Source organism: Pelecanus crispus, chromosome 7, assembly GCF_030463565.1.
Source record: "Pelecanus crispus isolate bPelCri1 chromosome 7, bPelCri1.pri, whole genome shotgun sequence".
NCBI lineage: Eukaryota > Metazoa > Chordata > Aves > Pelecaniformes > Pelecanidae > Pelecanus > Pelecanus crispus.
In genome coordinates this window covers 19168193-19240281 of record NC_134649.1, presented here as the reverse complement: position 1 = coordinate 19240281, position 72089 = coordinate 19168193, and positions in this window count along the sequence as shown.

Below are 72089 nucleotides of genomic sequence, written 5' to 3'. Positions count from 1 at the left end.
ACTGTTGGGCTTCTACTCTTAGAGAAGCTAGGAAGTGGTTGTCCATCTGTTATGTATCCCATACAGGGTGGTGTGTGTGTTTTTTGGTTTTGTTTTTGTTTTTTTATTGGAGCAACTCATGAAGATTAAAAAAAAATACGATTTTGTCTGAGATACAAATGAACGGGAATGGTGCTACACAAATTAGGGAAGTTAATAAATGTACTTTCCAATTCCCTTGGAAATGGAAATAAACAAAAAGTGTGATGTGGTAGCAAGTTAGATGTGTTTGCTCTCTTGAGAGGATGTTCGGATAGTGAAAGGTCAATAAAAAAACTGTTAAAATACACTTGTCTCTTTGATCTGTATTTATAAGGACCATTTTTTCAGTTAACAGACACAGGTTCAATGAATTAAAACAGCCTGTTAAGGCTGAAGATTTATCCTCTTCCCAATATCTTTGCACAGGGAGGCATTAGTTTAGGAAGTTTATGATTTGGAGAAGATATATAAGTTAGACTGGGCATGATGCCAAATTTGGTCTGCTGCAAATTCATCACAAGCTGAGAATGTAAAGAGGGTACAGATTGCTAATGCTCAGTGATGTGCAAGTATCTAGAAGTTCAGCTCAGGTACCGTTCCTGTAGCTTGAAGTCATTTCTAAATCTCTGTGTTCTGGTCCCTAGTCAGAAGATCGTGTGGTGTGGTTTGCTGGTTTGTTTGGGGTTTTTTTCTCCTGCTGAAGAAAAGTAAAAAGTACAAAACCAATTGGGAAGAAGAAGGGTTGGGTCAGGTAGGTTTGTTTGTTTGCTTTGTTTGTTCTAACTTGTCATGCTGAAGTGAATTTTACTGAGTCGGTTTTATTCAGTCTGAAATTTCAGAAGTTACTTAGTCTAGTTAACATCACAGGACAAATGTTTCCTTCTAAAACAATTCCTGACATGATCTGGAATATGTTTTTACATGAAGAACCTTATCTGCACTTAGAGCTGTATGTGTGAAGCAGGCAACCATATGTGTAAACACACTGTACTTTCCTGCAGGAGGCAGACATTGAGGATGAGGTCATTCATCTCTCTTCATATTCAGAATCTGTCTTCAAATCTGGGAGCTTTTAGCATGTTATTTTTAATCAATCAAAAGAACAAATTTTTTATTTTGAGTCACCAAAACCTTCACATACTTGCTTGGAGTCAGTGAAACTTTAAGACATAAGTGTAAACTTTAGCATACATTCAACCCTTATGTTGAAACCCTGCCTAAAGGCAGGGTGGACATACACAATGGCAGCCAGTAAAACATCACAGAGTTTTGCTAGATGGTTCCCAAAGTTGACCAGTTGTGTGGGGTTTGTGGTTTTCATTTTTTTATGGATGTATGTGATTTAAGATAACAAAACTTTTAATTATTTTCTGTGAAGTTTATGTAGTGCATTAAAAATGTTGAAAGCTACTGTATACGATTGAGAAGCAAGTTGTATTTGTTCAATTAAAAAAAAAAAAAAAGCTTCGCCCTCCCTCTCAATCCTTAAATGAGCTAATTATTTAATGCTGTTATGAAGTAATACTTTTGACTGTTGGCATTTTTAGAACTGGCACAAAAACGCATCGTGTTCTTTCCTCAGCACTAGAGAATGAAAGTGCAAAAGTACAAATGCTATAGGTGCAATCTAGCTTCCCCTGAAACTGGTGCAAGTTCTGCCCTAGAAAGTATAAAGAATAAACTTTACCTTGTTTCAAAACACAAACAAGAAAAGGAAATGCATAACGACATTAATAGTTGTAGTTATTCTGAAACCATCTGTTAAAGAAATGATGCAGCATTTAAAGTACTCAGAGGCTTTATCGCTCTGAGGAGGGTGAATATAAATTTTTATGAAATTATCGGATTTGATAATTATCATATGTGCTAAACTCATAATTAGGCTTTTTTAATATGGTTTTGGGGTTTTTCCCCCCCCCTCCTTTTTCTGTATTTATGTAAGTTTTAGGGTAATTAATCATGTCTCCCTTTCAGGAATTTATTAAGGCAAATGTGTAGCTTTAAGTACATGAACAGCATCAGCTGGTGATTACCTGCGTCTTTCAAGTCAGCCGCATACTGAAATTCCATAGTGGATTGCACCATTGCAGTGATGTAAAGGAAATCCCTTGGTTTGCTTTTCTTTGGGTATCTAAATATTCTAGTTCAAGGCCTGGTGCTTTAAAGTTTTTAGCAATTGTTCTTAAAGATGCAAACTGCTTTTAAATTGCTTCAGTGGTTTATGTGCTCTCTGATTATATATAGCCATTATACATTTATATTTATACACTGCAAATTGTTATATATGCTCTGTGTATGAACTATGCATAGTTTTACTGATGCTTTTAGGCCAAATTGAGGTTGCAAAGCTGCGTCTCTGAAAGCTTATTTTTAAAGTGAGTTTTTTTCATTTTTCTCACTTAAGCAAAATTCTATTGCTGCAAAGTAAAAATTCTATTGCTGTAAAGTAATTGTATGAGTGAGTGCCCCTGTTTAAGTGAACAGTTTATGGTTACTATATGAAAGCGAACGTTTCAACTTGGCTAACACAACCACTGAATAAACACATATTGATATTATAGAACAAAATAATATATTAGTGCATTGCTCATTTGTGCTCTGATAGTCACCCTGATACTATTAGTCATGCGGGGAGTGACAAACACAATTACACTCGAGTGCTAATAGAGTGGAAGGGCAAAACTGCCTGACCTCGGCATCCTGGGTCGATTTAAATGTTTGATGTCTCATTGAATTAGTATCACAGTGTGAAAGACAAAGCTCAAACTAATGGAAATGAGCCTGGACATGCAATACTGCTGATTGGGCTGACATAATTAGAATAATATTCTTCACACAGCTAATAACAAGCAGAAGAAATAAATAACCAAGAGATAACTTAATGACTGCATGCTAAAATGCTCCTTTGAATATGCTAAGGTTAGCATTTTCTATTTACTTACAGAGCACTGGGGGAATTTTTTTTTTCTGTGTAATCATTAGCTGTGGTGATCAGCTCCACACTGGTCACTAAGGCCATATGAAACTATGCAGGTTGACCTAACTTTTCCCCCCCTCAACATCATTATTTAACCCTCAGGGCACTGTTACAAATATCTGCCTGTCTAGAAGACCTGCCCAATCCCTCACAAAAAGAGAGAAGAAATAGAAGGAAAAAAAAAAAAAACCAGCTGACACATGATGGATTCATAGGTATATACCCTTGTATCTTCTTATACTCATGCCCTTGAACTCTGAGGTACAGGGTCATGAAGTATAAGTAAGTGTACAGGGCATTTGAAGAATGTATATTTCTGTGGGCATGAAGTGGGATTTTGATATGTTTGGATCAAAATACAGGACAATTTTTAGAATGCTTTCTACAGTAGCTTATCTTAAATTTTCTCTTTGGCAATCTCTTTTGTACTTTCTCAGCTTGAGATGAGGTGACGTAGACACAGACTTAGGAAGGATGTAGGTGAGACAGGAACATGCAGGAAACCACTTTGCATTACTTGTCAGTTCCATCTAGACTTCTTGCTTCATCAGTTGTTCCTGATAATGATACATGCACCAGAAATCCAATCTAACAAAGCACATTTGCTTAACTTCATGTGGACAAGCCTTTGCCATCAGTGGAACTAGTCACATGTTCAACTGTAAGCAGGTACTTTCAGGATTTTGTAGGAGACGGAGTTTTGATTCTTAACCAGGACCTACTGAAATCAAAGCCAAACGAATTTGCTGCCTAGGTACCACGGAGCGTGAATCTGAGACCCAGATAAAAAATTCATTCAATGGATTGAACTGATTAAAAGCTTTTTTCTTTTCCTTCCTACTTACAAAAGTTCACAACTTCAATTTCAAGATTTTTCTTATGTGAATAATTCCTTGGACTAAAAAATGTAAAAGCAGCCACTTCTGGAGAGGCTGAGGATTATTTTCAGCTAAAATTAGTGATGTGTCTTTGGAAGGTATCAGCAAAAAATAGTTTTACCATATTAAGCTTAAAGTTAACTTTGTCTTAGAGTTTGCGAAGAGATGCCTTTTGAGCCAAGTCTTCAAGAGAGCAGATCCTCATCAGGTTTCAGTCAAGTCAGGAAGTTTTGTCATGTCTTTGAAAGCTGGTGCAGGAGAATTCCATTTCTTAATGCAGGATCTGGCAGTGAACTTCACTGTACTTCTGGAGCTGTGGCCTCATTCACAAGAGGGTATCACTGCAGCAAGAAATTGCTAATAAGATCTGATTCATTTAAATTGTGCTTGTCAGTGATAACAAAAACTTTCCAGCCTAAAACACCTAAGACAATGTACGTGGGGTTTTTTATGGCCCATACATTTATATAATGACAAGCCTTCTATCATGAATGCACTGAAGTGGAAACCATAGTCTTAAATGAGTAAGATGCTGCATGTTGCAAACTTGCAGGTAGAAGAGTCCCAACAGAGCATTTTAGCTTTGACCAGTGCGAGGCAGTGAAATGCTGTTCATCTGTTATGTTCATAAGCTGACCTACATCTGTTACTTCTTTTCAAATAATAGTAATAAAAAGAAGGCCCAGCACTTTCAGCAAATCACATTATTTCACTTCATTAAGGGTTAAGGGGTTTATGTCAGTCTATTACCAATTCAGACTGAGGTAGCACTGCTGAGCCAGCATATGCCACAGTATCGAGGGCTGGTACAGAGGTGGATCTCTCCTCTGCTGTCAGCACAGTCGCCCTCAGTACTGTGGGGGTCTGTTCAAATCAGGGCTTAGGAAAGGGCTCAGTGTTTATGTTGTAAACCAGCGCCTTTAGTAAGCACAGTTGACATGCGGGTAGTAAGAAATACGTAACCGATTCTGTGCCCCAAATTTGATTCTTGGAGTAAGTGGCCCAAAATGGTACCCCCCTCACCCAAAAACCTCTGCCTTCTGAATGCTACTGGATCATTTACCTTTGTCAGGTCTTCAGACCCTGTGGAATTGCCAGTGTTGATTTTGTGCTTGCCTGCTCTGGGCTGTTTCCACATCCTTATGGAAGAAGTCCTGGCTCCCTTTAGTAGCAAATTCAGTATCATGTAAAAGGAGCAGGAATAACTCTCTTCCTCCATAGCATGGAGAAGACAGAAGCAATAAATATAATAAGCTAATTCCTGCGTGTGATTATGCAGAGACACTACCTGTGGGGAACTCCTCTTTTTCCTTGATCCTCTTCTTTTGCTGAGAATCCTAAACCAGTGAGATTAACTATAGGATGACAGGTTGATTCTTGAGGTAGTTTGAATTTAAAGGCGAGGGATTATTTTCCCTCTGTTAAGCCCATCTAAATTTATGCTGCTGAGCCACTACAACCCCTCCACTCAATCTCGTTAAATAACCTTCCAGAGCTTCTGTACAAAATGACTGCTTTAAAATAGGAAACAGAGATAACAGTGGCCACTAAAAACAAAAGGTGGATATACAAGCAGACAAAAGATGCTCTTGTTTTTGCAGGGAGCTTTCTTTAAGCAAATTCTTTGGCTTTTGCTCAGCCTAGATACACATTTTTTGGTAATTTAACAGAACTTTTTGAGGTTGGAGTCTGAGGCCTGCACTTACGTACTGCAATAGAGCTGATATTAACAATAGCTTGAATGATTCTGGTAGTTGAGCCTAACAGAACAGGAATTCCCCTCCTCCTCGAGTGGTTTCAAAGCTGAACATATTGAGTAACTCGCAGCAGTTTCTTAATGGGGGAAATGTGTTTTGTCATTCACATGGTTTTATGCTTTTACTGTGTTCATCATGTTGATGGTATTCTTTGTTTGATGGCAGACCTATTTTCCCAGTAAATGTAAGTGGTTCTGTTAGTAGGCCTATGTTCTCGGCTCATTAAAAAAAAAAGTGTCAGCATGGAAAATATTTTTTTTGTTTCAGTTTTATGCTAAGTAAGAATTTAAATGTAAAGAGTAACTATGGGATTAGTTAAACCTTTCTTTAGAAGGACTCTTCTAACAAGTTAAGCTTAATTAGTTAAAAGTAAAACTGCTTTTTGGCACCTACTAGTGTGTCGTTATCCAATGCCTTGTATGCTGAAGGGTCATTTTTATATGGTGGAAAAAGGATAGAAAATGTCACTGTGCTTATTTCTATTCTCGTCCACAATCAGTCAGCTTTTCCTGTGTTCTAATTTTCTACAAGATTCTTCTCCTGTGATCTTAAAAGATCTGAAGCAAGGCTATCAAGGTAAACTGAAATCTTTTGATTAAATTTAAAGTCTTTTGGATCTGAACCAGAATGTTCCTAGTAAGCAAATGTGCGTATCAGTTGGCCCATTATTAAGGAACAAAAATAAAGTAAGGGTATTTTTTGGTAATTCTTGTGGTGCTCATAGACTAGTTAATGCCCTGAACTAGGAGGTCTGTTTCCTTCCAAATTTTGTTGGTTGGATATTATTATATTCTATTCTCTCTTTCTTTCTTTTTTTTTTTTTTTTCCCCTCCAGTGGCCTTAGTCTTGATGATATCTTGTGACAGTCAGTTCCACAGACTAGAACTGCATATTTCCAAAGCAATAGTTCTCTAATGAAAAAAAGATTGCTTCACTCACAATACTGTGCATCCATTTTGAACAGCAAACCCAAATATTGTCAGGACAGGTATCACTGGTGTTATTTACTAATAACACTCAAGTTAGCATTTGAGGTAGGGCACTTGGGGTGTTCTTACTCAAAACATTGACAACCTTTCTGGACCACAGAACTGTAGCCTTTGCACTTCATTCAGAAAAGACAGAAACTTGAATAATAACTTGAAATAAAGTCCTTTGTGTGTTCAACTCTCCTGGCACAAGCCCTTCACTAGCAAGGAACTTACTGAAAGTGGTGGTATTCCAGTACTAGTTGAACAGAAACAGCCTTCGGCAATCTGGGCTAATAAGAATGAAGAATACTTGCAGACAAAAAACCCAAGATTATTTTTGTTTTGAGCAAATGTAGAAATATCAGATGTAGCTGCAAAGTTGATTTACTTTCATGCCATTTGACAATCTGATAATTTTTACAAAGATATACTTGAAATGTTGTTTCGTGCAAAGTTCACTTTTTCCTTGTTTAAAAAACACTACATCTTTAATTTGCAAGGCTGTATATTAATTTTGCTGAGAGCACCGTTTATTTCCCTTTCCTTCTATTTTATTTAAAGTCAGTTGTTGACAACTCTCAAGCGTGTCAAACTCTCACCGCTAATAATAGCTTAAGGATCCCTAACTTGTATAAATGTTGGTTCCAGCTAAAAACCCCGTGCAATAGCCCTGTTTGAGGGAAGGGGGACGGGGAGGAGGAAAAAAAGGGGTGGGGAAAAAAAGGAAAAAAACCTGAGAACTTCTTCTGATGAATTTTTGATTTTCCTTCTTAACAAAGAAATGTCTCTGATTCAAAGAAATAGCTTAAAGTGATATTATAAAATAGAATACGGAGTGCACTGTTCTGAATGACTCTCTGCTTTTAATGTGAGGCTGAAAAATTGTCAGTGCCTTTTTTGATTAGATGAGGTTTTTTTTTTTTTTTTTGTTCTTGATCTAAGAATTGAGGAGAAAAACATGCTACTTACATTTGAATATGGTATGAGCTAGATGTAATGTGTTGAAGATAAAGCAATACCAGTACTGCCTCAAGGCGGCACCTGTATCTGTGGGTCAATGCCATTTCTCTTTAGATCGCTGCTGAGCCCCTCTCTTGGCTGCTGCTTTATTAGGCCTAATTAGGCAGGCTGTCACTTTTATTGGTGATGGAAAAGGAAGATAAGTAGATTACTTGTGTCATCTATCTCTATCCGGACGTGTCTAAAAAGTCTGTCTAAAGTGATTGCTGTGGGCCACAAATATATTTCACAAGAGGGAGAAAAAGAAAAAAAAAAACTCAGAAATGTATTAAACCTCTAGAAATGACTTACCTTTGGCACTACTGTGTGTAATTTCAAACCCACAGAGAAAAGTGTTACAGTACATACATAAAGTCCTTTTGTTCAGAGGGAGAAGGTTGTCTGTAATGGTTTTTGTGATATCAAAATAATTAAAAAAAAAAAAAAAGCTGTTTTCTACTTAAAATTCTAGTAGTCGTTATATATGTATTTTAAAGTTAATCCAAGTTATAATAAGAGTGCAGTATCTGTGGCTGGTGGAGTGGGCTATTTTGATAACAGGCTTGTTGACATGTTCCTCCGATAGGCTTACTGTTTGGATCATTGCTCAGGGCATCTCCAGTTTATGCAGCATGTGTATATTTTTAATGATTGTTGATAGGAATAATTAATTATTTTCTAAATAAAGTATTAGATACCTGCTTAGAGAAATTAATTATTGACAACTAATATTATCAACAGCCAATCAGCACTTGCAATTCTTTAATTTCTGAGACATCTTCCACTTTAGAAGATGATATTCCCCAGAATGTTCCTCAACAGAAAGAGCTTATTAGCTATAGCATTGTGGTAGGAAAATGAAACTACCTCTATATGGGCTCTTATGAAAATGAAATACGATCTTCATTTAAGGGTGTTTGCAGGGTCAGATACTAATCTCACGACACTTTAAGCTCAAGGATAAAACGAAGTAGGTTTTATATTTTTTAAAATTCTTTAAGCTACCAGATTCCAACCAGGCAGGTGATAAAATGCTTTTAGAAATTTAGATCTTTTCTTTCAGATATGTGCTCTTACTTCAACTGTTGGTGCATGCAGTCATGTGGGATACAAATACTGATCTTTCAAAATCTGATGCAGCCACAGCGCAAGTAGCAGAGTGTTAGGGTAGGCACCTATAAGGAATATGCCAAAGATGTCTGTGTGAAGATTCTTAAAATCTAATGGACTAGTGTCTTTGACTATTAGCTAAAAGAATAAATTTACAGGTATCAGTAAAACTACTTGGAGACTTCAAATCAAACTCAGTCACATCATAAGGGCAAGAGGAAACCTTTTTCTTGGTGAGGTTTTTTACTAGAGGTAGATTAAGGAGCAGTAGGGCTGATGTTCACTAATAACAACTCACTGACTCACTAGGCCACCATTCATTCCTTACCCAGGAACATTCCTGTAGGCTTCAGCAATGTAATTTTGGTAGACTTTTTTGTGTGTAATGAGTGCTGTGTAAGGTCTTTAAATGATAGATTCTGACTGCTGCACCAATGGCATCTTTATTGAAGATTCTACTTTCCATGGGCAGTCAGCCATTCTATTTGCTTGGAAGCTTCAAAACTTCTCATTCATTATTCAGTTCAGGCTGTTTAGGGTTTATTTTCTTTGCCTTAAAGAGCCTTCTTCACAGATGTTGCCTAATTGTAGCCATACATACTGAGATAGCTGGAAGTACAGTCTCATGGAAATCCACCATTAGGACACACAATTTCATAGCCTGCTGTACGAGCCTTTTTGTGTAAGCAGGAGTTTTTTGAGCTGTTTTGTGCTAGGAAAAGTTCTAAATATAGGACAGAGAGGCACCTAGTGTCAGGAACTATCAAATGAGTTTGTCTTGAAGAACTTGCAGATTGTTATTAAGCTGAAGAAATTCAGAAATTTGGTGCTAGTACATCATTCGACCTTTTAATATTAGTCTACAGGGTTTTTTCCTGCCTGCTACTGCAAGCTATAACTTTTACTCAATACACAGTTCTTGATTATTTAAGCTCAAGATTTGAGGTGTCAAGGTCTCTGAATTACTAAGGAAATATTTTGATGTGTGATAAGTGTCTGTTTTGTAAAGTTCAAAGGTTGAAACTACTTTCCTCCATAATATGCCACAGTCAACCTTAGTGTATAAAAAAAGCGTGTCTAGTTATCTATATGGTAGAAATTCCCTTTGGAAACTGAGTGCTGCTGTTGGTCAGGGGCTCAACAGCAGCCTCGCAGGAGGTGATCTCTTGTCAGGAACTTGGCGCAACTTTTGAGGACCCCAGTGAATTGTCTGAGAAACAAAACCTTTTTATTATCCAGCAATGCTGTAGTCTGGCTCCAGTTCATTTATTTGGAATGGGTAACTGTGTTTATAGCTACATTCTCCATGATGAAACCTTGGTAAACACTGGAGGAGTCACTTTGCAGTGGGCTGCCAAGAGCAGCATCATCCATCCTTCCTGCTTGGCTGGATACTGCTTGCAGGCTGGGGATGTGGCACACCTTTCCTGAACTTTGGCTTGCGTTCTAATTCTTGTTTCTGATTGTGGATACATCTTCTGGTTTTAGAGCTCAGCTTTAAGCATGGGGCAGTACTATCCATGCCTACCTATTTATAAGCAGGCTTGCCCAAGGACAGTGACAGAATAGAGCTACCGATCTCAGCAGTTCATCACATGGAGAACAATACCTCAGCCTACCAAACGAGGCTGAGTGGGCATTTTCATCCAGTGGTTCCTAGGTGATCACAGGTGGGGGAAACTGAGGCCTGAACTCAGCAAGTGTGATAGCTATTTGTTGTCACTGTGTCTCCTAGCAGGAAAGGACCAAGGTCTGATCTACTTTGAGAGATGTTTGATTCTCTAAGTTTCCCTTAATAAGTCAAGAAAAAGCCAGTCTCTATATAGACATTTTTACCATCACATTGTTTTCTGGTTGTGTACATGTTTTGTAGTTTCTTGCTGATATTCAAGGCCTTAGTACCAGGGCAGACATAGTATATCTGAGTGATAAAAACAGAGTTCCTAAAAAGGTTCTTCATCTTCTTAATGGTTTTGAAATATTTAGGGGAAAAAAAATTACCAGCTATGATGCAATTTTGTGCTTTAAATATTAACATACGTGATTCCATGATTTCCTCACAGCATCTGAAGTTCACTGGCTTTGGCTCATCCAACTCAAGCTACTCTTCAAAATCAGAAATTAGATCCCTCACTTGAAAGATACAGAACAACTGTGTCCTAGTTTATGAGAAGGGAGAAAAAGACCTTTGCTTTTCCTCTTTTTCCTCCTTCCTCAGAAACATGCAAGCTCTCTCCATGTCTATTCTCATGCAATGTAATACCTATGAATAACTCACATTGTTGTATTTCTAATTCACTTGATCAGAAGAAGATGAGGAGCAAAGATGGCATCCTGATTTCAAAACTACATCTTTGAGGGTATCACAGGAAAGCTACTGTTGTGCACCTTTTTAAAAGTTTAAAGGCTCCACAGGTTGAATATAGCTCATTAGAGTAGGAGTGTTTTCAGAATATACTGTTATAATTAGGTTTTTGGTTATACAAACAGATGTGTCAAAATCTTAATGAGAAATAAGGGATGGTGGTACTTTGATACGAAATACAAAATATAAACTTTTATTATTATTTTGGATTTTTTCTAGCAGGTGCTCTTTCTTTGCAATGCGTGATGCTTGCTTGTTTCATGGATATGTCAGAGTCAAAGCCTTTTAGAACATTTTTATTTCCAGTTTGCTTCCTTGTCAGTTAGGGCTTGCATATTGATATGACCCCAGGTTTGTATGATCACATGCTGCTGCAGAAAGGACCTATAGATTGATCAGTGGAAGAATAAATCAGTAATGTCTTGTACAACTTTTTCCCTTTTTATTTTTGCATTCTTTCAGGGAATACATGTGAGGTTTTTTTGTATTCCATGTGTGTTTATGTAGGCAAGATTGACCCTATAATTATTGTAACCTTTTAAATTAATAAATGTAGCCCAGTTAGGCTCCTGTAACTCTAAAGCACTGGACTAGCTAGCTGGTTCCAATTCACTTTTAAGGGATATTCAAGATTCAAAGAGGTTCTTGATTTCAAAAGACAGCTTGCTTTTCTCTAATCATGTTTGTTCCTTCTCTTCAGGCATTGAACCAATTAGACACCAAGAAGTACAGCCTAAAAAGCCAAAGTTCAGTCCAGAAAATTCTTACAGAGCTAGTTGAGATCAGTTTTAAAGACTCTTTAAATTTTTCAATTAAAAGCACCATGTTTATCCTTTTCCCATTTCTGTGTTTCCTGTAAAGCCAGAGCCAAACTCTCTGCCAGCTACACTGGGCTTTGGTGGAATAGTTATCTTCCATATTTATTTCTGATGGCTTCATTTTTGCCTCTTGATATTAATGTACCTTTTTTCTTTTATTTCAAACTGATGACAGCTGTGTTGGCAATGTAGGGATATTTGTGAGCAGAGTCAGGTGACAAAGATGATTTTACTGAATAACCGCAGATTTGTAACAGCTCTGTTGATGTGGCCTTTGCACACCCGTGTTGATCAGGCAGGAGTAGTTAGTAATTTCCTGCATTTTGCCTAGCACTTTCTTACACAGCACTTCGACATGTCTTCCACTTTGCAAAGCCATCTGGCAAAATCCAGCACAGAATCCAATGCATAGGTGGACCCCTAGTGTGGCAGCACCATGAAGGGCAACGTGTAGTCCTAGTTTTTCCTTGTTTCTATCAAACCTCATTAGCATTAGTTTTTGCTTTCAGAATATAAAAAGCCAGTACTGAAGTGCACAAATACTGTTGTTCTGTATTAATGACTTCTATATCCAATTAGTGAAGATCATTATTGCGATATGTTATGACTTGCATTGCACATGAGACAACAAACAAGATTCCCAGGAAGCAGCTTTATAAATAGATTCTCTGTAGCATTCTTTGACTATATCAAGACCTTTTGTCTGCCATTTTGCCATACAACAGACTGAGTTCAATGGCACTAGTGACAAGCATTTGTCACAGGGTGAAGATTTTATCTGAGTCAGAATAGAGTGCAGGAAGTACCAGCTTTCCCTGCTACCTATCTAGGTTTCTTGTAGGAAGAGGGTATTTCAGTTTTGTGGCTGAAACAATTCACATTTCATTGCAGGTGATATAACCTGTTTGTTAAGCACATTTTAAGGAGAGATACTGTATTTTAATGGACATTTAGTAGCTGGCTACCAACAGTCCAATCAACTCCCTGCCTGGGGACAGCACGCAAGATTTATTAAATATTAAGAAGCTGTTCATTACTTTATGGAACTATGACAACAGAACATCTGCATATTTAGAAAACAATAAGTTAACATTCTTTAGAATAGCTGCTTCAGTTAGGGAAAAGGACTAATGTTTGTCTGGCTAAAGATGCATAAAAATGTGGTGTCTTCTTTGAAGTTTGCTCTTTGCTCCTGCTATACTTGAGAATGTTGAAATTAACCTATGCTGCTTAATTTAGAACACAAATGAAAGCACTATCTCCTTCTAGAGAATGCAGAAAATCAGGCATCTCAGATAAACACTGGTTTTGCAATGTCTCTAAAAATCCCAATAATGTCATAGAGGTATATTCTTTAGTGGTTTTTCTGTCACCAGTAATTTGGAGAGGTGACATTTATCCCTGTATGTGGCATACAGAGGCTATTCAAATTCCATTGCAAATCTCAAGGAAAAGACTAGGTCTTTGCAGAGAGACTGTACCTTACTGACAAGAAGTCCACAGACTTCTTGAAAGAACTTCCTTCACTTCAACCAGAGTTTGAGGCAAAGTGAAAGCTCTTGGCGTATGGGCTGTTTGAATAACAGAGAGGCTTTTCAACACTGATGAAGCTAATTGCATATTGTATTTGTACCCACTCTTGCTTATATGGGGTGAATCAGAGAAGAAGAAAAAAAGCCAACCCAGAGCTCTCTTTGGTCCTGATCTTGCCAGTCATGCTGAGTAGGCAGTCTTGTTTCCATGTGGAATACTTTGCAGCAAAATTCCCTCAGTGGTTACCAAGGGACACAAGATCTTTTTAAGTGGATCCCTTGTCAAGTATAACAGGACAGGCAGCAGAATTATGTAGCATTAGACATGATTTTATCTTAAATGTACAGAGTTCCAAGGGTCCCAAATGTATTGCCACTCAGTGATGTGCAGCTAATGTTTTAAAAGGGTCCAGGAGGTGGGCAGAACCACAACAACTTTTAGTCTCCTATGGGCTGTAAAAGTGTTTTTTTGAGGTTTAAGAGTATGGAACTAGGGGACCTATTCGTATGTTTTTCCAGTTCAGTGCTAAAAACACTGACAAAGATAAACAACATTAGCTGGCAATAGACTTATAACAATGATGATGTTGTGAGACATATACTTGGCCAGGTACTGTGCTGAGTGCAAGAATAATAGAAGGTGAGGATGGACTGAGATAGCCTTAAGTCATCTTTCTGGCTGGTACACCAAGCTGGATCCTGAATCTGACTTGTTTGTGCTATTGTGGCAGTGGATAGACTGAGCAGTGAGACAGAGGCTGGAGTGGGACATACAATGTAGCTCACAGATTAAATTGGTGGAATAGACCAGAACACATATGTGGAGACTGAAAACATTTTATAAGGCTGTAGGGTTATTTTGTCACAGAAGACACTACAGGCTAAAGAATGGTTTGCAAAACAGTGAAGAGCACTTAAACAGCCATAAGGAGTGTGTACTAAAGCAAATAAAATTACCCTCGTTTAACTAGAATGTCTAATTTGATCAACGGCACTGTAGGTAGTACTGATAGCAACTGAAATTGAACAGAGACTGGCCTTTAAATCAAAAGGTTAGGGATGTTAGAGGAAATTGATTTTATTTTATTTTTAAGATGGTCCTGCCGTCTTGGCTTCAGTATGTACTCTCTGGTATGTACTCTCTGGTACGTACTCTCTGTGGCTGTTTAAGCACTCTTCTCGTTTGTGTAGACTGTTCTTTTTATCTTTTAAAACTCATCTCCTCTTTCTTTCCTAAATCCCCGTATTCCTCCATTATGAACATCTTTTCTTTGTTCCTTTTTGGATCTCTTTGGCCTTACCATTTCTGTTTGATTCCACCTCTCATCGCCTTTGGTTTTATTGCCAGGCATTCCTTTTCTTCTGTTTCTTCTCTGTCTTTCTGTCTGTCTTTCCCAATTAATATTCTTGCCTTTTCCGCACCTTGCAAGTGTACTTGTAATTCAGTGTTGAGTCAAGGAGGAGTGCCACCAGACTGCCATCGCTACTAAATTATATCCTGCATTATCTGCTCTTCTACCACTGCCTGGGTTTGACCCAGTTTGTGCCAGCATATATGAAAAAATTGTAGCTGAAGTTGACGTGTCTGTAAAGTTTTGTAACACAGTATGTGTCCTGGTTTCAGCTAGGATAGAGTTAATTTTCTTCCTAGTAGCTGGAATAGTGCTGTATTTTGGATTTAGTATGAGAATAATGTTGATAACACACTGATGGTTTAGTTGTGAAGAAGTGCTTACACTAGTCAAGGACTTCTCAGCTTCTCATGCTCTGCCAGTGAGAAGCTGGGAGGGGCCACAGCCAGGACAGCTGACCCAAACTGACCAACGGGGTATTCCATATCATATGACATCATGCTTAGTATATAAACTGGGGCGAGTTTGCTGGGGGGCAGCAACTGCTGCTTGGAAACTGGCTGGGCATGGTTTGGCGGGTGGTAAGGAATTGCATTGTGCATCACTTGTTTTGTATATTCTTTTACCATTATTATTACTATTATTATTTTCCCTTCCTTTTCTGTCCTATTAAACCACCTTTATCTCAACCTGTGAATTTTACTTCTTTTTTTTTTTTTTTTTTTTTCCCTGATTCTCTCCCCCGTCCCACTGCAGGGGGGAGCGAGCAAACGGCTTTGTGGTGCTTAGCTGCCTGCTGAGTTAAACCACAACAGTACATAAGTTGCTTTTTTTTTTTAATGCTACTTTGTCAAAATCCTAATCAAACAGGTAGAAGGCAAGATGTGTATCTTCCCTTTTTAAGTTTAACTGTAATTTTTAGAGAAAGATTGCAAAAGGTAGGCATTCCTAGAGATTTTAATAGTGCTCGGTAGCTTCTTGTCCTTTTCTGAGTTGCTCAGTACCTCTTTTTCTTTTGTTCCTTTCCTCCTCCCTTCCCCACAAACACTTGCCTTTGGTGTTAAGGGAAAACATGGAATTCAACACTTGCAAGTCTTAGCATTTTTATTTAAAATGCATTCTGATTTAAACTTGAATGAACTTGCTGGGGAGGAAAATGGATGTCATCTATTTGGAATTCTGTAAAGCATTTGACACAGTCCCCCACAACATCCTTCTCTCTAAATTGGGGAGATATGGAATTGATGGGTAGACTGTTTGGAGGATAAGGAATTGGCTGGATGGTCGAATCCAGAGGGTCATGGTCAATGGCTTGATGTCCACATGGAGACCGGTGACAAGTGGTCTCCCTCAGGGGTCCGTACTGGGACCAGTGCTGTTTAATATCTTCATCAATGACATAGACAGTGGGATTGAGTGCACCCTCAGCAAGTTTGCAGATGACACCAAGCTGAGTGGTGCAGTAGACACACCAGGAGGACAAGATGTCATCCAGAGGGACCTGGACAAGCTGGAGAGGTGGGCCTGTGTGAACCTCATGAGGTTCAACAAGGCCAAGTGCAAGGTCCTGCACCTGGGACAGGGCAACCCCCGATATCAATACAGGCTGGGGGATGAAGAGATTGAGAGCAGCCCTGTGGAGAAGGACTTGGGGGTACTGGTGGATGACAAGCTGGACATGAGCCAACAATGTACGCTTGCAGCCCAGAAAGCCAACCGAATCCTGGGTTGCATCAAAAGAAGCATGGCCAGCAGGTTGAGGGAGGTGATTCTGCCCCTCTACTCTGCTCTGGTGAGACCTCACCTGGGTACTGCATCCAGCTCTGGAGCCCTCAGCACAAGAAGGACATGGACCTGTTGGAGTGGGTCCAGAGGAGGGCCACAAAAATGATCCGAGGGCTGGAGCACCTCCCCTACGAGGACAGGCTGAGAGAGTTGGGGTTGTTCAGCCTGGAGAAGAGAAGGCTGCGGGGAGACCTTATTGCAGCCTTTCAGTACTTAAAGGGGGCCTATAGGAAAGATGGGGAGAATCTTTTTAGCAAGGCCTGTTGTGACAGGACAAGGAGTAATGGTTTTAAATTAAAGGAGGGTAGATTTAGACTGCAAATAAGGAAGACATTTTTTAGAGTGAGGGTGGTGAGGCACTGGAACGGGTTGCCCAGAGAGGTAGTGGAGGCCCCATCCCTAGAAACATTCCAGGTCAGGTTGGATGGGGCTCTGAGCAACCTGATCTAGTCAAAGCTGTCCCTGCTCGCTGCAGGGGGGTTGGGCTAGATGACCTCTAAAGGTCCCTTCCAACCCAAAGCATTCTATGATTCCATGAAAAGAAAAATCCTATAGACATCTCATTTTGTAAAGTTTGTTCACTAGGTTCCTCTTGGTGGGCTATTCCAAAGGGAAGAGGAACTTCCTGCAGGTCCTCAGAAGGCCTGATTTTTAACTGCAGTGCAATCTTTCCAAGAGATTACAGCCCATTTTATTCATGACATTCCATTGTGACCCCACACTTAATATTATTTGTATTATGGCAGAGCCTGGGAAACTTGAGCTGATTGATGAAGAGTAACTGAGCTATGCACTTGGCAAATAGTGTACAACACAGTCTCTTCTTGAAGAGACCACCATCTCTGGCTCACTTTCAGTAAATGGCAGCAGCAGTGGTGGCTGTTGTTACTGATTTTGGTGCAAGTCTGTTCCACGGGAAGCTGTAACTCCCTGACTGCAGATTAGTACTATCAAAGCACAGGAGGTGTTTTTATAGAGTAGTTTAGATGTGCTACCTAACATTGTATGGTAAAGCCACGAGCTGAATTTGAACTATCAGACTTTTATCCCAGCGCTGTAACATAAGCACAGTTCATCTCAGTATTTCCTTCTGGGTGATTATTCTGCTCTTCCATTAGTATTTGTGTTCTCTTGGTTCACCTGAACTGGGAAGATGTGGACATGTCTCTTGTTAAGCATGGGTATAAGGATGTCTGCTTCCACTGGATTTGCACCTGTGTTTTCTTTGCTGTCTTTCTGTTCTTCTCCTCTGTTTCTCAGATGTTCTGTTTGCTCTTTTCCCCCACAGACACTTCTCTTCACTCTCTCTGCCAGCCACTTTAATTGTTCTTGGCCTATACATCTTCCTTAAAAGCTCCTTGCAGCCTTTCACTTTCACTGTCCTCTGCATTCAGCTTCATCTGCCTTCAAAACCCCCAGTCTTTCTGAGTTCCCTGGCTCTTCATGGCTGTTTCTCTTCTGGCCGTATATCTGTGCGACCCTGGCTCTCTGGAGGATTAGAGTTCTCAGTGTCTTCTCTAGAATCAGAGGAGGGTGAGGACCAAGTTCAGGGCAAAAATACCTGACAATGAGAAGAGTCAGAGTGTATGTGAGCTCACTTTTGTCTTACTAACTTGCCACTCCACAGTCAGTGCGTGAAGACTAAGCACATGTTAATTTGAATGAGTACTGGCTGTGCTAACAGATTTCCATGGTTTGATAATAGGAAAATTTTCATAAGAGCTGCTCTAGCGGGATTTCTGGCAACTGTGGGTTCTTTTTAATTTGACACTTCCATCAACAGGTTGCAAAGCTTGTCAGTTAGGGAAGGGCGGAAGTAAGTCTACCCAATCAGCCAGAAAAAGCAAGGGAAAGATATTTCATTTCTTTCATTTGCTGCATTTAATGAAGAAACTGGTGTATGAGTGTTGTAGGGGAACAGAATAGAAAAGGGGAAGAAAAACCTCTGTGGAGAACCATATTTCTCATGAAATGCTTGAAGATTAACCGGGGGTGGGGGGAACTAGGAACTTTTCAAAAAGGAAGACCTACGATGGTGCAAACTGAGGCAAATTTCTGCTTTTTCAAGTCTCCTTGAACTCAGATTTTTCTCATCTGTGTGTGAAGTAAAGTTTAGAGCATTTTCTGTTTTTCTGATCCTGCTTTCTACTAAGTTTGCAAGTCTCCAACTTCTCTCTGAGCCTTTACAGTGTTCTTCTCTAGTGGGAACCATCCCTTGGGTTCTTCCCCCACAAACAGCTCTTTGGTTTATAAAGGAAGCATTTTTATTTTGTTTTTGTTGCCTCCGTCCCAGACTGACAAATGGGTTTAGTCCCAGGCTCTTCCTTCAATTATTAATGAAAAATATTGTATTACCTGAGGCTAACCCAACATTGCGTTCCATTTCCAAGCCTTTGGCAACCAGCAATCTCACTGCTGTCTAAAATGCAGAGAAGAAAATCTTTTGCCTGTTCCTTTTTCCTCCTCTGCTTCTGCCTCCCCTCCCTCCCTTCAGAAATACTTTACTGCGCAGATTGCAGGATGGCTCCAGTGAGTTTGCTAAGAAAGCATTGTGATAAATAAAAGTGAACATCATGCAGTCTGATTGTCACTTGTTTAGGATTTAAAGTATCAATTTCTGAACATTACAGAGATTTAGACATGGGTTAATTAAACATTTACATACGTGTGTAGAACAATACATTGTATGGTGCAATAATATGCACTTTAATCAGAATCTGTGGGTGTTGTGTGTTTGCTTGTTCCATGTTAATTGGTATCATGCTGGCTCCTAGCTTAGGTCTTTGGCTAGATAGAACAGAATAGACGTGGTGTTTTAAATATTTTAATTAGGACCAGCAGTTCCCGGCTCACTCATTTCTCATTGGATTGTTTTTCATGCATGAATAAATTAGCTAGCATAGAAGTACTTTGCAGAAAGTAGTTGCCCTCTAGCCATAAAATGAGTCCTGTTCATTAATACTTTAATGAAATTAGCTGTGAGCAAAATATCATTCCTTTTAACTGTGTTCTAATTTCTTAATTTTAATTAGGCACATAATTGTAGTATACTGAAATTATCTTAATGTACAGCAAGAAAAGTTCTATCACCGTGGGCCTGTGGCTGAAACTTGAACATACTTGCAGCATATTTCAGCTTGCAATTTTTCTCTTCAACTTTTCCTAGCTAATCAAAATCTTTTCCTTACTTCATGTTATTACTACATGATGTCAGGAACTGACTAATCCTTTTGAATACTTGGAAAATTAAAAGAGTCACTGATGCTATGTTTTGTTGTTGGCAACATTCATTTGACAACCCCGATTTTAGGGTCCAACATAACCCAGGAGCATTTCTAGGAAGCGTAGAATGCACAGAACATATTTGTGATTTTGACTTTTCCCCCTGAGATTCTCCATGTTTTCCTAACCCCAGGTTGCTACATTTACTTTATAATTTTACAAAGTGGGATATGAAGCAGTGAGGATGTATAAAAACTAAGAAATTTAGATTTTGGCAGCTCTAGCATAAGTCGTCTTTAGTCTAAAGTTTAACTAGTATAAATTAGTCTAGGTCACTTTATAGTTGCAGCTTGTTTCCACTTTGGCAGATACTGTTCTGCTCCCTTACTGGAGGGACAAATGTATTTGGGCAAAAACATTGGTTACTCTATCTGACAGTAAGTTTGACGTGAGTGTTTTGAGTGAATGTCCTTATCCTGATAGACAGCTGGGGGTAGAAACACTGAACTAGTTAAATTTTTTTTAGGAGAGATAAGCATCTTCAAATCCAAATTTCTATCAGTGGGGATTTAAACTTCAGCCTTTACTACTTTGCTCAAAACTGCAGAGAACTGGGATAAGAAGCCAGAAATAAATCTTGAACGTTTTAAAATACTGAAAAAGGGGCATGTAAGTATTTAGCCCTAGAGTTTTTGCATCCAAATCCATTGAAAACTATGTTTTGTATTTATCATATTCTTAAGCAGTGACTATACAGATATGAAATGTAGACTTCAACCCCAGTAATTTTAAGATCAAATAACAGTACGCTAGCATCCTGAACCTAATGGTTTTATGTAGTGATCTCTTTCTCCTGTACAGGGCTGTATAAACCTGTTCTGTGGAAGTCTGCAGTTGTGTCTGTAACATGCCTTTCCAGAACTCCTGTGAAATCCATAGTGCAGAATGCAGGTGAGCTCCAAGCTACCCTCCCTTCCCCGATGGAGGTGATGCACATTAGTGCTGTTAGTCATTTTACCAGAGTGACGGGGACCTTTGTCTTTGCTGAAATTGAATTTCTAATTGAAATCCTTTTTGGTGCATATTTCACTGCCTGCTGTAATTGGCACCTGCTCTAAATAATATTGATATTTCTTATTTAAATAATATATTATGGCTAATTGTAATACTTCATTATGCCCACAATTAAGTGAACTGAGGTTAGTTTACAATTAATACTAATACTAGTTGATGTGCAATTTGAATGTAATTTGCTGCTGTTAGCAGATTGCCAGTGGAAAGAAGAAAGCTAAGGGATTTCTTGTTTCCAGTGGCAATCTTGTTTTTCTAGACAAACAATTTTAAATAAAATGTGAGTTATATTCAGATAACCAACAAAGTAATTAGACTAAGCATTCTTTTTTTATTTCTGATCAATCATTGCGATTCTTCTTTTGGTAAACACACACTCAAACCCTCCCTTTGGAGACCTAATTCCAATTATCTATTAAAGATTAGTAAAATTAATGCAGCACATCTTTAATTCTTTCATGTTATGGGAGACACAAGATAAGTTCAAGAAACTCAGGCTTCACATGAAGCAATTTTCAGTATGATGCATTTGTTTCAGAATGATTAGCCTGTATTTGATTACAGATTGCTCGAATAGTGACAACAGAGGCTCTAAAAAGAAAAAGGGGGTGGGCTGGAAGTGTGGTGTATAACTTCAGCTATTGATAACAAATGCTACAGACAGTGGTTATTCTGAAGAAAGGAAATCCCAAGGTATTTCTTTCTTGTAATAAAATCTGTTTGGGTGTAAGTATTCAATGGCTTCCAAGTTTTCTGTACGTTGAAAATTATTTGCTGTAGAGGCAAATGACCTAGGCAGATGGACAACAGTTGGTTTGGTCTACCTCACCAGTCAAAATTCTTCAGGTTCTTCCAGCATTGGAAAGCATCTGTAAAATGTGCTCAAGCAACAAATTCAAAACACATCATCACCATTCTCAGTTTGCTTACTTGAGACAATCAAATTAGAGAAATGACCTATCTGTACTTCTTATAGACTCCTGTGTAATAAGACTTAAAGAGAAGTTAAATTTAAAATTGCTTCAGTCTTTTGTTTATACGATCAGATAAGACACCTTTGAATCAGCACTGAACTGATGTTAAGTAAGCTTAGGAATCTCAATCTAAAACCTGCATGGAGACTGAAGTAAAAACCAAAACAACAACAAAAAAGGGTAAGCCCTAAGGGAATTTGAGTAATGAGCAATATAAAAGGGTGGATCAAAAGCCTGTTGCAACATCCAAGTGCTCATACAGTTGTAATGGGTGTCCCTTTCTCATTTCTGTGACACTACAGTTACTTACTCTGCATTTTGGAGTACGGTAGTGGACACGAATATCGTATTCAGCTACCAAAAAGGGAATTTAGGCAGTGGGAATTAAATGAATTACATTGGAATTGGTTGAGGAAAGAAGAAATACGTAAATGAGGCAGGGAGTTCACTCTGTGACGTTATGATACGCTACCTGCATTACAAGCATTTTTCTGGCACAGTTAAAAAGTGTGTGTCTGTGAACAAATGTAGAGTGAGATTCATTTCCCAACACCATGGCCTGAATCAAACAGCTTAGGATGTAAGGAAGGGAGAATGATATGTTCAGTGTCGCTTGGAAGCAGGACATGGGGTGGAACTGCCACAACAGAGCATGTGCGTGTCTCAGTGCTTTGTGATCTTAGGCTTTTGTTTTGTAGCTGTGGTGTTCAGTCCCTCGTTTTCAAAATAGCAGCTTAATGGAGAAGTTTGTTTGGGGTTTTTCCCCCCTGTTAGTTTACAGAGGACTTATGTTTGGATTAAACATGGTCTCTTATAACTTTTAGTTATGTTTGTTTTTAAAGTTTGGTTGCTGATATTTTTTTGAACATGGAGTCTAGACCTTCAAATGGCCAGAAGTACAAAAATGTTGATTTCTTTGAAAGTTTACACTACAATGTTGCTAGTTTTAGTGATCTTTTTGCCACATAATTCTGGTCTAGGTTTTTGGTTGGTTTCTTTTGTTTGGATGGGTTTTTTTAAAGAATGCTACAACTTCTTAAATTGTCCCCTGAGCACACCACTACTCATTTAAAAATTATAAAAAAAAAAAGAAAGAAAATATCATTAGATACCCAGAATGAAGAGAAATGCTGGGAGTTGTGAAAGCCCAACTTAAATCAGGACCAATAAAAAAAAAAAAAAATTAAAAAGCCTTCCCCCCCATTTTTAACTTAGTCTTGTGATTTCCAGATCAATCAGAAGCTACAGATGTATGTGTTTCTTTTTCTAGAGGATCAAAAGCTAATTTGGGAGAAACTAGATTTCCTTTACCAGGTCAGAAAACAACTCAGAAATTTCAAGTGATCTTGATAGAAGATGTGGTTGGAGTGTTTTGGAAAAAGGTAGACAAAACATTTTAATAATGAAAATCCTTTACAGAGTTATTTTTCCTTCATCCGTGAGACTTCTTAGAGAAAGAATTAAGAGATTCTGTGCCAAAAAAACTCCACCCCAATCTTGTTCCTGTGTATCTTTCTAAATAGCTGTATGTAATAGGATTTAATTATTGATTTTAACATTAGCATTAAAAATCCTTTTGGGTTCCCTGTTGTTATTCCAAGAATGCATTTTTAAGGCACCAATCACTCTCTTCAAACTGCGTCTGCCTTCAATCAGTGGCGCATCTGATTTCATTATAATTATGTTATCATTTAGATTAATCAGTATTTTGCAGTTTCAGTTGATTAGAAAATTACAAGTTGAACACAGTATTCATAATAAAAATACAAACTAGATGGTAAGTAAAAGAATGCTGGAGAACAGTGGGTGTTTAACAGCCTGTCTCTAATTTTGAAGTTCAAAAATTGCTGCTTACTGTTGCCACAACTTAGAAAAATCCTTGATAATAATACAGCATCAATGTATTGGAAGCAAGCAGCATATTTCCTTTCAGAGGGTGGATACTGTTCATTTATACAGTTATGGAAAATTTCCTTTTACACTTGCTTTTCCAGTGTGCAGAAATCCTAGCTCTACCAGTGAACCAACTGCTTTGAAATTCTGTATCTTTTCTCCCCATAGCATTTTTCTTGGAAATTCAGAAAAACATTAAGCCTTCCCTAATGTTTTCTGATTTGGCTAGCAGTTCTGACTGATTTTTTTTTTTTTTTGCGGTCAGTTTTGTACGCTTTGAGGTGACTTGTATTTCAAAAAGTACTGAACACCCTTTCAGTCTGCAAACTATGGAATTGTTTAATAGAATCAGAGAAGTGTGTTATGGTGTTAGGCCTGGTGAGTCATGTGGCAGAGGATCAAAGACTTTAATTTTAACGGCTTGCTGCCAGTCCTTCTTAATATCGTTGTTAATCCTTCCTTTATAAAAGGAGATAGCAAATATTAATATTTCTAATAACATAAGTGTTAGTTGGACTTGTTGGAATGTCTCTGCCATAAATAGTTTTTATAAATAAGGGGGCAAGGTGTCCGTGCTACAGATCCGAAGTATTTACGCTATGTGATGAGCATAATTAGATAATCATAATGGTCTGGGACAAAATAGATCAAACTGCCAGCTGTGCTACTCCATTGCACTTTTATCATCTGTGGTCTAAGTGGTTATCTCCAGTTCCATAAAAGCTCATGTGGAATTTTTCTTTTTCTTCCTGCTTGTGCATCCTCTTTCAAAATGCTTTCTGTAATCTTTCATGAAGAGTTACTGTATTTTGTGAAAGAAGAGAGCATCAGTCACCTTCTGCAAGCTCTGAGTTCTCTACGACCTTCTGCTTTATTTCCATCCAAGCACATAAACAATCCTGTGCCATTATATATCTGTTATGGAATCTACTTCTAATGCCAAAGGGCTGACTGTGACACTTGGCATCAAATGCTTGGAAAAGAAGTCTAGCTTGTAGATAACTTTCTAGCAACTTAACTCAGTTCAAGCAGATAATACAAGGATCCTGTGCTGAGAAATTAAACAAATCCAAGGAGAATATTTTTCCATTTCGTATTTTTGCCAAGATGCAAAAGATGGCACTAGATGTCAGGGAAAGATATTTGACAAATTTGCATCCTGGGATCTAGCTTTCCTTTTAAATACATTGAATTTTAGAAGGTATTGCTTTTTTATATGAAAAGCATTGGCTTGTGTCATGGTTTAGCCCCAGCCAGCAACTAAGCACCATGCAGGCGCTCGCTCACTCCCCCTACCCCGACAGGATGGGGGAGAGAACTGGAGGAGTAAGAGTGAGAAACACTCCTGGGTTGAGATAAGAACAGTTTAATAATTGAAATAAAGTAAAATAGTAATGATAATAATAAAAATATAATAATGATAATAACAATAATAATATACAAAGCAAGTGATGCACAATGCAATTGCTCACCACCCGCCGACCGATAACCAGACAGTTCCTGAGCAGCGATCGCTGCTCCCTGGCCAACCCCCCCCAGTTTATATACTGAGCATGACGTCATATGGTATGGAATAGCCCTTTGGTCAGTTTGGATCAACTATTCTGGCTGTGCCCCCTCCCAGTTTCTTGTGTACCTGGCAGAGCATGGGAAGCTGAAAAGTCCTTGACTAGCATAAGCAGTACTTAGCAACAACTAAAAACATCAGTGTGTTATCAGCATTCTTCTTCTACTAAATCCAAAACACAGCACTATGCCTGCTACTAGGAAGAAAATTAACTCTATCCCAGCCGAAACCAGGACAGCTTGTTTAGTAGCTTTTCTACAGGTTAATATTCTGTTGCAGAGTATAAATTTAAAAAAAAAAAAAAATCAACACAGTTAATGATTCTGGGAGGGAAAAGTGATGTGAGCTTCCATTGGTCTTGAACGTAAAATGTAAAAGAGCAACATCTATGTTACCACTCTCTGAAGGTTAGGTATGTTTCTCCTGTAATCATGAACATACCTAGTTGTTTTGTGGAGCCTGTGAAAATAATTTAAGAAACCACAATCCCATCAGTATTTTTCTAGCAAATATTGTCAGACATCACAAGAGAGATAGTGGCATGAGTGTGCTACCACAATACCACTGTATTAAAGTACTCATTAAATTTACGCAGATAGTAGTTTCTTCCTGAAGAAGATGTATTGATGTTTACCATTATGAATATGAAATTGTTAATTGTGGATTTTGAAACTTCAGGAGGCATTTTAAGCGTGTAATTTATCTTATGACAAAATTTATCCTAATAGAGTTGTGTTGAGCTCTCAGAATGACAAAACCAGCAGGGCAGTCAAGCAGACTGTCCCTGGGGAAAAGGAACTGTTTTGATGTCTGTCTGAATACAGTATTTCTGCTGGTTTTTTTCTTGGACTGATACTAAAGATGCTTTTTTTGGTGCTATTAAAGGCATGATGCTGCAAGCCGGTGACTGTAAAGGGGCTCCAGGTCTGTGAAGAACATAAGCTATATGTTTTAAAAATCAGTTGTTGTTATTTAGAAGTGTAGAGATTCCTGACGTTTGAGAGACCCCTTCCAATAAGGCCTCTTTAGGTTAATATTCTGCAGCTCAGCTTTCCCAGGTGAAGTGGGTACGTGCTCTGATGCTAGTCTTGTGTGTCTCTGATGCTAGTCATGCGTGTCTCGCATGTCCCAGCCAGCAGAAGGAACGGCAGTGTGAGCCTCCTGAGGAAGCACCAACAGCCACCTCTCCTGCAGGGAGGTTGATTGTTGTCTCTCTTCTGTGAAAAGGGTGGGTTTGTGGCTAGTGATAAACTGGTCCCTTGATGATGGCTGATTGCAGTTTTGTTTGATCGATCTCTTGCTGGGGTCAGCCTCCTATCTTCGTGATCTGCCTTCCCCAAGTGACTAGTTCTTGCCATGCTACAATACGAGGTGCACACAACAAAACTTGTTTGCTCATGACATAATCTGTTTCTGGTTTGGTTCAAAAGGAAAGTGGCTTGCTGTCTGGAGAAAAATGGTCATGAAGCAATGACTTTATGTAGAATGGAAGATTAAGCTGATGGGAGAAAGAGTGGAAGGCTGTATTTTGATGGAGGAAGATGCGTAAAGTTAGGGAGAGATCTTGTCTGGGGACAGACAAAGTTTCTTTGGGGGGAAAAAGAATCAGAGGGGAGAGTTCAGATGCAGAACTTCACAAAGGGTGGAAGCCCTGCTTTTCATGGCTCCTAGGGATGCAGCTGTGTTAAAAAGGGTGTAAAAATGAACATTTTTCAAACACCTGAATGGAATTACCCCTATCTTTTTTAAAATTAGTGGATATGGAGGGCTAACTTCACTGCTTCAAAACTTCAGTCAAAGAGGAAAACAGAAAAAAGCAGGACTTAAAGCAATATTAACTCAGTTGCATGCAGAATTTAATTTACTTTTCCATTTTTACTTTAAAGGTTACCTCTCTAAGATTGTCTGCAATATTTTGGGGTCTTTGAGATTTAGATTAATGTTAAACTTTTTACACTTTATATAAATTCTAAATTTTTAACTACAAGTTTTCAGGATTGGGGATGTTCTCTACCTTTTTTTAATCTCCTTATCTTACGATGTTGGAAGAAAAGAGAAAAATGTAACTTTTTGAGTACCCATTGAAAGACATACTGTCATTATGACAAAGATCACCAGGTGGTGCTGTTTCACATAGACTTCCAAATTGTTTTTCTCCTGTGCGAGCTGAGGTTCAGTTATGGGAAGATGCACTACATTGTTAATTTTTGCTAAGAAGTCCTGAAACTGGGCAGCAAAAGTTTGCATGCAGCCTTATTCTTTGACTTGAGCAAATGTTTGAGGCAAGGCTGCTCTGTGTGAACAGGCACTGCTAATGAACAAGTTCACAGGAAAAATGCTGCCCACATAACCACCTGTATTGTATAGATAAAACTGTATAAAGAAAATGTGGTGTTGAAGCACCTGTACTAGCTTGTCAAAATGCTATATATGAAACACTTTTTTTTTTTTTCCCCCCAGAATAGAGATTTGCAAATTTCCTCTATTTTAAGCAAGAGCTGGATGAAGCATTATTTTGAACTGAAGTGGTTGAGTGTTTCAATCTATTTAATTTTTTGGAAAACTCCCTAAGAGATCCACTTAGTTCCTACACTCATTGAAGTAAGACCAGACATTTACCAAGGGTTTTTTTTTTCTGCTTTACGTGACTGCTTTTTTACATTATTAATCAACTTATTGAAAGAGGAAAAATTAAGCCAGAATAAATAACAGACATGTTTAATAGTGTAGTTAACCATGGGAATTAAGTCTGTAACTCAGTCTTTTCCAAGGAGCGTATAAAAATTCAGCATTGGACATAGTTAAATACAATATTTAGCCTATGAAGTTTGATAATATCCATGACTCATGAGCTGTCCTAGCTTCTCCACACAATTGATGGAGATGAGCATGCAGCGCATGGTCATTTCTCCACTTTTCTCATTGAAATTTCTGACAAAAACCTAGAGATTGCTATTTCACTGTCACATCCTGCTCCCTTTTTCAGATGCTGGTTGTTAGCATATGAAGACCCATATTGTGCTCAGCTGTTCCTAGTAGGTGCAAAAGAGAAGGGTGGCATGGAGGATCCTGGCCTCTCTTCCTTAGAAAGCTAGTCAGAGACTAGGTTCATACTGACTCTGAGAGCACTTTAAAATTAACATCTTTTTCATGTGGATAGCATTTTGTGGCAGATCATTCTCTTAATAAGAATCAATTACCTGTTCTTTTTTTTTTTTTTTCTTTGAGAATCCAGTTGCATGGAACAAGTCTCAGGGGAAGTGTAAGATTATGTTTTTAAACCATTAATTTCTTCTGATTATCATACTGCTTTCCTCATGCTAATTGCTAAACCCTATGGGATCTCACTAACATGAGATACAGCCAGGAACAGACAACAAAATCGGAATACAGCAGAGGTGGTGATTTGAAACCCCACTCCTAGGCTCATGGCATAGCACTTAGAAATGGAAAAGACCGGTCCATCCCTCTTCCAGCTCAGTATTGTCCCCACAGCACATTGTGAATGTATTTTGTCTCCTGTGTTTTATGTCTTTCAGATGATGTAGGGAGTTTCCATGCTTCCCTGAAGAGACTGTTCCATAAACTTGTACAATTTATTGTGAGAGGCTTTGCTGGTGTTCTACTGTAATTTCCTTATTACTGAGATATAATTATCAGTAATGTAATTATACATACTGTAAGGGATTTCTTTTCTCTCTGTAGTATTTACACCTTCATTTAGAATCATAACCATGTTTCTTTGCAACCCTTTTTGCTAATATGTCCATTTATAGTGTGTTCTTTAAATGGTTCAGTATTCTTTAATCAACCTTTTTTTCCTTTTATGAAACAAATTAATGAATTATGGTAACATGTGACTTGTTTTGAATGAAAAACTTGCAGCTGGCCAAAACCTTGCCATCAAATAGGTTTTTTAAAGAAAAAAAAAAAGTTCTCTGAAAATGATTGCTTCCCTCCAAATTATCAATTTTTTTGTTGTTGTTGAAGAATGGAAAATCCCCTAATTACTGAAAGGTCAATAGTAAGTACACCTATAAATTACTTTCTTGGAAATATTTACATACAGGTGCTCATTGTTAGGTATTATAGATACTGTATTATGCAAGTAAAATTACATATTCAGAGAGACATCATTCACTTGCTGCTTTTAGGGTAGTTGTGCTTTGCTATTCCACTTGGTGCTCTGAATCTTCTTTGAGGATATGGATAGCATTAGGTCCCTAACTTGGATGCTGTGAATTTCTCTTTTGTCCCCACTCTCCTGCCCCTGTCTACAATAGTATATGTGTTTGTTTATATTACTAGCTTTTAAAGCCCTTTTTACTTTACTAATGAGAAACTTGCTCCTTTCTTTTGTGGAGGTCATCATGTGATTATCCAGCAAAAAGCAATCGACAAAATAAAAGTTTCCCTATGACTTGGAGTGCTCCAAGTGCAGGATATTAGTGTAAAGAACTGCAGGCTTGATGTAATGAAAGAGAGTATTCCTGCAGGATTTGTTCATCAGGGAAGGGAACTCAGTGTCTGTTGCCAAGAAACTGTCACACTTGCCTTAATTATGATTAACAACATACACATGTACCTGAGAAGAATTCTTTTTTTTTTTTTTCTCATTGACTTTTGTAGAATGTCCATGTCATTGCTAAGCATTATTTCACTGACATCTGCTATTGTAGTTTTTATGATAAGAGCTGGTCTCTGGTGCATCATCCATCTATGCAGAAAAATTATTTGCAGTGCCTGCATCTATTGCCAGTTTCAAATGTCTTTCTCAGCAGGTTTCTGTTTTAGGTAGCACCGAACTGCATTTATTTGTATAGCTCTGGGCAGTTGCATAGTCTAATCCTGCTCAAGAAGTGGAAATTGCTTTGAACAGTGAAGAATAATGCTGTTGCTGTTCTTGATTGAGGCATTTACCAGTGTATTTAGCTACTGGCTCTAAAGCCAATCTGAGTAGTTCAAAATCTATATTGATGAACTGTTCAGACTTGCAATGAATCCGTTAAGTTTGTATTGTAGAGTTTGTTATTCTGCTTTGTCTCCATCTCATTTATTGTAAGAAGAATATCAATAATGCATAATACATTCTTTTTAAAGGAAAAATACGGTCTGTTCCATACATTATTTTCTTACAAGGTTGCTTCCAAACACTTACATACCAGGACCATAAATATGTTAGATTACTATTGTAGCAGAAATTATTGTGGGTAGAAGTGCTGTAGGTTCTTATTTTACAGTTACTTCATATTCAAAAGCGATTGTATTTACTAGGAGAAGCCAACAGAAATCAAGCAGAAATCAGTAGAAACCAGTGATGGTATCTTCTAGGAGAAACTATGTATTGAGAAATAAGCCAGGAGAATTTAAATCCATGATATATATATGTACATATATATATATATATAGACACACACATATGTATATATATCCATTAATGCTGTCCAGACATTTCTAAACTCATATCATTTCCACTTTCTCCCTCTCTTCATTTCATTGTGTTGTACAGGTAGAGGTATCGGTCATAGTTCTCCAAAGTCAACAGCGTAGAACTCTGTCTATTTCTTGTTAATTAGACATTTAAGCTCTAATTGGCAACAGTTAAGACAATCAGTTAGCGAATGTATATAGCACTCACTCACGGGGAATTGCAAAGGCAATTGATCTAATCAACGGTTTGTACACCAGAAGCATTTACTTATTCACAGTTGAGTGGCTCTGATACCGAAGGACAACTAGTTCAGGTATTCACAGATATCCAGTAAGGTTCAAAAGAGCACGGCTACCATTTGGGCATCTCACTGGTTTACAGTGGGAAATAGGTATATGGGCACATTTTGATTTATAGAGTACATCAAACATTCTCAATGGAAATGGTTTTGTAAATGCCTCTCAGTGCATAAGGAAAATTAAAGAGGTGTTTCACTGAGAGTGCCAAGCCAGGTCCTAGGAAACCTGTTAACTAATACTTCTGTTTGCAGGAGAGTGAGTCAGGAGAGGGAGTGTCATTGAGAATTAAGAGGAGGATACAGAACCAAATGCAAGGTATTCCAGGAAAAAGAAGGGAAATTTTGCAGATCTATTCTCTTTGGAATTACTGGGAATCTTCTTCCTTCAGTAGTCTTTACCACATTTCTGTGTTTTGCTCTAAGTAATTGGGAAGCCGGTCTTGCACACTGTTGGTCTGTCATTTGAACTACCTGGGAGCTACTACAGTGTCTATGTAGAATATTCTGCACTGTTATAGATGGCTGACACATACACATTCTGGATCAGCAGCAAAGTCAAACAGAAGTGCAATGGCATCTTGGCAGTGAGGCACAACTGTAGAAAGATGTGTTGCGTGTATTCTTGCTGCTTGGTACTTGGTGCTTATATTACTGAACAGCTGAGCTGATTTGACCCAGTCATCACTTTCCCTGTTGGTGTGCTACACGTTTTTCACACCTGAGTGATAATTTTAAGGCATTTTACCCACTGAAAGTATCTGACTTGTAGTCGCTCAGGAACCAGTGTTGGGTTCATATCCATAAAAATGCAGAGTCTGTGATTGCAGCAAGGCAAGCACAGCTGACAGAGCTTCACTCCACAAACCGCAGGTAATGCCTGGCCTGCAGCCACAGCAGGGAGCCCAGTCCCCTTTGGGCTAGTACAGTCTGCACCAGAATGTGGGCCAGCCTGACTCGGCTTCTATTCCCTGAGCCACTGACCCACCCTCCTTCTCGTGAGCATCTGGGAAAGAAATGAAACCCTTAGCTGCTGGGCTCATAGTTTATCAAGCACACTTGGCAAGCATACTTTGATTCCTTTCTTGTAATCAGGAATGCTTGCTACTTCTGTATACCAAAGAAGAGGATCCTTTGCGTTGAGATGAATGTTAATTTTTTTCTGTGGTGTTGCTGTTAAAGGCCTTGTCACAGGTACCAATTGAAAAATAACTTCCCAAAGTCACAGAATTTCTCATACGGCATTTAACCTCTGAGCTGGGAGTTGATGATGCCTGATCAGGAAAAATCTTTGTTCTTGTGGTTCCTGCTGAGCCTCGCAGCAGTTTGCTGGATACTCTGGAGAGCTGGGTTTGAGGTGAATTAGCAGGCTAGAGGGAAGGCGCTTGTTGTCATAGTTATCACGCTACCTGAGAACAGGCTGCTGTAACTCAATTTAGAGAGCTGTGAATCTGTGGCAGTGAACTAAAGCAAGCTCTGTTCTATGTGAATGGGCTCATACTGAGTTGTTTCTTGCCTTTGCCAATGGTTATATCTGCACCTTTTGTCACGAGCACTTCTTCAAAAAGCTGTGGGCAAGCAGCTGAACAGAAATTAATGTCCCCAGACAGATTTGTAGAAAACTGTTTGTCAAAGTTCTCTGAACACTTCCGTTGGTGGGCTTTGCAAGCTGAATGAAAATGCTGAACTATGGGTAAAAAATTTTAATATAGTAATGTGCATTTTTTTAAAAAAATAAGTTCACATGAGTTTAGAGTTAAAAGCAGCCCTGTGGAGCTAGGTTATGTCACTTTAAGAGCTACCTGTAAAGTTTGTCAGGTAATGCTAGTTTGGATGATATCTGTAGAAACTGGATGATTTTATTGCATATGAAACATATATTGCATAGCACTGTAAAAGTGCTGTGAAATCAAGCAGAGATGGTCTTGCTTGGGCCATGTGTGCTCTCGTACTAGCAATAAAACTGATAGGAAATTGGTTGGTATGATTCAGATGAGGCTAGATCAGAGGCAGAAGTCCCATTGAAGAGAGATTGTACACGAACAGGTGAGGGGGGAGAAAAATGACTGCATAATGCCACTGAGATTTTGCTTCTGTCCAAAACAGCTGTATAGACATGCTCAGAAGGCAGAGACAATCTTATTTTAAAATAAGCATATTTTACCTCTTTTAAGTTTAAAGACAAAGGGAAATTTAACTTGTGAAGCAGATACTTTCTTTTGTCACAGTTCAGGTTGTAGTGCAAGACTAACTCCTGTGAATATCTAGAATTTGAAATGTGTTAATATCAGAGAGATTTCTGTAAATTAATATGCTTAGGTGACTATATCAAGAGAGCTGCCTTGGGGGGATTTTGTGCATTTATAGAATGATACTAACAATTTTAAATCTCCAAAGAATTTCAGTTAACTTGCAATCTTAAAAGGTATTCGTTTTACATTGCTGCTCTTTCAGTCTGGTTGAGTGTTGCTCTGTGCATCCAAAATACGAATCATCTTCACATGTGGTACTTCTTTTTACAGCTGTACAGATAGAATCATAGAATCATTTAGGTTGGAAAAGACCTTTAAGATCATCCAGTCCAACCATTAACCTAACATTACCAAGTCCACACTAAACCAAATAACGGTAGACTAGACTAAATCATGTCCCTAGGTGCCACTTCTACCCATTTTTTGAACGCTTCCAGCGATGGTGACTCCACCACCTCTCTGGATGGCCTGTTCCAATGCTTGACTACCCTTTCCGTGAAGAAATTCTTCCTAATATCCATTCTAAATCTCCCCTGGCGCAGCTTGAGCCCATTTCCTCTCATCCTATCGCACACTACTTGGGAGAAGAGACCAACACCCACCTCACTACAACCTCCTTTCAGGTAGTTGTAGAGAGCAATAAGGTCTCCCCTCAGCCTCCTCTTCTCTAGGCTGAACAACCCCAGTTCGCTCAGCCGCTCCTCATAAGGCCTGTGCTCCAGACCCTTCACCAGCTTCACTGCCCTTCTCTGAACACGCTCCAGCACCTCAATGTCTTTCTTGTATTGAGGGGCCCAAAACTGAACACAGTATTCCAGGTGCGGCCTCACCAGTGCTGAGTACAGGGGGACAATCACCTCCCTGCTCCTGCTGGCCACAGCATTCCTGCTACAAGCCAGGATGCTGTTGGCCTTCTTGGCCACCTGGGCACACTGCTGGCTGACGTTCAGCTGGCTCACATTCAGCCGGCTGTCAACCAGCACCCCCAGGTCCTTTTCAGCCAGGCGGCTTTCCAGCCACACTTCCCCAAGCCTGTAGCATTGCATGAGGTTGTTGTGACCCAAGTGCAGGACCCGGCACTTGGCCTTGTTAAACCTCATACAGTTGGCCTTGGCCTATTGGTCCAGCCTGTGCAGATCCCTCTGCAGGGCCATCCTACCCTCCAGCAGATCGACACTCCCACCCAGTTTGGTGTCATCTGCAAATTTACTGAAGGTGCACTCAATCCCCTCATCCAGATCATTGATGAAGATAATAAACAAGGCTGGCCCCAAAACAGAGCCCTGGGGAACACCACTCATGACTGGCTGCCACCTGGACTTAACTCCATTCACCACTACTCTCTGGGCTCGGCCACCCAACCAGTTTTTTACCCAGCGAAGAGTACGCCCATCCAAGCCATGAGCTGCCAGCTTCCCAAGGAGAACGCTGGGGAGACTGTGTTAAAGGCTTTGCTAAAGTCCAGGTAGATGACATCCACAGCCTTTCCTTCATCTACTAGGTGGGTCACCAGGTCATAGAAGGAGATCAGGCTGGTCAAGCAGGACCTGCCTTTCATGAACCCATGCTGGCTGGGCCTGATCCCCTGGTTGAACCTGCACTTGCCTGTTGAGTTCACTCAATATGAACCGCTCCATGATCTTTCCCGGCACCGAGGTCAGGCTGACAGGCTTGTAGTTCCCTGGGTCCTCCTTCCGGCCCTTCTTGTAGATGGGCGTCACATTGGCAAGCCTCCAGTCATCAGGGACCTCCCCTGTTAACCAGGACTGCTGATAGATGATGGAAAGTGGCTTGGTAAGCTCCTCTGCCAGCTCCCTCAGTACTCTCGGGTGGATCCTATCCGGGCCCATAGACTTGTGAGCGTCCAGGTGGCATAGCAGGTCATTAACTGCTTCCTCCTGGATTATGAGGGCTCCATTCTGGTCCCTGTCCCTGTCTTGCAGCTCAGGGGCCTGAGTACCCTGGGGATGACTGGTCTGGCTGTTAAACACAGAGGCAAAGAAGGCATTAAGTTCCTCAGCCTTTTCCTCATCCTTGGTGACAATGTTCCCCCCCACATCCAGCAAAGGATGGAGATCCTCCTTGGCTCTCCTTTTATTTCTGATGGACTTATAAAAGCATTTTTTATTATCTTTTACAACATTGGCCAGATTGAGTTCTTGCTGGGCTTTTGCTTTTCTAATTTCCTCCCTGCATGACCTAACAAGATCCCTGTACTTTTCCTGAGTTGCCCGCCCCTTCTTCCAAAGGCGGTAGACCCTCCTTTTTTCCCTGAGTCCCCGCAAAAGCTCCCTGTTCAGCCCGGCCGGTTGTCTTCCCTGCCGGTTGGTCTTATGGCACACAGGGACAGCCCGCTCCTGCGCCCTTAAGACTTCCTTCTTGAAGAAGGCCCAGCCTTCCTGGACCCCTTTGCCCTTCAGGACTGCCTCCCAAGGGACTTGCCCAACCAGCATCCTGAACAGGCCAAAGTCTGCCCTGTGGAAGTCCATGGTAACAGTTTTGCTGCCCCTCCTCTTTACATCGCCAAGAATTGAGAACTCTATCATATCGTGGTCGCTAAGCCCAAGATGGCCTCCAACCATGACATCTCCCACAAGCCCTTCTCTGTTTGTAAGCAGTTATCAAAACAGAGATGGAAAGGTTTGTTGGTGATTTTTTTACAAAGAAAGCCAATAATTTTTAAATTTCTGTGCACAGTGATAGTATACTTAAGATGCTTCTTTAATTGACAAGGAAGATTATCAATGCAAATCTCACATTGAAAAAAATATAATAGTAAAACCTTTACTCCTCAGTAGAAAGCATGGCTTTTTAAGAAGGAGCAAAGACTGAATTTTATTATTTAAAAAAAAAAAAACATGCCATGACACTTGTGTTCAGCTAGTGGTATAATTCCATATCCTACCTGCTATTGGTTTAGAGATGTGAAAATCAGAGGTACCATAATGATTACCGTGTGATTGAAACATGTATATTGTGCTGCTTTGGCAGCCTGAGTGCTACAAGTGAGCCTTCCTTCAACCCAACTAGGCTTGTGCTAAGAACAAACTAGAAAAACTAATGTTAGTCGCAAGGCAAAAAAAGTGTGCCTCAACTTTAGCTAATCTTCCATAGTACCTTAAGCCCTATAGCTTTTATATAGTATGTTTTCCTGCTTCATTTAACTGCTTAACTCGGAGCTCTTTTTCTTTCATCTCTGTGATTACAGCTATTAATTATTAATATATTAATTATATATAATAGTGGAAGAGACAATTCATCTTTTTCTAAAAAAAGCAAATTTTGCTGTTCACTTTCCATAGTCTCAGTTGCTTGTGCCAAGAGAGCGACATCACCTAGTGTGGAGAAAGTGTTTGTGTATATATGTGGCTGTACTCAAATCTGTCCCCACAATCCCTTCCAGTAAGCCACACATTTCTATTATCACTCTCCTGAAAATGTACCTGACAGGTCCTGCACAATTAAATTTGGCTGAGCTTTAATTTATACTACTGTTAGTATTTAAAAATAATTTCTGTTCTGAAAAGTTCTGGTGGTTTGAGATGTACTTGCTGCACTTAGACTTGGGAAACTGGTATTGTACCTTGGAATGTGACACTGAATGACAACAGGTATGAGTAATTCATTGTGTTCAGTGATAGGGAGGTGTTTATATGAATAGACTATGTGTGATTTTTTTTTTTTTAAATATGCACTCAAAGCAATGTAAATTTAATTTTTTTTCCTAGATCTTACTTTACCCATGTTACTTTTGTAGTAGTTCTAAAGAACTCAGTTCTGAGCTTGCAAGAGTTCAAGAAGTTGCACAGTGTAGGTGGTTATCCTATAGCTCTGCAAAAATCTGCATATTTTTCACTATGTGAGTGCATACACTATTTTTTCATATAATAATCACTGAAGTAGATGACTGAGCTCCAAGCCATTCAATTGCAAATAATTTCAACCATGCTTCTTAAGTAGCGGCTCAAGTAACCTTACATGGTTTTTCAGTAAGAAAGTAACTTGCAGCTACCATTTTTATTCAAGCTGGCTTTCTTGAAAGGAGCTGCTTGTGGCCATATCATTGGCTTTAGTCCCCATGTCCCTGACCCAAAGCCTTTTTTAAAGCTAATCTTCAGAGAAACCCATGCTACATTTAACTTTGGTGTCTCTCCTGTGGGTCTCAAATCTAACCAGACATGGCCGATCTGAATATTTCCTGCATGTTAAACAGACCATTGTAAGCCTTTTCCTCCAGGCTAGATTGTTATAAATGCTGTTTATGATCCTGCTATGACAACTGTGAAGGACATGGCAAAGAATTTATCACAGGATTATTCATCCACCGTCAGAATACCTAATAAGATTCTAAATGACCCAAGATGATAATAAGATCTAGCTTGTAGCAATAAGGTATTAATAAACTGCTTTTTTCAATAAGGAATTGTCCTGGCATCATTACCCTGACATATTTGTTTTCCTTATATTTTGCTGGCAACACAGCTCTGGTGCTTTATACAGTAAATTTATAAAAACCCATGATGTATGAAAAATACACCACATATTTAGTGGAACCCATAGGTTAAAGTCAAGAGCATTCTGTTTGCCTATGCCATAAGGACTAGACTTTTAAGTCATAGATTCTAATTTTTCCATGCTGTTTCTCTTTGTATTTAAAAATTATATATAGAATAATACATACCCTAGTGTTGAATACAAGGCCATAATTCCAATGAAGGGATTTTTGTCAAAATCATAAACCCAGAAAGTGCAGCTCAAGTGATTAACGACTGACACTGGAACCCTGAAGTCATCCTGAACTGGAATTACAGCTGCTATCCTTATTTGCAATGTCTCAAACTTTAAACCCATTAACTTTCTGGGAAAAAGAACTTAAATAATGGCATAAGAAGCTGCTTGTTTCTGTTGCTGTGGAAACAACAGATAAAAAATACATAACTCTGCAACTGGTCTGATAAGACAAATAGTCCAGGATCATCCTGAAAATCTGATGCCAACACAACCTGTTGCTGTGCGCAGCTGACCCTCTGCTCCCTGGTCACCTGGAAGTACCATGCTAGGGAACTTGCAGCTTCAGTGGCCCCCACTGGCCCCACAGGAAAGGCTCTTAATGAGAAGAAAGACCATCTCAACATGGAGCTTCTGAGGAGGAGAGAAGTCCCAGGTATAGGAAAGAACTGATGTGCAAAACTACTACTTACCCATGAAACCTATTGAACTGGTAATAAATAGCTAAATTACCCCTTCAAAATGCAGAGCTGTTAAAGCTTGTTTGAATATGTTTGCACTGGATGATCTCAATCTCTTACAAGTTGTTTCCCGCCCTGCATTTGTAGTAAGGGAAAGTAGGAAACAGGTGAATTGGCTTGCACAGAACTATGACCTGAGGCAGTGACAGAATTTCTAAGTCCTGGTTTCACTTAGTTGCTCTGACCATCAATCTACACTGTGACCAAGGTAGTTTCCTTTGAAAAGCCAAACATGGGTGTACATCTCATTATTGTTTAAACTTTTATCAAAAGTTTATTCAAGCTGGAGAGAAATGAGATTTAGTGCAGAGCACCATGAATTCTAAGGCATAAAAGAGATTTGGATTATTTCAGCTCTTTGCTTTCACTCATGTTCCTAGTTGGAGAATTGGCTGGTTGCATTTACATTCAAATGACCTGATCACTTTGAAGGGTTGGTTCATGATAAAGTATGCTAGCATGGGACACAAAAGACTCGGGTCCCCTTTTCTTTTCCTTTACAAACTTCCTTTGTGAACATGGGAAGATTGCTCTGCCTTGCTTCTTCATCTGCAAGAAAGAAAATAATCATATTTCCTACCTTATGGGAAGGTTGTGAAGACAACTACCAAATATTATGGTAATGGAAGCACTCAGATATTACTGGAATGGAAGCCGTGTGAAAGCCTAACATAAACAAGGTCTAATTTCTGACCCAGTAGCTGGTGCTGCATATTTGACTTCTCTTTCTGGTGCAGCAAAAATAATCACTTGCGTACCTATTTCCCATATGGAAAATTAAGATGATGTGTTCCTGTGAGTGCTGTGGGTACAAAGTGAATGTGTGCTGAAGTGTGCAAGTATGAAATTAAAGGACAGATCTGAACAGATAATTCTGAATGAAGGATAGATCTGAACAGATAATTCTCAATGAAAAAGGAGTGGGATCAAATATTTGATCACATTTCTTTGTCTTTTTCTCAATGGGCTCTGATACTTCTTTAAGCAGTTATTCACTGAAAGTTTCTGCTTTTTAACAACCCTCCTTATAGAGAATAAGCAGGTCATTAAAGTAGTTTGGAAATAAGTAGCAAAAAATGTCATGGGTTGTTATTCGTCTTCATCCTGTCCAATGGAATATAATTTGGCTCAGTCTGCGGTGGTTCTGATGGTGCTAAAATAAACACACTAGGAAGTTGTAGTCACATTTATTGCTGGTGTTACTCTGCTGCCATCACTTCTTTACCTCAACAGACTTAACCAATATGTTTAAAAAAACTAGTCTTTAGAATTTTTCCATGATATATATAAACTTTGTTAACATTGTAATATGCAGAGACTGGCAAAATTCTAAGGAGAGGGACTTGTGGCAGTTCTGCCAAGCCCTGGAAATAGGAAATGTAGAACTCCCTTTGATCTGAGAACTCTTGTATGTTACCCCAACACAACCTCCTCCTGCCACCTTGTTCAGACCCTTTGCAGCCACTGCTGTATCTACATAAAATGTAAGGAACACAATGGGGGAGAGGTGATAGACTGAAGAACAGGAGCAGCTGTGTTAAGGATGTGTGAGGGGAGAGGGTTAAAACCAAATATTATTGCCTATTAAGCTAAGAAGAGTGCTTGTCGCCTTGGGGACTGGCACTACAGTGAATTGCTTGAGAAAGTCATTCTCTTATTTTCTTTTTGTTTGTTTGTTTGTTTGTTTGTTTGTTTTGTTTTCCCCTGGTATTGATGATTTCCTGGAAAAGGTGAGTAATTACCATAGTACGGTCTGGTAAAATACCTTTCTGGGTTTGGTGCCTGCTTATTGGACTGTCCTTAAGATATGTTTGGAAAGGGGGGATTTTGTGAAAGCAAATTGTGAGAGTGCAGGGTGATTCTCAGTTTTCTAGGAAGTATAAATAGTTTTCCCTTTTAACTAAAAAAATAATGTTATATGAAAGCTGCAGAGGGAGATAAAAGCAAACACTACCTAAGAAGGTGACCAGTTGTGAAGAGTAGGCTTAGACCAGCACCTTGCACTGTGTCCTCAGTAAGAAACAGCATCCTGTCAAGCTGAACAACATGGGAAATAAGAATCACAATTTCCCTTTTCCTCTGCTTTTGGGAGATGTGAACTGTAGGTGGAAGAAGACTAAGGCCATTCATATCTCGCAATCTAGCAGATGAATGCTGCTGTTCCACAGTGTGTTGTGTGGAGAGCAGAAGCGTCTTTCCTAGTGCTACAGCCATGGGGCTTAGGAGCTCTGTTGCACAGCCCAGCTCAGAGCCATGCCCTTCAGGCAGAACCAGGGGGCAGTAGGCTGTGCAGGTGATAGTCTGAGAGGTAAGAACCCAGTTAGAAATATTTGAAATGGAGATAGAGAGCTGTAAATGTGGGAGGAGCAGGTCAAAAAACAGGTTCACCTGCACTGCCTCGTGCATTAATCTGTCATTGATACCCAGAAGATTTTGCAGGATTGTAGTAAACAGCAACTTTGTATGCTAGAACAGAAATGTGTTCCAGTCCCCCGAGCCTTGTATTACGGACTGTTTAGACTAGTTCTCTGCTACTGTATCTGCAAGGATTCTTCAAATGTCATTCTTAATTTTCTCTAATCCTCTGTGTCTTGCTGTCAGCAATGCCATCTCAATAGAGAAAGAAGGTTAAGAAAGGAGAGAAGGCGTGTTGATTTTTTTCCTTTAAGTTCTCAAAATAAATTAAGGAGAAATATTTATCTCTATAGTATTTCAAATCCAATGTATTGCTTCATCTGAGTATGTGTGCTTTCTCTGTAGTGTCATATTTAGATCTGGTAAGTCACAAGCATATTGAGGGCAGATAGTGGGTACAAATCTGACAGAAAGCTAATGAGCTCTCCTGTGATTATCAGTAAGGACTATGACTCATTAAATCTCATTTCCTGAGAAAGTCCACATAGAGAGAAGAAATTATCTGGAATAAAGGTCCAAAAACCTAATTCGATCAGATTTATAGGTGTTCTTGTAGTCACTACATAATAATCAGTGAAAACAGAGAAACCTTTTAATGAGACCTTCTGAAATGGTTAATGTTTCAGGGAAGGGGGTCTGCTTCACTTCCTTTTAAGATACAGACAAAATAGCTGCCCTTCTCCCAAACTAAACAGGCTGACGCATGTTGTGGTTTTTTTTCACTTTTCATTTTAGAGGTGTGATTACAACTGATACAATAAATAGATGCTAGTGTGCAATATGACTTTCATTCAAAACTGCGCTTAAAAATGAACCTGGCTTGTCTGGTTTTAGATAGGTTGTGATTGCCTTGATACAGTGTCTTCTTCTTGTGATGCATGTCTTTTTCTGGTATGTTTTTCATACATTATTTAGAGATACAATAAATAGATGCTAGTGTGCAATATGACTTTCATTCAAAACTGCGCTTAAAAATGAACCTGGCTTGTCTGGTTTTAGATAGGTTGTGATTGCCTTGATACAGTGTTTTCTTCTTGTGATGCATGTCTTTTTCTGGTATGTTTTTCATACATTATTTAGAGAGGAAATGTCTCTTCCCTGTTGCAGTGAAGAAGGCAGACTTCAATTGATTTTAATGAGCTTTGGCTCACCCTCTAATAGAGTAGCATTACAAAAAGTTTTTGTTTTGACAGTTTTATCTTTGTGTAGAGATGTGTGGACACTGTCTCACGTTATGTTGCATACCAACAATATGTGGATGGTGACAAAGAAAGAGTTAGTGCAGTCTCACAGCGCAATAAATAGATACCCATCACTGCCTGACAGATAGCTAAGGAACATAGGACAATTATTCACATTTGTAACTCACAGAGTGTGATCTGAAGACTTCAGCAATTGAGCTGGCTTGCCTTCATAACTAGGCTCTTCTTTCTGTTGGGAAGGACCTCACACTGGCTGCTGCTACAAGCTCTGGTTTTGAACTGTTTAAATTATGGATGTGTCCCTTGGACAGGGCCAAGCTGGCCACGTAGAAGCTCAGCGGTTTTTGTTATTATGTTTTGTAATTCAGGCTTCTTCTAGCATCTCCTTTGCACTCTATTTGTGAGGAGCTTTCTCTTCTTTTCCTTCATGGCAAGGCAATAATGTTGCCACTGAAGTTAATGAGGACTTATGTGGGCATTGCAGGATGGCAGGAATAATGTATTGACTCCCCCCACCCCCCCTTTTATTTTTTCCCTATTCTTACTGCATGCAAATTGCTTGGGACAGACGGGACCGCTTGCATGCAGCTTGACTGTTGCTCTTGGTTCCTTGCAAGCATCTGAACTTGTTGAGAATTTCAGCTTGAAATGTCTCCATAGTAGGATGTAATGCAACAGTTTTGAGTCTGTTACATTCTGCGGTTTTTGTGGGGTTGGGGCTTTTTGGGGGTTTGTGGTTTGGTTTTTTTTTCCCCCTTGTGGGTTTTGTATATGTATCTGGGAGGATGTGGGGTGTGTTTTTTTGGGTTTGTGTTTTCTTTTCTTTAATTAAGTATCCCTATATCCCTATATCTGCTAGATCAGTAGGAAAGCATTACTTTGGAGAAAACTTTCGTGGGATGGGATCTCTGAAAAATGTAGAACTTCATTAAACATAAAAGCATATTAAATACTTACGTATTCACCAGGACCCTCCAGATATGCTTTCGGTAAGGATAGGAATATTTCAAAGGATCAGATTTTGAATGAAGATGACATGGCATCAAGGAAAGGAAGGACTGCAAAAATGAACAGCTCTCAGACTCAAGATAATTTGGAAAGCAGCTCACTTAAGATATATAAACTGTGCTAGACTATATTGTGTACTCTATATGAAGAGGACTCAGAATTTCTAAAAATTGAAATAGCATATTTTAGCTTTCTGTGGTACTGTGGTGTGATGATATGTTTGACCCTGCTGGCACTAAGTTATCTTGGAACAGAGAGATGAAAGTAATGTGATTATTAAAATAACAAACAGGAATATGGTTTAGTATAGTTTAGTTTGATCTCACAAGCTTGTATCAGACATGAGCCCAAGTTCAACATCTGGGGAATGAGAACATAGGTGCATTTCTGAACACCTCAGAGTTTCTTACAGTGTTTTTATCTGAGCTTTTAGGTATATAAAAATGTTACTTGCTCAATTCAAATCCAGTTCTCCTGGTATGAGAATGAGGGATATTGGTGTTTTATCCAGATACAGTTTGAAGTACATGGAATAAAAATAAATGTAGGACATGCTTTTCATGTGGACGCATTAGCAGCTATATGTTTGGAACTCACTAGCAGAAGAAAACTGATCTCTGAACATATACATGAAGGCAAATAAACTTTGCAGCAATAGTTGTTACTTTCCTTTGATCCTACAAGTTAGTCCAGACTCATCAGCTAAGCAGACCCAGCCTGGGCTGTGTGGGTGCATCCTCTGTTTTAGCAGAGCTGTGTTCCCAGCTGCAGCCTGTCTCAGGGCCTGCAGTGGCTTCAGTCAGGGAGCACCAGCCTGACCACAAGCACTGGAGAAAGGGTCTCCTATTTGGGCAGCGTGCAGTGCCTGAATGCCTGTGCCCCACCTCCTCTGAAGACAAGGCAATAAGATCTGTTGGTGAGTTGGATCAGACCCATTCTCTGCCATTCGTTCTACAGTCCTTGAGAAAAAATTTCCAGCGAATTTGGGTTTTGTTGAAGGGGTATTTACCCTCCACCTTAGCTGTTGCTCAATTCCAACTAGCACGTTACATGTCATCTGTGGCACGTGTCAGGAATTAAACAAAAACCTTAGAAAAATATGCTGCAGTTTATAACTTGAAAAAACATTTATTAATGTGAATATATATGGTAGAAGTCAGGGAGGAGCAGTTGTTTATGTGCTATGAATCACACTTTTCTGTTCGGGAAATGAAAGTTGTTTAGATGTTCTGTGTGTTTGTCAATGGAATTTGCTCCAGGAGTGTTTTATAATGACAAAAGAAATCCTGTGCTATGTGCAATACAAAGATGAGAAAAATGATGAATTTCTACTCTACTGGGAGGTATAGCCAAAGAAACAAAGGAGTTAGAGAGAAGTGTAAATATTCCTCTGGTAATATAACCTGAAATTATGCTTCCCTCTGTTAGTCAAAAAGAGCCATTTTTTACCCTATGGTAGGAAAGACTTAGGAACGCCACCAGCAAGTAAGTTTCCTTAGCTAGCACATCTGAAAATCTGCAGCTTTATATGATATTTTCAGTTAAAAGTGAGTGAAGGATGGAAAAGTTAGAAGACTGTTTTGGGGGTTTTGCTGTTTTGGTGGTGAGATTGTTGCTTTTTACATTGGCAAGTAAAACTTAATACCTGAAAGACTATAATTATAAAGCAATACAAAGAAATCATGTTGGGTCATTCAGGAAGTGCTTCAGTGTTATAATGCTGCATCCTGAAGGAGGCTCTTTAAAACTCTGGTGTCCTCTTAGCTATCTTGTTCATGGCGTAAGACCTCTTCCCTAAACTGACCTTCAGTTTACTTTCTACTTAAATGTGTTAACATTCAGGCCATTGTATTAATTTGTCATGTTGCCCCAAATTTTGCGACAGTAGGTAAAAATAAAATGAAATGGCAGTTGTTCTAGTACTGCCTTCCCTATCTGAGATTAGTTACAAAGCCATTACAATATCAATGCATGTTTTCTGTGAAGAGACAGCCACAATCGTGGTATTGATTTCACATATGCAGTGTAGAAATTGAGTGATCTTTAAACTATATTAAAAATACATTCTGCAACTAAACTAGTGTCAAGGAGTGAGAGCAGAGTTTTATATAAAGCACATTATCAGGTGTATTGCATGCTGAGCTGAATTAAGCCACTGTTAGGATTCCACCTGGCTGTTCTCACTGTTTTAATTAAATCACTCTAAAAAATTATTTATGTCAAACAGGTAAAAATTCCTCATGTGTAAAGCCTGAATGTAACTTTGTTGAAAGGGAAACATTGGAATTAATATAAAGCAATGAACTGTCTTTTCAGGGTAGTTTGTGAAAAATTAAGCCTCTCCCGGTTTGTCCAAGGTGATGTGGTATTTGCAGAGGGAAAGAGAAGCTCTGGCTCTGACTTGTAAGGGTGGAGAACATGGTGGGAGGAGTTAGAGCCGGCAGTCTGCCAGATGAGGAGACAAGAGAAGGTATCGGAAAGGGCAATAATAAAAAAAATCCATGTTTGTTCTTAAAAGTGTATCTATATTTTAGTATCATCTCTTTTGTGCTATGTAGGATATCTTGATTTTTCTTACTGGTATTGGACAACAATGTCCAAGAGCCTCCAAGATGTTGCTGGGGTAAGAGGGGGAAATGTGTAATATCAAATTAGTGAAGAAAAAGTTCTTGTGGGCCTGTTCTCTGTGATGGTCCTCTGAAGGCCTCTGTGGGCTTGTTTTGAAGTGCTTGGAAACCACAGTGATGAGAGCTAGATTAATGCCTAGATAAATTGATTAGTTATGTGACATGCGTAACTCCATTTAATGCACGCATCAAATTGAAACTAGACCCCTTAAGGCTAATTCACTGCCTCATTAGAAGACAGTGAAATTCCTTCAGCATCAAGTATGTGTTTAGATGTGCTGGTTTTGGCAGGCACTCTATTTCTGCGTAAAATGTAGAAATTTAAGGAATGTCTGGAAAAAAGTGGTCTACAAGAGAACAATCCAAAGGTGACAGAAGCATGGACCACTGTCAGCCATGTGGAAGTGTGATATTGGTCAAAGGCTGAAGAACACATGACGGAGGGGAAGGGGCTTTGATATATTAATAATATTCAATCATAATCAATTTGTACACTATTGACAATTTACATAGACTTAGATAAGCCTGAAATCCATCAGATTAATGTGTCAAAAGCACACACTGTATATTTGTTCCACCTAATCCTCACTGGTAGTTCAGCCTCTTCAGAATGGATAAATCAGGAGCAAACTAACCACATCAGGTTACTCAATTACTACCTCAAAACTATTCTTAAGCTAAAAATGGGACATTTTGCACATCAGTCAATCTGTCTGCCTGTCACTTTTTCCGCCCTGTCATTGTGCAAGAGGACTGGCTTTTTGGCAAAGTAATAATAAAACTAACAAGGTCCAATTTTTCAAATCAAAACCTAGAACTCTGCTTTGGGGCTCCATTTTCTTTCTAAGAGTCTAATGAGGAGGGACAGGCAATTATTATTATTTATTTCACTAATTAGCTGGATAATCATTCATTGTAAAACTCTTCTGTGTTAGAAATATGTTCCTTGTACACTTTGTTTAGCACAGTTTCCTTTTTATCAAACTGAACAATTGTGCGACATCTTTTATTAGCGGGACAATAGGGGGGCACTTGGAAAAAAAAAGGGGGGGGGGGAAGGAGGGTTAATTTTTGATCTGTGAAGATAATGCAACAAGAAGCAACAGTCCATAAAAACATCACCTTTCAGTCTCTGAAGACATAATGCTTTATGATAACCATAAAACATTTTAGTGCAAAATAAATTGCTGTCCTATTCAAATCCTTAAATGTACTACAGTGGATGTCACTGAAGACATACAGCTATTTTTTCCAATACTGAGATATATTTTATCATAATTTGTAGTGTAGGTGACAACCTTGCACACATGATTGCCTTTTCTTGCTTAGTTAGCTTGCCAAGGTCAGAGTCCTTTGGCCTTTTATGGATGTAGAACTATTAGGAAATAAACAGGATAACCAAGTAGCATAAAAAGAAAACTTGTTTCCTTGACTTGTTAGTCATATACCCTTTAAAGATTTCATAGTGTTCTGAGTATGTACTTACTGAAAATGACTTCTTTATAAATGCATCAACAAATTCTTCTCATTTGTAAAACATATCAGTGATTTTCTCATTTTCTTTTCTTTCTCTCTCTCTCTTTTAAATTCATTTTAGTTTAGTTTTGTTTTCTTTTTTCTTTTCTAGCTAACCAACAGCATACTGGTTTTGGAGCTGCTGTGAGAACAATGAATGGCAATTAATGGAAAATACCGCAGTTACAGTTCAGCCCAGAAGTCTTGAGCCAGGTAAGCATCTCAATTTCCCCATAATTGAACTCTTCAGATGTCATTTCATATTGTGCCACTGGTGAGGCCCTTGGAGTGGGCATTCTCAAGGAGTTTCTGGAATTTCATATTCACTTTTTGCCTCAAAGCAGTGGAGAACAGGTTTGATTCTAAAGTATTTTTGTGTTCCTTCTGCTGCTGATTATGCCAAAGTAGGATAGCATGGAAAGACTGTAGGAGAATGCTAATAATGGTGACTTATTTGGCAACATCATTTAGGAGATACACCCCCACCCCATAAAAGTATTTGTCTTGGCTGATTTGTTTAAATTTGATATAAAATATGATAGCTTATTAAATGGAATGAAAAAAAAAATGTTGATAAAGTCTATATGGAACCAAAGAAATCTAGTAGGACCTGGTTGGTGACATTTATAGAAATTCTATACAAGTGTGAAGGAAAATAAATTTAAAATGCATTTTGTATGTTTGCCTTTAAAATGCACTCAGGTTTTTGAAATGGAAAATTGGTCACAATAAAACTTTACCATCTGTCTTGAGTTGCTGGGATGAAACTGTGCCTCAAAGGAAACCAGTGGGGGTTTTTAATGTAATTAAAAATTCAGCCATGAGTGTTCATTTGTATGTTGATTGGTGGTGATACTGTATTTAAAAATGAGGATTTTTCCACTCTGGTGTAGAAGACCCTTTATTCCATGGTCAGTGAACAAAGGTTGCCAGTATTCAACATTTTGCCAAATATCCTTAAAGGATGGATGTAAAATTGCCTGGTAGTTTGTTTCAAATAAACTTTTCCCCAGATAAAGGGTCCAATTTGAAATTATCAGAAATCCATACAGATTTGAGGATTTGGAAGAGAAATATTTGGGTTTGTAGACCTGTAGGTTTGCATGAGCCAGCTCCTGTGACACTCTTGGCAGGACAAGAATTTCCATTCTTCCTTTAATTGTTACTTTCAATCAGTCATATTCACTTAAAAATGGCTTATAAAAGGTTTTAAATTATTTACCATGTTACCAATATGGTAAAAGTTGTGCATTTGAAATAAGGGGTGTTAGCCTGTAACTGATGGATAAGAGAGGGTTATGAGCAACCTTTTAGCCTTTTGGACTCTCAACCATATATTACAGCATTTATAATGTATGGATCCCTTATTTAACTATTTAGAAATGTGCAATTAATACAACATGACTTTCTTGATGTGTAAATGATATGATTGGCAACCCATACTATGTAAGAAAATAGTTACCCAGGGAAATGGAGATATTGGGACTTTTATTCTCTCTTTTTTAATGTTTTCCCAGTTGTTCCTCATTGCTTGTTGGCAGTTTATTTTAGATTTTACAAATAATAAAAGCAGCAGCAGTAGTAGTGTTTGGCTTTTGGATTCAACAGACCCATATATTCTAACCTAAATGACAATATTTAGCAACAAAATTGCTTCATTTTAACTTCACTGCATTTCTTAATCTGTGGGAACTATAATTTAAAAATAATGAATGCAACAGGGTGAATATATGGCTTCCATTAATTCCAAATACTGCTTATTTCCAGCACTTTTTAATTATTTGAATATACTTCTCAATATATTTAACTCGAGTGGAAAAATCATTCAAACCTCAGACCATTTACGATTACCAGTGTATCTGTAACTTTCCATCCAAATTGCTGAACTTCAGAGTAACATTTCATTTTGAGTACCTATTTTTCCTGCGTGTTAGAAAACACTGCGACAGTCAAGAAAAATGTTTTGAAAGATGCAGGTTTCATAAACAATAAACATCATAGAATGCAAATTAATAAATTACAACTTCTGCATGGAAATAGTGTTCAAGTGCTGACTTAAGCCCAAGGACATTAAGTACGGTAACTGAGAATCTGTGCTGCATCCTGCATCCTTCTATGATCTTAAAATGGCAGTTTCTCAGAGAAGCAGAGATCCACAGGCTGTGGGGATTTCTTGATCACCCAGAACCATTAGCTTTAACATCTTCTTTGTACATCATGTATTCAGGCACAGTAAGAGCTGTAAGGCCAGGTCCTCACATTCTGTATATTTTCGTTACCTGCTTTGTGGATCTGGTGCAAAATTTTGTCTTCTCCTCATAGAACATTATTTTCTTGATTGTTGAGACTAAACACTGAGTTCCTTCCTTGTTTTCAACATAATCATTTACAAAATTTCATACTGGCATGGACTGGTGACAGAAATCATATGCCTGTTTATATCATGAGGCTTATAGATGCTGGACACAGAAAAAGCAGACAGCAGAAAATATGTAATCTTTCCTTCTTTTTCCTGACTGTACCCAAAACCTATTAATAAGTAGCTGCATATGACTTAAAGCTACATTTTGTCCCAGGGATAGGAATCCACCATCTGGCATGCATTTTAGCGTACATGATCTGTATCCCATGACTGCACTTTCCCTGCCTTATGGTGACTTGAAACCGAGCACAAAGACTGACAGCTAGAAAAACAGATGAATATATTGATGTTTCCTTTTTTGGCATTCTTGTGCACTTGTTTATGTTCAAATAGACCTGGGCCATCATGAAGAATTAGTTCGGACATTACAATGTGTTGGATAATAAGCATTTCTGCAAATAAACCCTACTTCCCTTGCCGCTTAAAAAGAAAAAGTGGAACAAAAATATCTACTTGATTCCTATTGATTCCGGTCAGCAGCTGGGTTTTACAGCATCAATATGTTCTATCTATTTTTAGACTATGATCCTTCAGTAGAAATGAAAATACCAAGTAAAGAACTGTTACGGCATCTATTGGTTTTTCATGACACCAAAATTAACGAACTTAAGAGGCTCAGGGCAACCTGACACTGATTGTGGCAGGGCAGTACATATCTGTACTGTGTTCAGCCCTCAGCTTAGTTAGCTTGCTCACGTTTTTGCCTGCCACAGTTACAGGTGGTGAGAGAAAGCAAGCGTTGGGCCAAAGTCTTTGTGCTCACACCTCAGGAAGCTATGTGGTCATTTTTCTTTGCTGCTGTGCCATCTGAGCAAATTTTGTCAGCATGGGAAGGGTAATGAGAGCTGGGAAAAGAGAAATTACCTTGTGAGGTTGTTTCAAGAGCTATACCCTATAACTGACAGGTCTTTACTGTTGAATTCCTTCATTGAATCCAAGGTTAGTTTCTGTATTTTGCATTCTGCCTTCTTTTGCATTTGCACATAAACTCTGACTTTTCTCTCTTCATGTCTCTTAAGCTACCACACCGGCTCTTCTTATCTTTATGCTGACTTCTTTATACCTGTCATAGTTGGGTTTTCGGGTTTGGGGTTTTTTTTTCCCCCTCTCTCTTGTGTGTGCCAACTCATTGGTTTCCCTCCACTGAAGTCCCTCCAATCTAGGAATCCTGTTTTGCAAGGGCACTCGGGAGTTAATCTCTCACAGGAACTCCACTCCAAGAGAATTATATGTTTGTGATTGAGCTTTCTAATTCCCTGTTAGCTGGTATTTTATTCCAGAACTGTGTCTTCCTGTGGTTGCAAGTCCATGATTCATCTCTGAACAAGTGCCAGCTGTTGCTGACAGTAGTCAGGAAGGGGCTGAGTGATGACAGTGGACCAAGAACTAAACTCTTTGCTCAGTTTCCATTCCAGGTACTATGAAAATTTCCCAATTCAGAGTTTAAAAAGGCAAATAAACCACGGAGAAACTGGCATGTGTACGTAAAGAAACACGTAGCTCAGTTGGTTAGAGCATGGTGCTGATAACACCAAGTTCACAGGTTCAATCCCTGCTCACTGCAGGGGGGTTGGGCTCGATGATCTCTCAAGGTCCCTTCCAACCCAAAGCATTCTATGACTCTATGACTTCACAGTGGGGACTGGCTCACCCAGAGGATGTCTGACCAGAATGACCTCCCAGAGAGAGAGAATAAACGCTCATCATCTTTTATCTCTAGTAGGCTGCAGTTTTTTCTTTTGTATTCCCCATGCTCCCCTATGGGCAACTGGTACATAGGATACATGGTGTGGTTCTCTTTTCTGAGAGCTGTTGAGACTTCTAAGGTGATAGGAAGTATGCAGCAGTACAAATCAATGCATAGCCTTGCTCAAAAAGTTCAGCCTGTGTTCAGCTGAAACAGCCAGGAGCCCAAATGATTTAACCAGATTGGCTTAATTGGATGCCTAGCAATCACTCCAGCTGAAGATTATATATGTAAAATTAGAAGCACTGGTATTGTCAGAAGCTTGTGTAGGTATAAGAATTGTTCATTTGTATGAAATCTTATTTTTAAAAAGTTAAGGTTTCTAAAAAAAATGTAGACCAGTTACTGAGATTTTGTCTTCTATGTCTTCAAAGCATTCTAGCCAATTTACAGGCAACTGTGGTTATTTGCAGACTCAGGGCCTCAAAGCTGAGGAAGTTGATAAATAAGAAATGTGTATAACTGTAAATATAGCTACCTCTACTTAATCATTTCATTCCCTTCCACCTGCTTCCAAAGAACAAAGTTTCAGGCAAAAATCCCACATGTCAAGTTTCATCTCTGTTCACATATTTCTGAGTGAATTGCTACTCCCCACTGCCCCTCCCAACAGGAGGTCATAGAAGGGCAGCAAGACCTTTTTATTCTGTTTACGATAGGATGGTCTATTCTAGTACAATGCAGTCCACAGTAAATCCATCTACAGAATTAATTCTGGTGTTGTGAGAAAGAGATGCAAGTAAAAGCTGTAATGATTTACAGTTTGAAGACACAGCTGATATGAAAATAAACATTGAATCAGTTTCTTCTATATGTCTTAGTTCCATTAGAATAATGACAGTAGGTGACATTTTTCACACTTTAATTGGTGTTTTGCTGATTTTATCAGAATTTCTGCTGATCAAAGCAAATTGGCTATTTATTTATTTTGCAGTGATGCTAACTAATCAGTGGAAGTTTAATGTACTGTAATGAATTTTAAATATCCTCCTAGTCATTACAAGTGTGTGAATCTAGACTCTCTCTCGTAACAGCTTAAATAATTAATTACTTGAGTAGCAGAAAAAGGTAACATTTAATATAATAACATTTTCTTTGAAATATTTCAGTGCGTGTTTTATAGTACTATTTCAAATTAGTAAAGGATAATTCTGACCAATGTATCCCCCCCACATGCACACAGCTCACTTAACCCAATCCTGACTGCATTGGTTTAGACTGATGGTAAATACCTTAATTATTAGTTTATTTCAGTAGCTTGCTGAATGATAGTTTTTTATACTATTTATACTTCAGTGACTTTGTTTTAATTGGTTTCTTTTACGTTATTTATCCATACAGATATATCATACAGGTTTTTAAAATATTAATGATATGGTTTGTGTCATAGTATTGTTTCCTACCAATCATGGCATGCCATAAATCTACCCCACGACTATAAAAGAACAAGGAACGTTTACAAAACAAAAGCAATAGACTAATGGAAATAGTTGGCTAACTCCATGATACAATTCTTCATATATCCACTTGTTCAGGAACTTTAGCATTCATTTAAATGTTTAGGAATAGGGTGTATGCCCTGAATTAGAGTGTTAGCCTTTGAAGACATAATGGCAAGATGTAAAGAATTTGGCATGAGTTTACTTTTAATGCACATCTGTAATCAGGCCCCAATGCATTTTTAGACACTACATTGTATGCTTCTATGCTTTGCTCTGGACTAGAGTTGGTTCAAATGTATTGGTAACTGCATGTGAAATGTGAGATTAATGCCTGGGATTTAATGTGTTTGTATTTCTGGATGTTAGTTCAGGCAAGACAAACAAACAAAAAACCCCCTCATTCTTCTCATTGTGGTAAGAGTTAGTCCAGTTCTGGACTCAAAATAGGCATATTCAGTTCCCAGAAGGCTGGTGTTCCTGAAGGATCTTTATATAATTTTAGCTTTAGTACATACATACATTCTTCTAATATGGTAATTATTTTTTTTTCAATGCACTGTTTCAGTGGGATATATAAAATGACATGAATTAATTCCTCAGCAGATGGTACGGTGTTCATTCTTTAAACTCAGGAGAGATTATGTTTTGTGCATGTACAAGGAAAGCAATGTGCAAACAGTCAATAGAGGAAAAGCTATTTTACATTGTAATTACAAGGGGGGAGCAGTGTGAGGTGTCTTTAAGAGAGAGCACAGTTTGGATTATTGTAAAATGAGAGAATCAACAGCAGGTTTGTGCTGCTCAGAAAAGTATTTTAGGTACGCTATTAAACACTCTTCAAAGCTGTGTAAATCTTGCATCTAAATCACTAGATCAGATAAAGAACCTGTGTATAAGGAACAGAGAGGGCTTTTTGATGTCCGTTTGTATCAATTTGAGTGTCCAAATAAGAGATTTTAACCTTCCTTGAGAGCACCTAAATGTGATATTATAGACTGATTTCAAAGTGCAAGGTGTACTTACATTTCAGCTAAACTAAGAATTCTCTTAAGGCATTTTTTATCTCCTTTTTAAATTTTGGCCTCTTAGAAATATGTAGAGGCAGTTCATGAATTTTGAGGGGTTTTTTTTTGCAATGATGTTTTATTAAACAGTAACATTTTAATAAAAAAATAATATAAAGTAATGGGTTGGCTATTATGTCAGTGATCAGATTCTGAACTATGTGTGTTAACATTCATCTAGCACTGTATATAATGGTAAAACAAAGACAATTTAAAATGAGGAGTGAAAAAATAACTGTTAGAGTAACAGAAAGCATCCAAACTCATGCAGAATTCATACCTTCCGTTGAGACATTGTCGAGAGAGTCAACCTAATTCCAGTAAGTTTTAGGTCTAGTTTGAGAAATAAATTTAGTCAGTCTGCAACTATTCTGGATTTGAATGAAACAACACAAATGGGAATTACAACGTAAATATGAAATTAACTTACAGGCAGATGGTTTCACTCTGTCTTTGTCTTCGATTCGACCATTCTAAAGATCTTTAGGTGGGCATGGCTGGTCTTTAGAGGAGCCTGGAAAGGGTTATCCATGCACATGTGGAGAGAGTCCAAACACTGGCTGACAGCAGGCAGCAAGCTCTGCAGTGATTTAGCCTGATGGTTGCTCTGATTCTGGTGACTGGTTGATTCCCTTCATCTCACTCAGCCATTTGCCAAGCTGGTAGCCTGTTACTTTTAAAATAACTTCCAGAGCTTGAGTTGGACAGCCATTTGAAAATGCCCTGAAATGGCTTAGTTTCAGAAATCACTTTGTGTCCAATCTCTGAAAAATAAAGCACCTGTATGGTATCTCCACTTGGGCATTCCAACAGTTATGAATTCCCAGATCATTCATCACTGAAAAGTTTTGGTCTTAATTTAACAAATAAAAATAAAGCATGGAATCAGGGTTTCTTGTCTTTAAGCTAGACAGTCATCCTGACGTGCTACTGAGAAGCATGCGATTATTATGTGCCAGTTTGTATCTGATGGACAAGTGTCTTTCCTGCAGTTGCTATGATGATGATAGGAAGCCAGCAGAGCTTCTTCCATTATAAAAAAATAATGAACAGGCAAATAAGCAGAAGATGTTTTGATTATTATTTATGTCCAGAATATGCTGAGGTTTACCTTTGCTACCACAGCAAAATGGATATAATATTCCCAAAATAATACTAATAAAAAGCTTTCTTGAGGGCATTATACAAGAAGACACTTAAAAAGTAAAAGGAAAAACACTGATGTATTCTGGTTTTATTTGTTGTTCTGTTGCTTCTTGTAGTGCATTTAACACATGAAAAAGACAGAGCTATGATTTGTGGAATGAGCCTCTTTTTGTACCAAACATTTTCCATACTTATCAGAAGCTATGCTGGAATCTGTCTGGTCTGTTGGGGTTTGGTAGCTTGAGGAATTAATGAATATTCATTCCTTTTCCCTGGGTACAAAGTAAAATAACTAGTAATTAGTATAATATTTAATACTCCTATTCAAAATAAATAAATCTTTTGTGAAAAAAAAAATCTAATTATTATAATGTAGCAACTTCTGCGTGTGTAACAGAAATTGGATGTGCTGTTTTGAAAATGCTTTTAAGCCCTCATTTACATGTTTCCAGATCAGTTAATTATTCCCCTTGTATGCATAAAACAGAACTCTGGATTGTACTTGCATATATTATTCATTTTGCTATCTAAGTTTAGCTGATTCTAATATTTTAATTTTACATTATTATTATACCGGTGATATTTTTCTTCTGTTACGGAAGTTATTCTTATCTGCACTTAGTTTTATGCTCATTTTTAAATGAAATGGCTTACATGGTAGTAAGTGTGACTATTATAACTTGAGTCTTATATTTTGCTTATCATACTAAATTAGTCACGTCTTGTGTTTCTGTGAAAGCAGAGTGTCTCATATGGGGACCTTGGCTTTTGCTAGTGAGGTCATGAGCTGGAGAAAAACACAACTGATAAAATAGGGCAGGAGTCTTGAAACTGGTCACCAGAGTCAGAGCTTGGGAGTTGCTCTAATAGGGCCTGATCCAAAGCTTGCTGAAATCTGCAGGAGGATTCATGGTCACTTTCAATGAGACCTTTCATGTTTATCTCAACATTAGTTGCTGAATTTAGTATTTCCCTGGTATCCATTAGGTCATCATTGCCACAGTCACTAGATCCAGCTCATTCTTCCTGGCTATGATGGTGTAAACGAGGAGATGTTTGACACCAATGAGCCCTGCTGCAGTTGTACTATGCCCTTCTGGACATTGGTACGTACAAACCATCACCACTAGCACTGTGGCTGTTCTCTGTCCTCCCTGTAGATTATAAAGAGATGAAGTGGGGAGTCTATTTACTACTATGCTTGGGAGTCCATGTGTGGCAGTCATACAAATACATAACTTGGAAATCGTTGTTACCTTCTGACCTAACAAATTAGTCAGTTCCTATCCCATTGAGTACTGATTTCCTCCTTCAAGAAGGAAATCTTAAAGGTGCAGGAGCAGGCCATCCCCATGTGCCAAAAGACGAGCTGGTGGGGAAGAAGACTGGCCTGGCTGAATAGGGAGCTTTGGCTGGAAAAAAAAGCGAGTTTATGACCTTTGGAAGAAGAGGCAGGCAACTCTGGAGGCCTACAATGGTGTTGTGAGGTTATGCAGGGAGAAAATTAGAATGACCAAAAATCCAACTAGAACTTCCCACTGCTGTAAAAGACAACTAAAAAATGTTTCTATAAATACATTAGCAATAAAAGGAGGGCTAAGGAGAATCTCCATCCTTTATTGGATGTGGGGGGAAATGTAGTGACAAAGGCTGACGTACTTAATGCCTTCTTTGCCTCAGTCTTTAATAGTAAGACCAGTTGTTCTCCAGGTACCCAGCCCCCTGAACTGGAAGACAGGGACAGGGAGCAGAATGAAGCCCCCATAATCCAGGAGGAAGCGGTTAGTGACCTGCTACACCACTTAGACACACACAAGTCTATGGGGTCAGATGGGATCCACCCAAGGGTACTGAGAGAGCACAAGTGCTCACCAAGCCACTTTCCACCCTTTATCAGCAGTCCTGGCTAACTGGGGAGGTCCCAGCTGACTGGAGGTTAGCAGATGTGACACCCATCTGCAAGAGGGGCTGGAAGGAGGATCTGGGGAACTACAAGCCTGTCAGCATTACCTCGGTGCCAGGGAAGATTATGGAGCAGGTCATCTTGAGTGCCATCACGCAGCACATACAGGACAACCAAGTGATCAGGCACGGTAGGCATGGCTTTATGAAAGGCAGGTTCTGCTTGACTAACCTGATCTCCTTCTATGACCAGGTGACCCACTTAGTGGATGAGGGAAAGGCTGTGGGTGTTGTCTACCTAGACTTTAGTAAAGCCTTCAACACTGTTTCCCACAGCATTCTCCTGGAGAAACTGGCCGCTCATGACTTGGTCGGGTGTACTGTTTGCCGGGAAAAAAACTGTCCAGATGGCTGGGCCCAAAGAGTTGTGGTGAATGGAGTTAAATCCAGTTGGTGGCCGGTCACAACTGATGTTCCCCAGGGCTCAGTTTTGGGGCCAGTCTTGTTTAATATCTTTACCAACAATCTGGATGAGGGGACTGAGTGCACCCTCAGTAAGTTTGCAGATGACACCAAACTGGGTGGGAATGTTGATCTGCTTGAGGGTAGGAAGGCTCTACAGAGCGATCTGGACAGGCTGGATTGATGGGCCGAGGCCAACTGTATGAGATTCAACAAGGCCAAGTGCCAGGTCCTGCACTTGGGTCACAACAACCCCATGCAACTCTACAGGCTTGGGGAAGAGTCGCTGGAAAGCTGCCTGGCAGGAAAGGACCTGGGGGTGCTGGTCAACAGCCGGCTGAATATGTAGCTGGCAGTGTGCCCAGGTGGCCAAGAAGGCCAACAGCATCCTGGCTTGTGTCAGGAATAGTGTGGCCAGCAGGAGCAGGGAGGTGATTGTCCCCCTGTACTCGGCACTGGTGAGGCCGCACCTGGAATACTGTGTCCAGTTTTGGGCCTCTCAATACAAGAGAGACATTGAGGTGCTGGAGCGTGTTCAGAGAAGGGCAACGAAGCTGGTGAAGGGTCTGGAGCACAGGCCTTATGAGGAGCGGCTGAGCGAACTGGGGTTGTTTAGCCTAGAGAAGAGGAGGCTGAGGGGAGACCTTATTGCTCTCTACAACTACCTGAAAGGAGGTTGTAGTGAGGTGGGTGTTGGTCTCTTCTCCCAAGTAACAAATGACAGGATGAGAGGAGATGGCCTCAAGTTGCACCAGGGGAGGTTTAGATTGGATATTAGGAAAAATTTCTTCATGGAAGGAGTTGTCAAGCATTGGAACAGGCTGCCCAAGGGAAGCAGTTGAGTAACCATCCCTGGAGGTATTTAAGAGAAGTGTAGAAGTGGCACTTAGGGGCATGGTTTAGTGGTGGACATGGCAGTGTTAGGTTTATGGTTGGACTCAATGATCTTAAAGGTCTTTTCCAAACTAAATGATAGAATCATGACGATATCAGAGGTTCAGCCTGCCAGGCAATAACAGGGAAAACTCATGTTCTTGGGAGGAAAGCTGGTTGTTTACAGGGAGCAGTTAGAGATGGAATATAATCTTCTTTCCCACCCTGCATGCTCTGACTGTTGCTGTTGTGGGTGCCTGTTGGTATGACAGATGGAAGTTAAGGGTTCTGCCATCTATATCATAAGCTTGATGAGGTAAATAAGCAGAAATAGCCTCTTACTAATTAATTTTTTTCCCTGTTTTATTTTATGGGTTTCCTGTATCTCAGAAAGAAAACTAAGTAAAAGTTACTTTGTAGGCACTAAGGGGTTTACTGACCCTGTCATGTCAGCTGTTTTTTTCTTTTTTGGGGGGACTGGGATTTCCAGTAACCTTTGGATAAGTGGCAGGGCTTTGGCTAGAGCTGACAGCCCTGGACTGTGAGGAAGGGTGAGATAGCACTCCTGTTGGATAGAAGTTCAAGTTTAAGGTTAAGGATGCCAGAAAGGATGACATTAAATATATGCAGGGGAATCAGGAAGAATTGTGTAATGCAAAGAGTAGTAAATGCTAGGGAGGAGTTAAGAGGCAAAGACAAGTAAGTAGCTGCTTTAAATAAGATTAAGATACCACAGCATTTTATGGACACACACAGACAAAAGGTTTAAAGGATGCTGACCAAACAGGAAATTGTACTAAGCAGACATGGAAGAAAGAGGTTTGTCACACCAGATGATCTCTTCCTGTCTCACAAGTTATTACTCTTTTCTAAGCTATTTCTGGAATACAGAAGGAATTGGTAGAACTGTGATTAGCAAGGGTAGGTTTTCGATCTGTATGGATGTACTTACACACAGGAAGCTACATTAAAAGCCCATGACCAAGCTTGCTAAGTCAAACCCTGAATGCTGACTTTCCTTACCTTTATGGTAGGTAGTGCTAGCTTTATATGTGTGCAAGAATTATGATAGTATTTATTTTTCCACAAGATCCTGGCCATTTTCAGGACCCAGAATATATGACGTTTGCAGTTTAGTAGCTTATTTTCCTTATTCAAACATGACATATTTATTTAGTACGTGCTTTTCAAACTTCGCTTTGAAGAGTGAATGACTAATTTACCCAGGGGGCTATTCAGTTTTTCAAACATTAATGAAATTGCTTTCACCTTTATGAAGTGAATGAATAGGATTATCCCCATTATAGAGATTACTAGTTGAGGTACAGAGTGTTAAAAAGTAATCTCTAAGCTTGCATGCACAATTCAAGGTGCAAAGACCTTATTTTTTATCCTCTCTAGCATTAAATACCATGTCTGTATTTAGATACAACTCCCATTGATTTTGGGGACAAATGAAGATTTCAGTAAATAAGATTTTGAGATCTCAAATAATAAATCTAGAAGTGAAGGATGTGCCATGAAAAAGGATCTGTTCAAAGTTTGATTTAATCTTACTTTGCTAAGGAACTCGGTGGTTGGGGATAGAATCCAGTTTTCCAAAGCAAATTCAGATTCATTAATCAATTATTGTTTGTTTAATTTTTTCCAATACCCTTTTTTTAATGTTTTCCAACTTCAGCAAGAAATGAAATTGCAACTTCTGTAGCTAGTCTAGTGGACAAGAATACTCTCAAAGTACCACCCAGATGTTTTTAAGGAAGAGAAATAAAAATCATATAGTTAAAAAAAAAAAAATTCAAATGCATATGCATAGGAGGAATTAAATAGGTTCTGTATGGGCAGTCTTTATCCCAGTGCTAAACAACCTCCAATGGCTTGGTTTTTTAAGCCTGAAAGATTTCACCAGCCCTATTTTTTTGTATGTCATGTTTTTCTGATATGTCATGTTATTTCTGATTTTTCTACTTTTTCTCTAGTGGCATCCTGAGATAACAGAAATTTTTTAAGCCTACTTCACCCATGGTCAATCTGTAACCAGCTTCTCATGTTTATATCCATCATACAGGACTCTGCTAACTACGTTAACACTGTAGCTGATGGCAGTAGTAAATTGTTTCTCTCTGAGGCAGATGAGTGAGAGGCACTGTCGCCAAAGCGGCGTGAAGCAGAGAAGTGGTAACATTTGAGGAATCTTTGATTCCATGTGGGGGCCATGAAATGATGGGAACTCTAGTAGTTTCTTTTGCCTGTGTCAAATTAATTGCTGCGTCCTTTCTGACCTCTCTGGTCTGTTCCTGTCCCATCTCACCACCTCCTTAGCTCCTTTTACCCCAGTTTCATTCTCTGTCTATCCTATCCCAAGACTTCCTCCTCATCGTTCTCCCACAAGGTGAACCCCACTCACGTACATACCAGTTAAGTGGGTTAACTGCACATTCGCAGCACGATTGCATTTGCTCTAGCTCTCTTGTGGAATTTTCTCTGATGTGGATCTTCCTCTTTGTCTTCCATGTTTGCATGGTCAACAAAATATTTAACAAAGTTGGCACTGATAGATAGCACCCTTAGAAACTGTCTGTACAGGCCACTCCTCTTGGAGCCATGTATTAGGGTCTGCCAGATACTGGCAGATCTTACCGTCTTTTGCTCTTGGCTCATGTTTTCAAGGCTGTCACATCAACTGTCATGACTTTGTTTTTTAAATGAAATAGTAAATTGAAAAGAACAAGGAGCTAGCATGAAGGATGTGCCAGCCTGCTGTTTTTCATGTGCTGGCCCAGAGTCCTGCCTGCATACAAGGAGCTAAAGAATTGCGGGGTGGGGGCAGAAAGAAGGGCTTATTCATAACAGTAAATTTGAGAAACCCTTTTTCTTTCTTTTCAGTGCCGAGATGACAGAATGCCAGTTCTCTGTGTAGATGGTTTGAAACTCTTTGTTTTAGTTGTATATTTTGCTCCAGGTGCTGTGAATTTTGATATCAGTAAATTATAACTGAACTAAAGGTAATAATATTTTAGATATTCCTTGAAATCTAAGGATTTTTGGACACTATTGTCAGAACAAAGTGGTCTTTTTTTTTTGCATCTGTAAGTAGGTGTTTCTTGATAATTTGTTTCTCTCTGTTTCACTTTGATATTCCTTAATAATTCATTTTAAAAGTCTGTATTAAAGTATATTAGTGTAGTAAGTATAAAGACTTTAATAATTAACAGTCCCTTGGGGCAGAAACTTGCCTTATCAGTTTTGTAAACCTTTGTGCATATTTACAATGGTACAGAAAGAATTATTGATGGTAATACTATAAATTGTTTCCTAATAAATTTATGTGGAAAGGTTGTGCTAGAAAGGCCAAAGAGAGAGGAGCAACAAAGATGAACAGGCTTAGAAGGTGATGTTATAAAACCCTTCTACAAAGCACTTTACTAAGTGGAAGGTAAAGAGAGTCTACTGTGCTGCTTCTAGGTAGGATAGAACTATAGTTAGGGACAAATAAATTGTGACTTTTTACATTTAAGTTCATCCTGTTGTCCTTCAGCTCCACCCTGTCCTTGCCTGTGCTGTTTCAGAGGTATAGTGGTAAGTTAAAAAGGAGTAATTCAGCTGTGCTTGTGTTCATTATCTCTAAGAAGTGAATAAAGACTGTATTGCTGAAGTCAGAAGTAGGTGGACTCCTTTTATTCCTCTTGTGCCATAGCCTTCACTATAGCACCAGGTAATTGTGCTTCTCATGACTTAGCCAGTCGTTTGCCAGCGGTCCCCAGAAAGTCAGAGACTTGTATTCAAACCTTCTTCACCAGCTGACCTGACTGACCTCTTTTTTTCCTCTTCTGACTAAAATGAAATTGCAGTAAATGATTAAGTAAAAAAGAAATCTTTTATTCTGCTGAGATATTTTGACAGGTACAGCCTTTCTCATTTTGGTAACATAATTATGATTTGGTTTCATAAAATATATTGTTGAGATGAACATATTATTTAAAATGCTTCAATTTATATTAAATTTATTTTTTGATAGGGAATGCTTTTGTGAAAACAATCAGACTAGATGTGGTCTTACTTTATAACTGCTTTGCATTGGTTATTTGTGTATCTGCTTTTCACAGAGGCATGCCAAAATTTATCAGTAAATTTCTGTGTATAAAAAATGTTAGCAGAGAAAACTGCATAGCATTTTACATATGAAGCCCACTGCAACTTCCATAGATTTTTACCTCCTTCCTTTTGTAAAGGAAAAACAAAAAAACAAATAACATACTTGGGATTAAGGATTTTTTTGAAAGTTTCTACATTCTCTCTGGCCTTTCAGGGGAAGATACCCATGAGGAAGAAAGTAGAAACTCTGCAATGCAAAGTATTAAGCATTCTTTGGGCTTCCAATATTCCCGAAGGCTTGTCTAGAAATAGGAACTGTTTGCCACTTGCACTACATGTGAAAAGACTGGTGTACCTTACTGCTCTTGCTCGTGATATATTTTTTTAGTACTTTGTTTCCTGTTAAGTCCAAGGGGGCTTGAGGTATCTATTCCTTTTTTTTGAAGTAGCCAGTTCTTTGAAAAATCAGTTTGAGATGAGTGCCTTTACATCTCCAGAGAATTTTGATGGAACTAAAGCCACTTTCCTGATATACTTAGGGTTGCATATTAACTTAAATTGAAACTCATGTCCCATTGGAATATGGAAACTATTAGGTTATCTGTGAATGTTTTAAAGTCAATGAAACCATATATTTCTGACTTCCGCTTTTATGCACCCAAACCTTTCACACCAGGGAATTGCCAATACTATCTGAGTTTGTTCCATAAAAACAGTTCAGGTGCTCAATAATGTAGAGAGCAAAAACCTCTGGGAATCATTTTGCTGCTAGGCATGATTGCAACCCTTTTCCTTCTCTTTCCAAACACCCACTAGTCAGGTAACTGAGATGTACTATTGTTGATCTGCAGATGTACCACTGGGCTAGTCACTTGTCATACAAAATGTGTCAAAATTTGCACATCAATTGCAGCAGTTACTTCAAAAATCATACTTCGCTCTGAAAATAAAACAGAAAATCACATGCCACTTAAACACCTCAGCAATAATTCTGTTGCTTCAGGCACCTGAGCTGTAATAACTGTTGGCATTTTCATTCCAAACCTATTTTTTGAGAAATTTGAAAAGAGTACTGTCAATTCATGCCATTTTGAAACAACCATAGCATGCATGAATGGGACAGAAAGCTGGCAATTAGGTCAGTCAGCTGACCATTGCTTGCTTTCTGCTTGCACTTGTCATCCTGCTTCTCTTTTCTGCTCTGTTAACATAATTCTGCAAGGTACGGTGGTTTTTTTTCTCAGCTGCATATTTAAAATTGTTTTAGAAATCTGCTTTGGCGTAAATCTATTGTATCCCACTACATGCCCAAATCCAAATCAAGATATGAATTTTTCTTGTGGTTTGGAGATACATTACTGATTTCTTTTATTTAGTTGGTTCTATTGAAATTCACTGTTCAGCAATACGATTTTCAGGCTGAACTCACCCCTTTGCTTCCTGAAAATTTGTTCTTGAAACATCATCTTGCTCCAATGTAAAGATGCGGGGTTTTTTTTTCCCACCCTCTAAAATTTCTTTGGTGTGGCATGCAAAATTTCACTTGGAAGACAACTTAGTTTAAATTCTTAGATAAAGCAAGTTTTTGATTATTTCTTGTTCTAAGATATTAGGTGACCTAAAAGTCTTCAAATACCTCATATTTATTTTAGATCAATGTTTCATCAGTGCCATAAAAATGCTTCTTTTCATTTGTAATTACAAGCTTTTGCAAGATTTCAGACATTTGTCAGAGGAACTATTTTGGCTGCTGGGTAGCTGGAATACTAGATAAAGCACAAAAGATAAGTGAAGTATTTGCACAGAGAAGTATTGTTGATGTGCACCTTATAAATCAAAAGGAAGGCTCTTGAGTCTTATTGTAATTAGAGTTCAGGTTTCCTGAAACTAATGCAGTGGTTGTTTTATTAGCAATACAGATTCTATTGGAATAACTAATTTACTTCTACATATGTTGAACCTAGATCAAGTTAATCATACTGAAAAATCTTTTGAATGCAGGGGTGGCCCAACCTATCACCTGCTAGAAAAGCTTTACTGATACTAAGGGGTGTGTGGTTGCATTTGTGACAAACGAGATTTACACTGAGATACTAATATTGAGTTACATCAATACTCAAGGCTGCAGAATGCGGACAGAGATGCATGCTGACTGGAGAAGAGATCTCTTTCAGCATAACCTCTGATTTGCTATCCTTTCTTCTTTTAGTCTGGTTTCCTAAGGAAATAAGGATTATTTTTTTTTCATCTGTGAATATGTTACTCTTTCCTCTTCTGTCAGTGTGTTGATCTTCCCTTGTAAATTTCAAATCTGTGGGTCAATGACCATCAAATCTGAAGTGTTCTTAAAGAGGCTGCAGTCCTGTAAGCTTTTTGAAAACAGGAAACAAACCCTAAAAACACTTTCACTAAGGACTAGTCAGTAAGCTCCAAACATTATTAGACAGCAGAGAATCCAGAGGGATGCTCAAATCTTGAGGGACAGGTTAATTTTTTGGCTGAGTTTTGTTGGCTCTGCTGCTCCTAGAACTGCTTGCTTAACTGGGCTGCTCCCATCTCCTGAGTTCAGCCAGAGACTTTGCGTGACTGAGCAGCTGCAGGGATAGAATTCTGTCCCTTCCTTTCTTCCCCCCAACCCTCGGGTTTTCTGTGTTTCTTTTTTTTCTCTCCATAAAAGCAGCTAGCAAAGTCTAGCCAGGTGTGGTCCTCTCTTTCACATTTTATGCTCTTGAACTTTGGCAATGAGGTGCTTTAGTGATGCTTGGAGGAAGTGGCAAGGAAACAGGAGGCCCAAAGCTCAAAATGGCATGCACAGACATAACTGTGAGACTAAATTACCTGTGTGGAATTGCGCTAATTTCACATGAAATTGTCCACTAAAAATTTTTCAAAATTTGGGTCTGTACCAAGCAATTCATACGGTAAATCTTTTTATGCTTTCACCTTAATATATTTAGCCAGCTTAACATTTAAACAATGCTTTTCTTAAGTGAAAAAAATTCTTGTCTGTTCATACAACTGTACAGCCTCTGCTTTCTGAATGCACAGCTCTAGGTGTCAGCAGGAATTCCCTCAAGTGGGCTTCATTCACGGGGTCAGGGACTGACCTTGGAAGGGAATCTGAGAGTACAGGTTATTGCCATGCTTCTTCTCACAAAATACTTCCACACAGTAGCTTTCTACCACATCTCTGTAATGTAATCCTTTATTTCCCCAGTTTGCTATGGTGAGTTTTTCTCCTACTATGGAAATACACTTTCTAAGTTATACATTAGTATGTGTGGCTGTCCTGCTGTCTTGGGACAGAGGAATTCCCATTTTAGTTTGTCCATGCAAAAACACAGTCTGAATGTAATGTATTAAAATACAGAGAGTAAATACAGAAAGGCTTCGTTAGTGAGTACGTGGGGATAAGACCTCTGCTAGCATTAACTCTATTTATCTCAAGAGACTTACACCACCTAGGAACTCAAACCTGGATTCTCTCCTAAAGCTTATGTTAAATCTTAGTTTCTTTTTCTGAGTGACATCTTTCACTGACTAATGCAACCTGCATCAGAGTAAAACTCTGAATTTAATAGTCACAGTCCTTTGCCTAGCGACTAATGGCAAAATTTTATGAAAATGTCTCTTGTGACTTGCTGCAGAGTTGCACATTCATATAGCTGGCTCTGAGAACTGGCTGTGTATTGAGAGAACTCAAATATCCAGATCCCATGCTGGTGAAGGATGAGTTTGTTATGGAAATAGTGCCATTACTGTACTTACTGGGGAGGGGGATGATTGCTACTTTGTTCATAGTATGCCCCACATTGGCTGATTAAACCACAAATGAAATGCCGCACTGAGAGGCCCATACTGCATGACACACTATGAGAATCACAGAGTAAGTAACTGTGGGTTAGTTTTGTTCCATTACTGACTTTATTAGGAGAATGGGTTCCAGTTGTGCCATTTTCTGGTTTTGCTATCATCTGCACTCTGAAACTGAATTACCAGGCCCTGGTGTGCTTGTAAGAATTTGATCTTCCCAACATCTTTTTTCAGTCTTTTGGTTGCTTGGCTGACCTTGTTTTTATATTAGTGGGGTTATTGATGGGAGTAGCCAATGAAATGGGTAGTGAACATGGGAAGTGTTTTCAGAATGAGTTATTAAACTCCTGCCAGAGCTTGCATTTATTATAATTATCACAAAACTGTTATGTGGCCCCATAAACTTGCATAGTGATTTATAAACTTAGGCTTAAATTTTGCTAATGCATATGTGCAAATTTTTTACTTGTATGAAGGAAGTTATACCTATGCTTGCTGTAGGTAGGGTGGGTTCCTTATACCAAGATATTCAGAAGGTATTTATTTAGACTGGAATTGTGGGACTGGGGATAAAACCCAAACTAGCTTACTCACATTTCTAAAGTCTCAGTGAGGTTTTACCTGCGAAAATGGTAATGGTCTAATCCTACAGGGTTCGGAATCCTTTTCATGCTTTTTAATACCAGTGGGAAAACAAGACGGCCGCCTTTTTGCACAGTGGAGTCTAAAGCAAGAAATACAAAGCTGGGCCTGCAGAAAGCTTCTTTCCTGTTTTCTTAGTGCCTTAGCTAGGAGCAAGAGCAACAGAAGGTCTCTACCTTGTAGTGGCAGGTGGCTGGATGCTACATGTCTCTGTATTGTTTAAAATTCTTGCAGCTTTTCCAGCTTCTGGAGTTCAGCTAGAACAGCTCCTAGTAGTCTAATTTTGTTAGATTATATTTTGATTAAATTTGATTTACAGTTACAGTTTGATATTTTTTTTTCTTCATTAAATTAGATTTTATGTTCTTAACTTAAATCCTTGAGTTTCCAGATCTGTTTGCTCAAGGCCAGGGCCTATGCTGGAGGTGAAGGAGGCTGAGTGACCATGATTATCAGGTGTCCAAGCTGCCTGTGCCCAGCTGAGAATCTAAATGTAGTGGGGAAATTGGGTTAAAAGGGAGTGAGTGGCTCATTAGTTGCTCTCCCACCTCCTTAAAAAAGGTGTAGTTCTGGTTTGGGCAAATGTAGTAATCCCAATTCCTGAGTGTGTTACTTGGCACTGCTTGTCAGCACATTAACAATTCAACAGACTTAAGTGAAAATAATTTTCTAAGAACCAGTTTAGAGCCTATGTTCTCTCTGCACCCAGCACCAACAAGTGTCTGAGGTAAGATGGTGTTTTAAATATGCTTGAATCATTCCCAGACCTGGATTAAATGTCATGTATTCAGACATCAAAATGAGAATCATATACCGCATCTGGATATAAACAGGTACGGTACTTTCCCATAGAGTAAAAACAGAGCAGTATAAAAGGAGACCATTTTAGGTTATGACTTTGAATAATCTGACCTGAACTAATTTATCTTTGCTCACAAGGGCACTTTTTAACTTCAGGGAGAGGCATGAGCAGATGTCTGTTTTCTAGATAAGGATAAATGTGGATTCATCATTAATACACTGGGGTTTGCAGATTATTACAGCTTTAGGAACACAGTGAGTTGCCTAGAACAGTTTTGTCTACACCATGCCGAAATAATGTGTGTCTTCTGAAAAGGATATGGTTTTATTTGAGTTATTTCTCAAACTCTACTTGGAAAGATTGCATATATTTATGAGAAGCTGTACTTAAATCATACAAAGGGAATTTTCAGGAAAATAGCTCCATAAATCTTAGGAAACGCAAAACTAACAGACATATGAAGGATTTGTATTTAGAAAAGAATCTCCCAGTGGGTTGCTCTCAGCAGAAAATGAAAAGGTCTTCTTCACATTCAGTTTGAACTATTAGTGCATTTTTTGCTGATATAAGCAGTTGTACAGGTATGGCCACTGTCACAGTCTCAGATCTCAGTGCTGCAAATTAGCAAGGTTTTAACTTTGCTCCAAATATCATGCTAGCTCATTTTCATTATGAAAAAGGTGGGGGGAGGAGAATGGGACAAAGCACCTATTGGCAAAGCACATTATAATTGTTTAAGCAGGCCCCACAAGTCATGCATTTCAATTATTTGTTCAAAGCTGCCTGCAATTAAGAGTTGCAAACAAGGTTTTTGAATGCAAAGTCAGACAATTAAAATGTTTCATGAGTGCCTTAGAGAGAGAAGTTCTGAATTAGCACTTTGAATACACAAGACCTCTTGTTTTCTAATCTCCTTTCCCTTTTAGTCTGTGAAAGAGAGAGGAGATGTATATTTTTCCCAGAATTTTTCTTTTCTTTAAGCTGGGCTGATCCTAGGGAAGATTGAATCATCCTAGTCTTTGACTTGTACATTTGAATGTCTTCTGCTCCTTGAGAGATCATCCTTGTTGCCTCATAATAGTCCAGGTGCAAAAAAACTTTGCCCATGTCTGGCTTGTTCTCGAAGGGGGGTCGTAAATCACTTTAAGCATCTCCCCGCCCTCTCGTGCACTGCACCCCCACCCCACCCCCCCCAATCTTCTTCCTTCCCCTTTGAAGAGGCAGAACTATTTTAGCTAGTGATTTGTGGCACTCAGGCACTTAGAGTGCAAGCCCTATGCTCGGTAAGCTAACAGACAAGATGTGGGAAGCAGTGATGCATTGGCTTGTTAATGGGAGTTCTGTGGATATTGGTATTATATCTGTTGGTGGTGATCAGATCACAGCTGCTCCCAGGGGAAGGCCTAACGTCTTTCTCTTTAACCATGAAAAACAGATTTAACTTCCCTACTCCTTTCAGGAGAGCAGTGCCGCTCAGGATTGGTTTTTTCCTTGCTAATGCTATTTGAACGCTGGCTGTTTGTATCTAGAACTTGCAGTGTGGGAGCTTGTAAGGCTTTTTTTTTTTTTTGCTTTTTTTTGCTTTTTTTTTTTTCTTTATATGCTCAGAAGTCCACTTCTTGAAAGCACTTGACAGGCTTTCTCCCTTCACACCTCTGGTAGTGTCTGTCATAGAATCATTTTTAATGGTAATCTTTTTGATGCAAAGCAGTGCATACTGCTGCATAGTATTAGATGTATTTTGGCTTGTGTAGGTAAAGGTGAGAACCTGTATCAATTTTAAAAAATGAACTGTATACTGAACTGCAAAAGAAAACGTCAGGTTAACTAGTGACTCTGTAAGAAAAGCAAAGACTACATAGCTTGTGATATGACACACAAATTCAATTGTCATTGAACTTTCCTGGGATTTGCTGGCTTGTTTAAAGCTTTAATCTCTTGGAAAAGGATCATACTAGATGTATTACTAAAAGCAAAACATTTCACTGGTTAATGAAATAATCAGTTTTTTGCTGTGAGGCTAGTGATATTCAAGGGTGGTGTGGTTTAACTGGGCAGGCAGCTAAAGACCACACAGCCATACACTCACTCTCCCCCTCCCCAGTGGAATGGGGGAGAGAATCGGGGGAGGCGGGGAGTAAAATTCATGGGTTGAGATAAAGGCAGTTTAATAGGACAGAAAAGGAAGGGAAAATAGTAATAATAATAATAATATACAAAATAAGTGATGCACAATGCCATTGCTCACTACCCACTGACTGATACCCAGCCAGTCCCCAAGCAGTGATCGCTGCCCCCCAGCCAACTCCCCCTAGTTTATACACTGAGTATGATGTCACATGGTATGGAATAGCCCTTTGGCCAGTTTGGATCAGCTGTCCTGGCTGTGCTCCCTCCCAGTTTCTTGTGCACCTGGCAGAGCATGGGAAGCTAAGAAGTCCTTGCCTGGCATAAGCATTACTTAGCAACAACTAAACCATCAGTGCGTTATCAGCATTCTTCTCATACTAAATCCAAAAGACAGCACTATGCCAGCTACTAGGAAGAAAATTAACTCTATCCTAGCTGAAACCAGGACAGTATCCACCCCTTATTTTATACCATCTATGTCATGCCCAGGTTCTACCCTTTCCAATACCTTCCAATTAATCACCATCACTTTTCCTGTCTTTTGATATATACACACAGATATCATTCCCTTAGTGTATGGGCCATCCCTCTAAAATGTCCACTGAGTTCATTTAGTCCATGACTTTGTCTCCATCTGTCATAACAGTCCTTCAGGACAGGAGAGATGGTGTGCGGTGTTGGATGCTGTTGCATGCTGAAGTCAGTTCTCATTCCAGGAGAACAGCCTTCTGTGTGTGTTGTTTCTCCTTAGGGTTTTAATCATTTAAGCTTTACTCGAGCAAAATTTTGGCTGCTGTGAAAGAAGTTTTGCCTCACTGAGAAATATAGGAACTGGGTGTCACTGTCACCCTGATATCTAAATACAAGTTAGGAAGGACTAATGTCTCCTAATATGATTTTTATACTTTTTCCCCCAAAATATTGTGGCAATGTATTTGGAGTCCCCAGTTTGCACATCAGTGCTCTGTGTATGTATGTCAGCTCAGAGTGAATTTCAGAGATGTGTGTTTATGAGGGGAAGTATCTGCTGGTATGAAATGCCTTTAGTTTACTTGCATAAATAGGAAATTCTCATATCTTTAAAACAGAACCTATATACAAACCCAAGATTTTACACTAGAGCACATCAGAAACAAAAACGGACTTCCCCATATTGTGAGACTTGACATGCAAGGAGTGTGTGTGTGTAAAGCCTGCTAAAAAACATTTGATGGCATTAAGCTGGGAGCAAGCTGTCTTTCCTCTGTCTGCGTATGAGGGTACCTACCCACCTTTCCTCAGCAGCACTGCTGAAAATGGATATCCTGCACCAAGAGCTTGATTTTGAAGTGCAAGCCTAGTAAAAAACAGCTATATTTATATCATAAGCTTGGACCACTGGCAAATGACAAACAATAAATTGACAGAATGTATGATTTTTTATGTCACTTTTCAATTTTCAGGGCTCATTCATTTTATTAGTGTTAACACTGCTGCTTCCTTTTCCCTAAAGACTTCAGAGATTGAGAGGACAGGATGCAGGTCTCAGTTTCATTCTTTTTTACCCATGGAGTTAAGAAGTGATATTGCATGGAAAAATTCAGCATGAGTAGTAGCTTTATAAAAGGCCCAATACCATCACAGTTTGGGATGGCGAGTAAGACGGATGGATATTCAGTGGCTGGAGATGGAGACATAGTTATGTTGAAACCTTTGCTGATTTTACGTCTTACAAAAGGCTGATAGATGGGGTGCTCTGGCTTTGTTATGCAGGAGGCCAGGCAAGGAGCTTCAGCATTTACAAACCTGTAAATATATCAAATATTCCAAAGAAACTTGGGCAGAAATATTACAAAATTAGTACAGCTCCCATTTCCTTGGGTGGAAATTTTAGGGGATAAGACAGGACATGTTCTCCAGTGGCTTGTGCAGGACTGTAGAGGTCAAGCTCTTTGGCGGTCTCATTTTCCCTCCGACATAGTTCTCCTTTGTAGCTTAGGGCATGCCACTTGATCGCTGTTCCTCTGGTCCCCCAGCTGGTACTACAGCTGATACATACCTCTTTGGGCTGGTGGGAGCTTTAACTAATGCCTGTAAACATAACAGTTTGATTTGGAGTGTTTCATGAAAACAGGTTTGTGAGCTGTTGTTTATTTTTTCATTTGCATGGGTATGTTGTTTTTAATATTTTTTTAACCTTTATTTCAACATTTTTTCAATGTTTTTACCCTTGTTTCAGGAAACAATTTCCAGACCTTTCAGTTAGAAGGCTATAGACACAGTG